This window comes from Ornithorhynchus anatinus, chromosome 11, assembly GCF_004115215.2.
Source record: "Ornithorhynchus anatinus isolate Pmale09 chromosome 11, mOrnAna1.pri.v4, whole genome shotgun sequence".
In the NCBI taxonomy this organism is placed as follows: Eukaryota; Metazoa; Chordata; class Mammalia; order Monotremata; family Ornithorhynchidae; genus Ornithorhynchus; species Ornithorhynchus anatinus.
In genome coordinates this window covers 18,052,398-18,121,007 of record NC_041738.1, presented here as the reverse complement: position 1 = coordinate 18,121,007, position 68,610 = coordinate 18,052,398, and positions in this window count along the sequence as shown.

The following is a 68,610-nucleotide window of genomic DNA, read 5'->3' as shown; positions in this document are numbered from 1 at the left end:
GAACCCTTCTCTTTCCAGTTTTAGCTCCCCCAGGTTTTGTCATCCAGGTCTGGACCAGAACCCTACTCATTCCAGTTTTGTCACCCTAGGCTTTGCCGTCTACGTCTGGCCCTCAACCCTTTTCGTTCCAGTTTTATCCCCCGAAACTTTGCCTATCAGGCCTGGTCCTAAAAATGTTTCATTCCAGTTTTGGCCCTTCCAACCTTTGCCTTCCAGGCCTGGCCACACAGCCTTTGCCTTCCGGGCCTGGCCCCCCGTCTTTTGCATTCTAGGACTGTCCCCCTCCAGGTCTTTCCAGGTCTGGCCCCTATCCCTTCCTGTCCCAGTTTTGGCCCCTTAGACTTTGCCTTCCAGGTCTGGTCCCCCAGGCTTTGCCTATCGGTCCTGGACCCGGAAACCTCTCATTCCAGTTTTGGCCTCCCAGCCTTTGTCTTCAAGGCCTATCCATGCAGGTTCTGCCTTCTAGGACTGTCCCCCTCCAGGTCTTTCCAGGTCTGGCTCCTATCCCTTCTCATTCCAGTTAGATACCCTCAGCCTTTGCCTTCAAGCCTGGCCATGAACTCTTGTTGTTCTAGTTTTTAGCCACCCTGCCTTTGCCTCCAGGGCCTGACCCCCCACAACCACTGCTTTCCACACCTGGCCCAGAACCCCATCTTGTTCCAGTTTTGGTCCCCCAGCCTTTGCATTCCTGGCCTGGCCCCGGCTCCTTATCGTTCCAAGCCAGGGCCCCCAGCCTTTGCTTTCCAGGCCTGACTTCGAATCCTTGTCTTTCCAGGTTTGCCCCCACAGCCTTGAACTTCCAGGCTTGGCCAGAACATTACTCTTTCCAGATTGAGCTTCCAAGACTTTGCCTTCCAGACCTGGCCCTTAACCCTCCTCGTTCCAGTTTTGCCTCCCCACCAGCCCCCCTAGCTATCCTGCCTTTGCCTTCCAGGCCTGACCCCCTGCAACCACTGCTTTCCACACCTGGCCCAGAACCATCTTGTTTCCAGTTTTCGTCCCCCAGCCTTTGCATTCCTGGCCTGGCCCCGGCCCCTTATCGTTCCAAGTCAGGGCCCCCAGCCTTTGCTTTCCAGGCCTGACTTCGAATCCTTGTCTTTCCAGGTTTGCCCCCACAGCCTTGAACTTCCAGGCTTGGCCCGAACATTACTCTTTCCAGACTGAGCTTCCAAGACTTTGCCTTCCAGACCTGGCCCTTAACCCTCCTCGTTCCAGTTTTGCTCCCCACCAGCCCCCTAGCTCTCCCAGCCTTTGCATTCCAGGCCTGGCCCTGAACCCTTCTCTTTCCATTTTTGTCCCGTAAACCTTTGCCTTACAGGCCTGGTCCCAAACTTTTCTATCCAGTTTGGCTCTCCAGCCTTTGACTTCCAGACCTGATCCCCCATCTTTGCCTTGGCAGGCCTGGCCCTGAATCCTTTCTTTCCAGTTTTGGCTCTCCCGCCTTTGGACTTCCAGACCTGCCCCCTCTACCTTTGCTTTCCAGACCTGGCCCAGAATCCTTCTTGTTCGAGGTTGGTCCTCCCAACCTTTGCCTTCCAAGCCTGGCCCAGAATCATTCTCTTAATAGTTTTGGCCTTAGAGCTTTTGCCTTCCAGGCCTGGCCCCAAACAATACTTGTTCCAGGTACTTCCTCCCCAGCTTTAGTCTTCCAGGCCTGGCCCTGAACCCGTCTCTCTCCAGTTTACCTCCCCCAAGGCTTTGCATTCCAGACCTGTCCCTCACCCTTCTCGCTCCAGTTATGACACCGCAGCGTTCCTAGCCTCACCCCAACCCTTCTCATTCCAGGTTTAGCCCCCATTCTTTCCCTTCCAGGCCTGGTCCATAAAACCTTGCCTTGCAGACCTGTCCCCAAATCCTTCTTGTTTCAGGCCTGGCCACCCACGTTTTGCCTTCAAGCCCTGCCCCTGACACTTCTCCTTTCAGTTTTGGCCCCTCAGCCTTTGTCTTCCAGGCCTGTCCCCGAATCCTTCTCTTTCCAGTTCTACCCCCTCTCCCCATGGCTCAATCCATGCCTTCAAAGCCTGACCCAGAAACCATTCGATTCCCATTTTGACATGCCAGCCTTTGCTTTCCAGGCCTGGACCTCAGGCTTTGCCTTCCAGATCTGGCCCCCTGGCCTGGCCTAGGCCTGGCCCTGAACCCTTTTCGTTCCAGTTTTATCCCCCGAAACTTTGCCTATCAGGCCTGGTCCTGAAAATGTTTCATTCCAGTTTTTGGCCTTCCAACCTTTGCCTTCCAGGCCTGGCCCCCCGTCTTTTGCATTCTAGGACTGTCCCCCTCCAGGTCTTTCCAGGTCTGGCCCTTATCCCTTCCTGTCCCAGTTTTGGCCCCTTAGCCTTTGCCTTCCAGATCTCCTCCCCCAGGCTTTGCCTATCGGGCCTGGACCCGGAAACCTCTCATTCAGTTTTGGCCTCCCAGACTTTGTCTTCAAGGCCTATCCATGCAGGTTCTGCCTTCCAGGACTGGCCCCCCAGCCAGGTCTTTCCAAGACTGGCTCCTATCCCTTCTCCTTCCAGTTACGTACCCTCAGCCTTTGCCTTCAAGCCTGGCCATGAACTCTTGTTGTTCTAGTTTTAGCCACCCTGCCTTGCCTTCCAGGCCTGGCACCCCCACAACCACTGCTTTCCACACCTGGCCAAGAACCCATCTTGTTCCAGTTTTGGTCCCCCAGCCTTTGCATTCCTGGCCTGGCCCCGGCCCCTTATCGTTCCAAGCCAGGGCCCCAGCCTTTACCTTCCAGGCTTGACTTCGAATCCTTCTCTTTCAAGCTTCGCCCCCATAGCCTGAACCTGCAGGTTTTGGCCCGAACCTTACGCTTTCCAGATTTAGCTTCCAAGACTTTGCCTTCCAGACCTGACCCTTAACCCTCCTCGTTCCAGTTTTGCTCCCCACCAGCCCCCCTAGCTCCCCCAGCCTTTGCATTCCAGGCCTGGCCCTGAACCCTTCTCTTTCCATTTTTGTCCCGTAGCCTTTGCCTTACAGGCCTGGTCCTGAACTCTCTTCTATCCAGTTTTGGCTCTCCAGCCTTTGACTTCCAGACCTGATCCCTTATCCTTTGCCTTGCAGGCCTGGCCCTGAATCCTTTTCTTTCCAGTTTTGGCTCTCCCGCCTTTGACTTCCAGACCTGCCCCCTCTACCTTTGCCTTCCAAGCCTGGCCCAGAATCATTCTCTTAATAGTTTGGGCCTTAGAGCTTTTGCTTTCCAGGCCTGGCCCCAAACCCTACTTGTTCCAGGTACTTCCTCCCCAGCTTTAGTCTTCCAGGCCTGGCCCTGAACCCGTCTCTTTCCAGTTTGCCTCCCCGAAGGCTTTGCGTTCCAGACCTGTCCCTCACCCTTCTCGCTCCAGTTATGACACCCCAGCGTTCCTAGCCTGCCCCCAACCCTTCTCATTCCAGGTTTAGCCCCCATTCTTTGCCTTCCAGGCATGGCTCTAAAACCTTCTCATTCCAGTTTTGGCATCCCAGGCCTTAACTTCTCAGGCATGGCATGCCAGCCTTTGCCTTCCAGGTCTGGCCAGGAACCCTGCTCATTGCAGGTTTGGCCCCACAGCCTTTGTCTTCAAGGTGTGACCCCTCAACCTTTGAATTCCAGGCCTGTCACCCAACACTTTCACTGAACACGTCTTGTTCCAGTTGGGGCTCCCTAGCCTTTGCTTTTCAGTCCGGGTTCCCGAGCCTTTGCCTTCCAGGCATGGCCCCGTACACTTCTCTTTCTAGTTTTGTCCCCCACCCCCATTCCAGCCTTTGTCTTTCAGGCCTGCTCCCCAAACCCTTCTGTTTCAAGTTTTGGCCCCCGAGCCGTTGCCTTCCAGACCTGGCCCGAAACCCTTCTCATTCTATGCCTGGCTCCCCAGGCTTTGGCTTCCAGCTCTTTCCCCGAACCCTTATCGTTCCAGGTTGCTTCCACAACCCTTGCCTTCCAGGCCTTTCCCTGAACCTTACTCTTTCCAATTTAACTCCCCAGCCTTTGCCTTCCAGCTCTTGTCCAGATCTCTTCTCGTTCCAGTTTTGCCAGCACCACACCACAGCCTTTGCCTTCCAGGCCTGTGCCCAAATCCTTCTCGTTGCAGGTTTGTCCCCCAGCCTTTGCCTTCCAGGCCTGGCCCCAAACCCTTCTCATTCTATGCCTGGCTCCCCAGGCTTTGGCTTCCAGCTCTTTCCCCGAACCCTTATCGTTCCAGGTTGCTTCCACAACCCTTGCCTTCCAGGCCTTTCCCTGAACCTTACTCTTTCCAATTTAACTCCCCAGCCTTTGCCTTCCAGCTCTTGTCCAGATCTCTTCTCGTTCCAGTTTTGCCAGCACCACACCACAGCCTTTGCCTTCCAGGCCTGTGCCCAAATCCTTCTCGTTGCAGGTTTGTCCCCCAGCCTTTGCCTTCCAGGCCTGGTCCCTAAACCTTTGCCTTCCAGGCCTGTCCCCAAATCCTTCTTGTTTCAGGCCTGGCCACCCACGTTTTGCCTTCAAGCCCTGCCCCTGACACTTCTCCTTCCAGTTTTGGCCCCTCAGCCTTTGTCTTCCAGGCCTGTCCCCGAATCCTTCTCTTTCCAGTTCTACCCCCGCTCCCCAACGCCCAATCCAGGCCTTCAAAGCCTGACGCAGAAACAATTCGATTCCCGTTTTGACATCCCAGCCTTTGCTTTCCAGGCCTGGCCCTCAGGCTTTGCCTTCCAGGTCTGGCCCCCTGGCCTACGTCTTGCAGGTCTGGCCCTCCAGCCTTTGGTTTCGAGGCCTGGCCCTCCATCCTTTGCCTTCCAGTCTTGGCCTGGAACGCTTCGCGGTCCAGTTTTGGGCCCTCAGCATTTGCCTTCCAGGCCTGGACCCACAGCCTTGGCCCTCGAGGCCTGACCCCAAACCCACTTGATCCAGTTTGGGTCCACCAACCTTAGCCTTCCAGGCTTGGTTCCCAACCCTTTTCGTTCCAGTTTTAGCTTTCTAGGTCTGGCTCTTAAACATAGGTTTCCAGGCCTGACCCCAAGGTCTTGGGCCAGTTTTGACCCAAAAAGCCATTGCCTTCAACACATGGCGCAGAACCTTTCTTTTTCCAGGTTTCCCCTTCCAGCCTTTGACTTCTAGGCCTGGCCCCGAATCTTTCTGATTCCACTTTTGGCCCCCCAGGCTTTGCCTTCCAGTCCTGGTCATGCATCATTACCCTTCCAGGTCTGGTCACGCAGCCTTTGCCTTTCAGGCCTGGCCCTCCAGCCTTTGCCTTCTAGGACTGTCCTCCCGGCCAGGTTTTTCCAGGCCTGTCCTCGAATCCTTCTCTTGTCAGTTTTGGCTCTTCAAGCCTTTGCCTTCCAGGCTTGGTCCGAATGCTTCACGGTCTAGTTTTAGCCCCTCAGTGTTTGCCTTTCAGGCCTTGCCCCAAAGGCTTTGCCTTCGAGGTCAGGCCACGAACCCTTCTGATTCCAATTTTAGACCCCCAACCTTTGCTATCTGGGCCAAGCCCTGAACCATTCTCCTGCAACTTTTGGCCCTCAGCCTTTTCCTTTGAGGCCTGGCTCCCCAGCCTTGGCCTTCCAGGCTTGTCCCCATAGTCTTCTCGATCCAATGCTGGCTCCCCTGCCTTTGCCTTATAGGCTTGTCCCCGAATCCATCTCTTTCCAGTTTTGCAACTCCAACCTTTCCTTGTCAGGCCTGGCCCAGAACAATTTTCATCCCAGTTTTGGCTCCACATGTTTTGCCTTCCAGGCCTTGCCCCAAACCCTTCTCTTAATAGTTTTGGCCCTAGATCCTGTATCTTCCAGGCCGGTCCCCAAACCATTCTCATTCCAGTTTTGTCCCCCAGCCTTTGCCTTCCAGACCTGGCCACCAACACTTCTCTTTCCAGTTTTAGTCGGCTTGTCATTACCTTCCAGGTCTGGCTCCCTGGCCTTTGTCTTCCAGGCCTGGGCCTCTAGGGTTTGCATTCGCGGCCTGACCCTCCAACCTTTGCCTTCGAGGCCTGGCCCTATATTGTTTGCCTTCCAGGCTTGGCCAGGAATGTTTCGAGGTCCAGTTTTAGGCCCTCAGCATTTGACCTCCAGGCCTGGCCCCACAGACCTTGCCCTCTAGGCCTGGCCCCAAACCCTCTTGTTCCAGTTTTGGCCCCCCAAACCTACCCATCTAGGCCTACCCCCAAACCTTCCTGTCCAGTTTGAGTCCCCCGGCCTTTGACATCAGTGCTTGGGCCCTAAGACCTCTCTTTCCAGTTCTGCCCCCAACCTTTGCCTTCCAGACCTGACCCAGAAAACTTCCCGTCCAAGGTTTACCACCCCATCCTTTGCCTTCCAGGCCTGACACCATACCCTTCGCAGTGCAGGTTTGCCCCGCCAGACTTTCCCTTCCACGCCTGGCCCAAACCTTTCTCATTCCAGTTTTAGTCGGCTTGTCTTTGCCTTCCAGGTTTGGCCCCCTGGCCTTTACCTTCCAGGCCTGGTCCTGCAGCCTTTGCCTTCGAGGCCTGCCCCTCCATCTTTTGCCTGCCAGGCTTGGCCAGGAACACGTGGCGGTCCAGTTTTTGGCCTTCAGCAATTGGCTTCCAGGCCTGGCCCCACAGCTTTTGGCCTCGAGGCCTGGCCTTAAACCCTATTGTTCCAGTTTTGGCCCCCCAACCTTAGCCTTTCAGGCCTAGCCCCAACCCGTCCTGTTCCAGTTTGAGCCCCTCGGCCTTTGCCTTCAAGGCCTGGCCCCTAACACTTCTCATTCCAGTTCTGCCCCCCAACCTTTGCCTTCCAGGCCTGACACCAAACCCTTCTCATTCCAGGTTTCCCCGCCAGACTTTCCCTTGCAGGCCTGGCCCGAACCCTCTCCTTGCAGTTTTGGCCCCAAGAATTTGCCTTTCAGGATAGGCTGCAATGCGTTATTGTTCCAGCTTTGGCCCCAAGCCTTTGCCTTCTAGACCTGGTCCGTAACCTGGCCCCCCCAGCCTTTGCCCTCGAGGCCTGGCCCCAAACCCTCTTGTTCCAGTTTTGGCCCCCCAACCTTAGCCTTCCAGGCCTGGCTCCAACTCTTATGGTTCCAGTTTTAGCCTTCTAGGCCTGGCTCCTATACATTGCTTTCCAGGCCTGACCCCAAAGGCTTCTCGTTCCAGTTTTGACCCCAAAGATTTTGCCTTGAACGCCTGGGCCAGAACCCTTCTCTTTCCAGGTTTGCCCCTCCAGCCTTGGCCTTCTAAACCTGGCCACGAACCTTTCTCATTCCACTTTTGGCCCCCCAGGCTTTGCCTTCCAGACCTGGCCATGCAACCTTTGCCTTCCAGGTCTGTTCACACAGCATTTGCCTTTCAGGCCTGGCCCTCCAGACTTGCCTTCTAGAACTGTCCTTCCGGCCAGGTTGTTCCAGGCCTGTCCTCGAATCCTTCTCCTTTCAGTTTTGGCCCTTCAGGCCTTGCTTTCCAGGCTCTGCCCGAATGCTTCACGGTCCAGTTTTGGCCCCTCAGCGTTTGCCTTTCAGGCCTGGCCCCCGAGGCTTTTCCTTGGTCGCCTGGCCCCAAACCCTTCTGGTTCCAGTTTTAGACCCCAAACCTTTGCCATCTGAGCCAAGCCCTGAACCCTTCTCCTGCCACTTTTGGCGCTCAGTCTTTTACTTAGAGGCATGGCCCTCTGACCTTGGCCTTCCAAGCTTGTCCTCAAAGTCTTTTCTTTCCAATTTTGCCCCCTCAGCCGTTGCCTTCCAGGCCTGGCCACAAAACCATCCCATTCCAGTTTTGCCGAGGCCCCCCCTCCCAATTTTGCCTTCCAGGCCTGTCCCTGAATCCTTCTCTTTCCAGTTTTGCCAACCCAATCTTTGCTTGTCAGGCGTGGCCCAGAACACTTTTCATCCGAGTTTTGGCTCCACATCTTTTGCCCTCCAGGGCTTGCACCAAAACCTCCTAATAGTTTTGGCCCTAGATCCTGTACCTTCCAGGCCTGTCCCCAAACCATTCTCATTCCAGTTTTGTCCCCCCCAGCCTTTTCCTTCCAGGCCTGGCCCCCAACACTTCTCTTTCCAGTTTTAGTCGGCTTGTCATTACCTTCCAGGTCTGGCCCCCTGGCCTTTTTCTTCCAGGCCTGGGCCTCTAGGCTTTGCATTCGAGGCCTGGCCCTCCAGCCTTTGCCTTCGAGGCCTGGCCCTTCAGCCTGGCCTTCCAGGTTTTGCCAGAAATGCTTCGAGGTCCAGTTTTGGGCCCTCAACATTTGACCTCCAGGTCTGGCTCCACAGACATTGCCCTCGAGGCCTGGCCCCAAACCCTCTGGTTCTGGTTTTGCCCCCCAACCCTACCCATCTGAGCCTACCCCAAAACCTTTCTTGTTCCAGTTTGATCCCCCCGGCCTTTGACTTCAGTGCCTGGCCCCAACACCTCTCTTTCCAGTTCTGCCCCCACCTTTTGCCTTCCAGACCTGACCCAGAAACCTTCCCGTCCCGGGTTGGCCACCCCATCCTTTGCCTTCCAGGCCTGACACCGAACCCTTTGCATTCCAGGTTTGCCCCGCCAGACTTTCCCTTCCACGCTGGCCTGAACCCTTCTCATTCCAGTTTTGGCCCCCAAGGATTTGCCTTTCAGGCCAGGCCCCAAAGACTTCTTCTCCCAATTTTGGGCCCAAAGCCTTTGCCTTCCAGACCTTGCCCCTAACACTTCCTGCTTCAGTTAGTCCCCCGCCCTTCCCGCGCCCTACCTTGCCATCCACGTCTGGCCTCGAACCCTGCTCTTTCCAGTTTTAGCTCCCAGGTTTAGCCTTCCAGGTCTGGACCAGAACCCTTCTCATTCCAGTTTTGCCACCCTAGCCTTTGCCTTCTAGGCCGGGCCCTGAAGCCTTTTCGTTCCAGCTTTAGCCCCTGAAACGTCTCATTCCAGGTTTGGCCCCCCCAGCCTTTGCCTTCCAGGTGTGGCCCCTCAACCTTAGAATTCCAGCCCTCGCCCCCCAGCCTTTGCCTTCCAGGCCTGTCACCGTACACTTTCACCAAAAACCTCTTGTTCCAGTTTGGGCTCCCTAGCCTTTGCTTTTCAGGCCGGGTCCCAAGCCTTTGCCTTCCAGGCATGGCCCCGTACCCTTCTCTTTCTAGTTTTGCCCCCAACCCACCCCCCCACCTATGACTTTCAGGCCGGGCCCCAAACCCTTCTGTTTCCAGTTTTGGCCCATCTGCTTTTGCCTTCCAGACCTGCCTGGCCCCAAACCCTACTCATTCTATGCCTGGCTCCCCAGCCTTTGGCTTCCAGCCCTTTCCCCGAACCCTTCTCGTTCTAATTTGTCTCCCCAACATTTGCCGTCCAGGGCTGCCCCTGAACTCTACTCTTTGCACTATAACTCCTCAAACTTTGCCTTCCAGGCCTTGTTCTCGTTCCAGTTTTGCCACCGCCTGACCGCAGCCTTTACCTTCCAGGCCTGTACCCAAATCCTTCTCGTTTCAGTTTTGTCCCCCAGCCTTTGACTTCCAGGCCTGGTCCCCCAACCATTTCAGTTTTGGCCCTTCAGGCCTTTGCCTTCCAAGCTTGGCCCGAATGCTTCACGGTCCAGGTTTGGCCCCTCAGCGTTTGCCTTTCAGGCCTGGCGCCCCAGGCTTTGCCTGGGAGGTCCTGCCCCAAACCCGTCTGATTCCAGTTTTAGACCCCCAACCTTTGTCATCTGGGACAAGTCCCGAACCCTTCTCCTGCCACTTTGACGCTCAACCTTTTCCTTCGAGGCATGGCCCCCCGGCCTTCGCCTTCCAGGCTTGTCCTCAAAGTCTTCTCCTTAAAATTTTGGTACCCCAGCCTTTGCCTTCCAGGCCTATCCCCAATATCATCCAATTCCAATTTTGCCCCCCACAAACATTGCCTTCCAGGCCTGTCCCCGAACCCTTCTTGTTCCAAGCCTCATCCCCACCCAGTCATCGCCTTCCAGGCCTGGTACCCCTGCCTTTGCCTTCCAGGCCTGGCCCCGAACTCTCCTCTTTCTACTTTTGTCACCCCCAAATTTGCTTGTCAGGCCTGGCCCAGAACACTTTTCATCCCAGTTTTGGCTCCACATATTTTGCCTTCCAGGATTTGCCCCGAACCCTTCTCTTAATAGTTTTGGCCCTAGATCCTGTATGTTCCAGGCCTGTTCCCAAACCATTGTCTTTCCAGTTTTGTCCCCCCAGCCTTTGCCTTCCACGCTTGGCCTCCAGCGCCCCTCTTTCCAGTTTTAGTCGGTTTGTCTTTGCCTTCCAGGTCTGGCCCCCTGGCCTTTGTCTTACATGTCTTGCCCTCCAGCCTTTGTCTTCGAGATCTGGCCCTCCATCCTTTGTGTTCCAGGTTTGGCCAGGAATGCTTCACGGTCCAGTTTTGGACCCTCAGCATTTGCCTTCCAGGCCTGGCCCCAGAGCCTTTGTCCTCGAGACCTGGCTCCAAACCCCCTTGTTCCAGTTTGTCCCCCAACCTTAGCATTGCAGACCTAGCCCCAAACCCTTCTTGTTCCAGTTTGAACCCCCCGGTCTTTGCTTTCAAGGCCTGGCCCCTAAAACCTCTCATTCCAGTTCTGCCCCCAAATCTTTGCCTTCCAGACCTGAACCAGAAACCTTACCGTTCCAGTTTTGCCACCCCAGACTTTGCCTTGCAGGCCTGACACCGAATCCTTCTCATTCCAGGTTTGCCGTGCCAGACTATCCCTTCCAGGCTTGGCCCGAACCCTTCTCATTCCAGTTTTGGCCCCCAAGCATTTGCCTTTCAGGCCACGCCCCGAAACTCTTCTTCCATTTTTGGCCCCAAATCCTTTGCTTTCCAGGCCTGTCCACTAACCCCTCTTGCTCCAATTTTGCCCTCCCCGCTACGCACAGCCTTTGCCCTCCAGGTCTGGTTGCGACCCCTTCTCTTTCCAGTTTTGGCACCCAGAAATTGTCTTCCATGTCTGGACCAGAACCCTTCTCATTCCAGTTTTGCCACCCTACCCTTTGCCTTCTAGGCCTGGCCCTGAACCCTTTTCGTTCCAGTTTTATCCCCCGAAACTTTGCCTATCAGGCCTGGTCCTGAAAATGTTTCATTCCAGTTTTCACCTTCCAACCTTTGCCTTCCAGGCCTGGCCACACAGCCTTTGCCTTGCAGGCCTGGCCCCCCGGCTTTTGCATTCTAGGACTGTCCCCCACCAGGTCTTTCAAGGTCTGGCCCCTATCCCTTCCTGTCCCAGTTTTGGCCCCTTAGCCCTTGCCTTGCAGGTCTGGTTAACCAGGCTTTGCCTATCAGGCCTGGACCCGGAAACCTCTCATTCCAGTTTTGGCCTCCCAGCCTTTGTCTTCAAGGCCTATCCATGCAAGCTCTGCCTTCCAAGCCTGTCCAAGTAACCTTCCTGTTCCAGTTTTGCCACCCCAGCCATTTCCTTCCAGTCCTGACACCGAAGCCTTCCCCTTCCAGGTTTCTCCCACCAGACTTTCCCTTCCAGGCGTACCCCACACCCTTCTCATTCCAGATTTGGCCCCCAAGCATTTGCCCTTCAGGCCAGGCCCCAAAGCCTTCTTGTTCCAGTTTAGGCCCCAAAGCCTTTGCTTTCCAGGCCTGGCCCCTAAGCCTTCTTGCTCCAATTTTGTCTCCGTCCCCCCTACCCGACCACCCTTTGCCCTCCAGGTCTATACGCAAACACTTCTCTTTCCAGTTTTGGCCCCCAGGTTTTGTCTTCCATGTCTGGACCAGAACACTTCTCATTCCTGTTTTGCCACCCTACTCTTTGCCTTATAGGCCTGACCCTGAACCCTTTTCGTTCTTGTTTTAGCCCCTGAAACCTTGCCTATCAGGCCTGGACCTGAAAATGTCTCATTCGAGTTTTGGCCTTCCAACCTTTGCTTTCCAGCCCTGGCCACACAGCCTTTAGCTTGCAGGCCTGGCCCCCCGGCTTTTGCATTCTAGGACTGTCCCCCTCCAGGTCTTTCCAGGTCTGACCCCTATCACTTCCTCCCCCAGTTTTGACCCCTTAGCCCTTGCCTTGCAGGTCTGGTTAACCAGGCTTTGCCTATCAGGCCTGGACCCGGAAACCTCTCATTCCAGTTTTGACCTCCCAGCCATTGTCTTCAAGGCCTATCCATGCAAGCTCTGCCTTCCAGGCCTGTCCAAGAAACCTTCCCGTTTCAGTTTTGCCACCTCAGGCTATTCCTTCCAGGCCTGAAACCGAACCCTTCCCCTTCCAGGTTTGCCCCGCCAGACTTTCCCTTCCAGGCGTACCCCGCACTCTTCTCATTCCAGTTTTGGCCCCCAAGTTTTGTCTTCCATGTGTGGACCAGAACTCTTCTCATTCCAGTTTTGACACTCTGAACTCTTTTCGTTCCTGTTTTTGCCCCCGAAATTTTGCCTATCAGGCCTGGCCCTGAAACTTTCTCATTCCAGTTCTGGCCTTCCAACCTTTGCCTTCCAGGCCTGGCCACACAGCCTTTGCCTTGCAGGCCTGGCCCCCCGGCTTTTGCATTCTGGGACTGTCCCCCTCCATGTCTTTCCAGGTCTGGGCCCCATCTCTTTCTGTCCCAGTTTTGCCCCCTTAGACCTTTGCCTTCCAGTTCTGGTCCCTCGGGCTTTGCCTATCGGGCTTGGAGGGGGCAACCTCTCATTCCAGTTTTGACCTCCCAGTCTTTGTCTTCAAGGCCTATCCATGCAGGCTCTGCCTTCCAATACTGGCCCCCAAGCCAGTTCTTTCCAGGTCTGGCTCCTATCCCTTCTCATTCCAGTTTTGTACCCTCAGCCTTTGCCTTCAAGCCTGGCCATGAACTCTTGTTGTTCTAGTTTTAGCAACCCTGCTTTTCCCTTCCAGGCCTGGCCTCCCAACCACTACTTTCCACATCTGACCCAGAAGCCATCTTGTTCCAGTTTTGGTCCCCCAGCCTTTGCATTCCTGGCCTGGCCCCGACCCCTTATCATTCCATGCCTGGCCCCCGAGCCTTGGCCTTCCAGGCCTGACTTCAAATCCTTCTCGTTCCAGCTTTACCCCCACAGCCTTGGACTTCCAGGCTTGGCCCCAACGCTTCTCTTGCCAGATTTAGCTTCCAAGACTTTGGCTTCCACACCGGGCCCTGAAACCCACTCGTCCCAGATTTGCCCCAAACCAGCGCCCCTAGCTCCCCCAGCTTTGCATTCCAGACCTGGCCCTGAACCCTGCCCTTTCCATTTTGTCCCTTAGCCTTTGCCTTAGAAGCCTGGCCATGAACTCTTCTCTTTCGTGTTTTGGCTCTCCAGCCTTTGACTCCCAGACCTGATCCCCCTTCCTTTGCCTTGCAGGCCTGGGCCAGAACCCTTCTCATTCTAGTTTTGGCCCCCCAGCCTTTGCCTTTCGGCCCTGAGCCAAAACCATTCACTCTCCAGTTTGGGCCCCACAGCCTTTGCCTTGCAGGCTTGGCACTGAATTCTTTTCTTTCCAGTTTTCGCTCTCCAGCCCTTGACTTCCAAACCGGGCCCCTCTACCTTTCCCTTCCAGTCCTGACCCCGAACCCTTCTTGTTCCTCTTTGGGCCCAAATCCTTTGCTTTCCAGGCCTGGCTCTAAAACCTTCTCATTCCAATTTTGGCCTCCCAGTCCTTAACCTCTCAGGCATGGCACGCCAGCCTTTGCCTCCCATGTCTGGCCAGGAACCCTTCTCATTCCAGGTCTGGCCTCACAGCCTTTGTCTTCCAGGTGTGGCCCCTCAACCTTTGAATTCCCGGCCTGGCCCCCCAACCTTTGCCTTCCAGGCCTGTCACCCAACACTTTCACTGAACACGTCTTGTTCCAGTTGGGGCTCCAGAGCCTTTGCTTTGCAGTCCGGGTCCCCAAGCCTTTGCCTTCCAGGCATGGCCCCGTACACTTTTCTTTCTAGTTTTGACCCCACCCCCATTCCAGCCTTTGTCTTTCAGGCCTGCTCACCAAACCCATCTGTTTCCAGTTTTGGCCCCCGAGCCGTTGCCTTCCAAACCTGGCCCCAAACCCTTCTCATTCTATGCCTGGCTCCCCAGGCTTTGGCTTCCAGCTTTTTCCCCGAACCCTTTCGTTCCAGTTTGCCTCCACAACCTTTGCCTTCCAGGCCTGCCCCTGAACCTTACTCTTTCCAATTTAACTCCCCAGCCTTTGTCTTCCGGGTCCTGTCCATATCCCTTCTCTTTCCAGTTTTGGCACCACCCCACCACAGCCTCTGCCTTGCAGGCCTGTGCCCAAATCCTTCTCGTTGCAGGTTTGTCCCCCAGCCTTTGCCTTCCAGGCCTGGTCCCCCAGCCATTGCCTTCCAGGCCTGGTCCCTAAACTTTTGCCTTGCAGACATGTCCCCAAATCCTTCTTGTTTTAGACCTGGCCACACAGGTTTCGCCTTCAAGGCCTGCCCCTACCAGTTCTCCTTCCCGCTTTGGCCCCTCAGCCTTTGTCTTCCAGGCCTGTCCCCGAATCCTTCTCTTTCAAGTTCTACCCCCGCTCCCCACCGCACAATCCATGCCTTCAAAGCCTGAACCAGAAACCATTCGATTCCCATTTTGACATCCCAGCCTTTGCTTTCCAGGCCTGGCCCTCAGGCTTTGACTTCTAGGTCTGGCCCCCTGGCCTTTGTCTTCCAGGTCTGGCCCTCCAGCCTTTGCCTTCGAGGCCTGGCCCTCCATCCTTTGCCTTCCAGTCTTGCCCTGGAACGCTTTGCAGTCCAGTTTGGGGCCCTCAGCATTTGCCTTCCAGGCCTGGCCCCACAGCCTTGGCCCTCGAGGCCTGACCCCAAACCCACTTGTTCCAGTTTGGGTCCACCAACCTTAGCCTTCCAGGCCTGGCTCCCAACCCTTTTTGTTCCAGTTTTAGCCTTCTAGGTCTGGCTCCTAGATATTACTTTCCAGGCCTGACCCCAAAGTCTTCTCGTGCCAGTTTTGACCCAAAAAGCCATTGCCTTCCACGCGTGGCACAGAACCTTCCTCTTTCCAGGTTTAGCCCTCCAGCCTTTGACCTCTAGGCCTGGCCCCAAATCTTTCTGCCTCCACTTTTGGCTCCCCCAGGCTATGCCTTCCAGTCCTGGCCATGCATCCTTAGCCTTCCAGGTCTGGTAACGCAGCCTTTGGCTTTGAGGCCTGGCCCCAAAGGCTTTGCCTTGGAGGTCAGGCCCCGAACCCTTCTGATTCCAATTTTAGACCCCCACCCGTTGCTATCTGGGCCAAGCCCTGAACCATTCTCCTGCAACTTCTCACCCTCAGCCTTTTCCTTTGAGGCCTGGCTCCCCGGCCTTGGCCTTCCAGTCTTGTCCCCATGGTCTTCTCGTTCCAATGCTGGCTCCCCAGCCTTTGCCTTCCAGGTCTGGCCCCAAAACCATCCCATTCCAGTTTTGCCACCCCAAGCTTTGCCTTCCAGGCCTGTCCCAGAACCCTTCTTGTTCCAAGCCTGGCCCCCTCAGTATTTGCCTACCAGGCCTGGTACCCCTGCCTTTGCCTTCCAGGCTTGTCCCCGAATCCATCTCTTTCCAGTTTGGCCACTCCAACCTTTGCGTGTCAGCCCTGACCCAGAACACTCTTCATCCCAGTTTTGGTTCCACATCTTTTGCCTTCCAGGGCTTGTCCCGAACCATTCTCTCAATAGTTTTGGCCCTAGATCCTGCACCTTCCAGGCCTATCCCCAAACCATTCTCATTCCTGGTTTGGCGCTCCAGGCTTTGCCTTCCGGGCCCCTCCCCCAACCCTTCTCCTTCCAGTTTTAGTCGTCTTGCTTTGCCTTCCAGGTCTGACACCCTGGCCTTTGTCTTCCAGGCCTGGTCCTGCAGCCTTTGTCTTCCAGGCCTGCCCCTCCATCTTTTGCCTGCCAGGCTTGGTCAGGAACACGTGGAGGTCCAGTTTTGGGCCCTCAGCAATTGCCTTCCAGGCCTGGCCCCACAGCGTTTGGCCTCGAGGCCTGGCCCCAAACCCTACTCATTCTATGCCTGGCTCCCCAGCCTTTGGCTTCCAGCCCTTTCCCCGAACCCTTCTCATTCTAATTTGTCTCCACAACATTTGCCTTCCAGGCCTGCCCCTGAACTCTACTCTTTCCACTTTAAATCCCCAACCTTTGCCTTCCAGGCCTTGTTCTCATTCCAGTTTTGCCACCGCCCGACCGCAGCCTTTGCCTTCCAGGCCTGTGCCCAAATCCTACACGTTCCAGTTTTGTCCCCCAGCCTTTGACTTCCAGGCCTGGTCCCCCAACCATTTCAGTTTTGGCCCTTCAGGCCTTTGCCTTTCAAGCTTGGCCCGAATGCTTCACGGTCCAGGTTTGGCCCCTCAGCGTTTGCCTTTCAGGCCTGGCCCCCCAGGCTTTGCCATCTGGGACAAGTCCCGAACCCTTCTCCTGCCACTTTGGCGCTCAGCCTTTTCCTTCGAGGCCTGGCCCCCCGGCCTTCGCCTTCCATTCTTGTCTTCAAAGTCTTCTCCTTAAAATTTTGGTACCCCACCCTTTGCCTTCCAGGCCTGGCCCCAAAACCATCCAATTCCAATTTTGCCCCCCACAACCACTGCCTTCCAGGCCTGTCCCCGAACCCTTCTTGTTCCAAGCCGCGTCCCCACCGAGTCTTCGCCTTGCAGGCCTGGCCCCGAACTCTCCTCTTTCTACTTTTGTCACCCCCAAATTTGCTTGTCCGGCCTGGCCCAGAACACTTTTCATCCCAGTTTTGGCTCCACATATTTTGCCTTCCAGGATTTGCCCCGAACCCTTCTCTTAATAGTTTTGGCCCTAGATCCTGTATGTTCTAGGCCTGTTCCCAAACCATTCTCTTTCCAGTTTTGTCCCCCCAGCCTTTGCCTTCCAGGAATGGCCCCCAGCGCTCCTCTTTCCAGTTTCAGTCGGCTTGTCTTTGCCTTCCAGCTCTGGCCCCCTGGCCTTTGTCTTACATGCCTTGCCCTCCAGCCTTTGTCTTCGAGATCTGGCCCTCCATCCTTTACTTTCCAGGTTTGGCCAGGAATGCTTCGCGGTCCAGTTTTGGGCCCTCAGCATTTGCCTTCCAGGCCTGGCCCCAGAACCTTTGTCCTCGAGGCCTGGCTCCAAACCCTCTTGTTCCAGTTTTGTTCCCCCAACCTTAGCATTGCAGGCCTAGCCCCAAACCCTTCTTGTTCCAGTTTGAACCCCCCGGCCTTTGCTTTCACGGCCTGGCCCCTAACACCTATCATCCCAGTTCTGCCCCCAACCTTTGCTTTCCAGACCTGGACCAGAAACCTTACCTTTCCAGTTTTGCCGCCCCAGACTTTGCCTTGCAGGCCTGACAGGGAACCCTTCTCATTCCAGGTTTGCCCCGCCGGACTATCCCTTCCAGGCTTGGCCCGAACCCTTCTAATTCCAGTTTTGGCCCCCAAGCATTTGCCTTTCAGGCCAGGCCCCAAAGCCTCTTGTTGCAGGTTTGGGCCCAAATCCTTTGCTTTCCAGGAGTGGCCACTAAATCTTCTTGCTCCAATTTTGCCCTCCCGCCGCCCGCCCCCCGCCATCCAGCCTTTGACCTCCAGGTCTATTGATTCTTGATTCTATTTAGTTGCCATTGTTTTGACGAGATGTTCTTCCCCTTGACTCTATTTATTGCCATTGTTCTTGTCTGTCCATCTCCCCCGATTAGACTGTAAGCCCGCCAAACGGCATTGACTGTCTCTAACTGTTGCCAACTTGTTCACCCCAAGCGCTTAGTACAGTGCTCTGCACATAGTAAGCGCTCAATAAATACTATTGAATGAATGAAAGGTCTGGCCGCGAACCGTTCTCTTTCCAGTTTTGGCCCCCAGAATTTGTTTTCCATGTCTGGACCAGAACCCTTCTCATTCCAGTTTTGCCACCCTACCCTTTGCCTTCTAGGCCTGGCCCTGAACCCTTTTCGTTCCAGTTTCAGCCCCTGAAACTTTGCTTTTCAGGCCTGGCCCTGAAAATGTCTCATTCGAGTTTTGGCCTTCCAGCCTTTGCTTTCCAGGCCTGGCCACACAGCCTTTGCCTTGCAGGCCTGGCCCCCCGGCTTTTGCATTCCAGGACTGTCCCCCTCCAGGTCTTTCCAGGTCTCCCCCCTATTCCTTCCTGTCCCAGCTTTGACCCCTTAGCCTTTGCCATCCAGGTCTGGTTCCCCAGGCTTTGCCTATCAGGCCTGTACCCGGAAATCTCTCATTCCAGTTTGGGCCTCCCAGCCTTTGTCTTCAAGGCCTATCCATGCAAGCTCTGCCTTCCAGGGCTGGTCCCTCAGCCAGGACTTTACAGGTCAGGCTCCTATCCTTTCACATTCCAGTTTTGTACGCTCATCCTTTGCCTTCAAGCCTGGCCATGAACTCTTGTTGTTCTAGTTTTAGCCACTCTGCCAGTGCCTTCCAGGCCTGGCCCCCCAACCAATGTGTAGCACACCTGGCCCTGAACCCATCTTGTTCCAGTTTGGGTCCCCCAGCTCTTGCATTCCAGGCCTGGCCCGGACCCCTTATCGTTCCAAGCCTGACCCCCCAGCCTTAGCCTTCCAGGCCTGCCTTCGAACCCTTCTCATTCCAACTTTGCCCCCACAGCCTTGGACCTCCAGGCTCGGCCCGAACCCTTCTCTTGCCAGATTTAGATTCCAAGACTTTGCCTTCCAGACCTGGCCCTTAACCCTACTCGTTCCAGTTTTGCCCCGCACCAGCGCCCCAGCCCCCCCGCCCCCAGCCTTGGCATTCCAAGCCTGGCCCTGAACCCTACCCTTTCCATTTTGTCCCTTAGCCTTTGCCTTAGGAGCCTGGCCCGAACTCTTTTCTTTCCTGTTTTGGTTCTCCAGCCTTTGACTTCCAGACCTGATCCCCCTTCCTTTGCCTTGGAGGCCTGGCCCAGAACCCTTCTCATTCTATTTTTGGCCCCGCAGCCTTTGCCTTTCGACCCTGAGCCAGAACCATTCACTCTCCAGTTTGGGCCCCACAGCCTTTGCCTTGCATGCCTGGCACTGAATCCTTCTCTTTCCAGTTTTCGCTCTCCAGCCCTTGACTTCCAAACCGGGCCCCTCTACCTTTCCCTTCCAGGTCTGACCCCGAACCCTTCGTGTTCCTGTTTGGGCCTCCCATCCTTTGCCTTCCAAGCCTGGCCCAGAACTACTGTCTCAATAGTTTGGGGCCTAGAGATTTTGTCTTCCAGGCTTGGCTCCAAACCCGTCTTGTTCCAGGCACTTCCCCCCCAGCTTTTGCCTTCCAGGCTTGGCCCTGTACCCATCTCTTTCCAGTTTAGCTCCCCCAAGGCTTTGTCTTCCAGACCTGACCCTGAAGCCTTCTCGTTCTAGTTATGACACACCAGGATTCCAAGCCTGGCCCCAACCCTTCTCATTCCAGGTTTAACCCCCATCCTTTGCCCCCCAGGCCTGGCTCTAAAAACATCTCATTCCAGTACTGGCCCACCAGCCTTAACCTTTCAGGCAGAACCCCCCAGCCTTTAACTTCCAGGTCTGGCCAGGAACCCTTCTCATTCCAGATTTGGCCCCCCAGCCTTTGTCTTCCAGGTGTGTCCCCCCAACCTTTGAATTCCAACCCTTGCCCCCAAGCCTTTGCCTTCCAGACCTGTCACCGAACATTTTCACCAAAAACCTCCTGTTCCAGTTTGGCCTCCCTAGCCTTTGCTTTCCAGTCCGGGTACCTGAGCCTTGGCCTTCCAGGCATGGGCCCATACCCTTCTCTTTCTAGTTTTGACCCCACCCCCACCCCCACCCCAGCCTTTGTCTTTCAGGCCTGGCCCCAAACCCTTCTGTTTCCAGTTTTGGGCCCCGAGCCTTTGCCTTCCAGACCTGGCCTTAAACCCTACTCATTCTATGCCTGGCTCCCCAGCCTTTGGCTTCCAGCCCTTTCCCCGAACCCTTCTCCTTCCAGTTTGCCTCCACAACCCTTGCCTTCCGGGTCTGCTTCTTAACCCTACTCTTTCCACTTTAACTGTCCAGCCTTTGCCTTCCAGGCCTTGTCCAGAACCCTTCTCTTTCCAGTTTTGCCACCCTCCTTCCCACAAACACAGCCTTTGCCATCCAGGCCTGTGCCCAAATCCTTCTCGTTCCAGTTTTGTCCCCCAGCCTTTGAGTTCCAGGCCTGGTCCCCCAGCCATTGCCTTCCAGGCCTGGTCCCCCAGCCTTTGCCTTGCAGACCTGTCCCAAATCCTTCTTGTTCCAGGCCTGGCCACCCAGTCTTTGCCTTCAAGGCCTGCCCCTAACACTTCTCCTTCCAGTTTTGGGCCACCAGCCTTTGTCTTCCAGGCCTGTCCCCGGATCCTGTTCTCTCCAGTTCTGCCCTGTTCCCCCCACCCAATCTATGCCTTCAAAGCCTGACCCAGAAACCATACGATTCCCGTTTTGACATCCCAGCCTTTGCTTTCCAGGCCTGGCCGCCCAGGCTATGCCTTCCATGTCTGGTCCCCTGGCCTTTGTCTTCCAGGCCTGGCCCTCCAGCCTTTGCCTTTGCGGTCTGGTCCTCTATCCTTTGTCTTTGTCTTCCAAGCTTGGCCAGGAACGCTTCGTGGTCCAGTTTTGGGCCCTTAGCATTTGCCTTCCTGGCCTGACCCCCCAGCCTTTGCCCTCGAGGCCTGGCCCCAAACCCACCTGTTCCAGTTTTGGCCCACCAACCTTAGCCTTCCAGGCCTGGCTCCCAACACTTTTTCTTCCAGTTTTAGCCTTCTAGGCCTGGCTCCTAGATATTGATTTCTTGGCCTGACCCCAAAGTCTTCTCGGGCCAGTTTTGATCCAAAAAGCCTTTGCTTTCCACGCCAGACCCAGAACCCTTCTCTTTCCAGGTTTGCCCCTCCAGCCTTTGCCTTCTAGGCCTGGCCCCGAACCTTTCTGCTTCCACTTTTGGCCCCCCAGGCTTTGCCTTCCAGTCCTGGCCATGCATCCTTTCTTTGCCTTCCATGTCTGGTCACGCAGCCTTTGCCTTTCAGGCCTGGCCCTCCAGCCTTTGCCTTCTAGGACTGTCCTCCCGGCCAGGTTTTTCCAGGCTTGTCCTCGAATCCTTTTCTTTTCAGTTTTGGCCCTTCAAGCCTTTGCCTTCCAGGCTTGGCCCGAATGCTTCACGGTCCAATTTTGGCACCTCAACCTTTGCCTTTCAGGCCTGGACCCCCAGGCTTTGCATTCGAGGTCTGGACCCTAACCCTTCTGATTCCAGTTTTAGACCCCCAACCTTTGCCATCTGGGCCAAACCCCGAACTCTTCCCCTGCCACTTTTGGTACTGAGCCTTTTCTTTCGAGGCCTGGCCCCCCGGCCTTGACCTTCCAGGCGTGTCCCCATAGTCTTCTCGTTCCAATGTTGGCCCCCCCAGCCTTTGTCTTCCAGGTCTGGCTCAAAAACCATCCCATTCCAGTTTTGCCCCCCACAACGTTTGCCTTCCAGGCTTGTCACCAAACCCTTCTTCTTCCAAGCCTCGTCCCCACCCAGCCTTCGCATTCCAGGCCTGGTACCCCTGCCTTGCCTTTAGATCCTGTCCCCGAATCCTTCTCTTTCCAGTTTTGTCACCCCAACCTTTGCTTGTCAGGCCTGGCCCAGAACACTTTTCATCCTTGTTTGGCTCCAGATATTTTGCTTTCCAGGCCTTGCCCTGAACCTTCTCTTAATAGTTTTGGCTATTAAGTCCTGTACCTTCCAGGTCTGTCCCCAAACCATTCTCATTCCAGTTTTGTCCCCCCAGCCTTTGCCTTCCAGGTCTGCCCCCAACCCTTCTCTATTCAGTTTTAGTCCGCTTGTCTTTGCCTTTCAGCTCTGGCCCCCTGACCTTTGTCTTCAATGCCTGGCTCACCAGCCTAGGCCTTTGAGGCCACGCCCTCCAAACTTTGCCTTCCAGGTATGGCCAGGAATGCTTCACGGTCCAGTTTTGAGCCGTCAGTATTTGCCTTCCAGGCCTGGCCCCACAGCCTTTGGCCTCGAGGCCTGGCCCCAAACTCTCTTGTTCCAGTTTGAGCCCCCAGGCCTTTGCCTTCAAGGTCTGGCCCTTAACACTTCTCATTCCAGTTTTGGCCCCCAACCCTTGCCTTCCAGACCTGACCCAGAACCCTTACCGTTCCAGTTTTGCCTTCCAGGACTGACACCGAACCCTTCCCCTTCCATGTTACCGCCTCCAGACTTTCCCTTCCAGGCATAACCCGAACCCTTCTCATTCCAGTTTTGGCCCCCAAGCATTTGCCTTTCAGGCCAGGCCCCAAAGCCTTCCTGTTCCAGTTTTGGCCCCAAAGCCTTTGCCTTCCAGGCCTGGTCCCTAAACCTCCTTGCTGCAGTTTTGCCACGCCCTCCCCCCGCCCAGCCTTTGTCCTCCTGGTCTGGCCTTGAACCCTTCTCTTTCCACTTTTAGCTCCCCCAGGTTTTGTCTTCGAGGTCTGGACCAGAACCTTATTCATTCCAGTTTTTCCACCCTAGGCTTTGCCGTCTAGGCCTGGCCCTGAACCCTTTTCGTTCCAGTTTTATCCCCCGAAGCTTTGCCTATCAGGCCTGGTCCTGAAAATGTTTCATTCCAGTTTTGGCCTTCCAAACTTTGCCTTCCAGGCCTGGCCACACAGCCTTTGCCTTGCAGGCCTGGCCCCCCGGCCTTTGCATTCTGGGACTGTCCCCCTCCATGTCTTTCCAGGTCTGTACCCCATCCCTCCCTGTCCCAGTTTTGGCCCCTTAGACCTCTTCCTTCCAGTTCTGGTCCCAAGGGCTTTGCCTATCGGGCTTGGAGGCGGCAACCTCTCATTCCAGTTTTGACCTCCCAGTCTTTGTCTTCAAGGCCTATCCATGCAGGCTCTGCCTTCCAATACTGGCCCCCAAGCCAGTTCTTTCCAGGTCTGGCTCCTATCCCTTCTCCTTCCAGTTTTGTACCCTCAGCCTTTGCCTTCAAGCCTGGCCATGAACTCTTGTTGTTGTAGTTTTAGCCACCCTGCTTTTCCCTTCCAGGCCTGGCCTCCCAACCACTACTTTCCACATCTGACCCAGAACCCATCTTGTTCCAGTTTTGGTCCCCCAGCCTTTGCATTTCTGGCCTGGCACCAACCCCTTATTGTTCCATGCCTAGCCCCCGAGCCTTTGCTTTCCAGGCCTGACTTCAAATCCTTCTCGTTCCAGCTTTACCCCCACAGCCTTGGACTTCCAGGCATGGCCCCAACCCTTCTCTTGCCAGATTTAGCTTCCAAGACTTTGCCTTCCACACCGGGCCCTGAAACCAACTCGTCCCAGATTTGCCCCAAACCAGCGCGCCTAGCTCCCCCAGCCTTTGCATTCCAGGCCTGGCCCTGAACCCTTCTCTTTCCATTTTTGTCCCGTAACCTTTGCCTTACAGGCCTGGCCCCGAACTCTTTTCTATCCAGTTTTGGCTCTCCAGCCTTTGACTTCCAGACCTGATCCCCCATCATTTGCCTTGCAGGCCTGGCCCTGAATCCTTTTCTTTCCAGTTTTGGCTCTCCCGCCTTTAACTTCCTGACCTGCCCCCTCTACCTTTGCCTTCCAGACCTGGCCCAGAATCCTTCTTGTTCGAGGTTGGTGCTCCCAACCTTTGCCTTCCAAGCATGGCCCAGAATCATTATCTTAATAACTTTGGCCTTAGAGCTTTTGCTTTCCAGGCCTGGCCCCAAACCCTACTTGTTCCAGGTAATTCCTCCCCAGCTTTAGTCTTCCAGGCCTGGCCCTGAACCCGTCTCTCTCCAGTTTACCTCCCCAAGCCTTTGCGTTCCAGACCTGTCCCTCACCCTTCTCGCTCCAGTTATGACACCCCAGCGTTCCTAGCCTGCCCCCAACCCTTCTCATTCCAGGTTTAACCCCCATTCTTTGCCTTCCAGGCCTGGCTCTAAAACCTTCTCATTCCAGTTTTGGCATCCCAGGCCTTAACCTCTCAGGTATGGCATGCCAGCCTTTGCCTTCCAGGTCTGGCCAGGAACCCTGCTCATTGCAGGTTTGGCCCCACAGCCTTTGTCTTCAAGGTGTGGCCCCTCAACCTTTGAATTCCAGGCCTGACCCCCCAACCTTGGCCTTCCAGGCCTGTCACCAAACACTTTCACCAAAAACCTCTTGTTCCAGTTGGGGCTCCCTAGCCTTTGCTTTCCAGTCCGGGTCCCCGAGCCTTTGCCTTCAAGGCATGGCCCGGTACCCTTCTCTTTCTAGTTTTGCCCCCCACCCCCACCCCAGCCTTTGACTTTCAGGCCTGGCCCCAAACCCTTCTTCATCCAGTTTTGGCCCCTGAAGCTTTACCTTCCATACCTGGCCCCAAACCCTACTCATTCTATGCCTGGCTCCCCAGCCTTTGGCTTCCAGCCCTTTCCCCGAACCCTTCTCGTTCTAATTTGTCTCCACAACATTTGCCTTCCAGGCCTGCCCCTGAACTCTACTCTTTCCACTTTAACTCCCCAACCTTTGCCTCCCAGGCCTTGTTCTCGTTCCAGTTTTGCCACCGCCCGACCACAGCCTTTGCCTTCCAGGCCTGTGCCCAAATCCTTGTCGTTGCAGTTTTGTCCCCCAGCCTTTGACTTCCAGGCCTGGTCTCCCAACCATTTCAGTTTTGGCCCTGCAGGCCTTTGCCTTCCAAGCTTGGCCTGAATGCTTCACGGTCAAGGTTTGGCCCCTCAGCGTTTGCCTTTCAGGCCTGGCGCCCCAGGCTTTGCCTGGGAGGTCTGGCCCCGAACCCATCTGGTTCCAGTTTTAGACCCCAAACCTTGCCATCTGGGACAAGTCCCGAACCATTCTCCTGCCACTTTGGTGCTCAGTCTTTTCCTTCGAGGCCTGGGCCCCCGGCCTTCGCCTTCCAGGCTTGTCCTCAAAGTCTTCTCCTTAAAATTTTGGTACCCCAGCCTTTGCCTTCCAGGCCTGGCCCCAAAACCATCCAATTCCTATTTTGCCCCCCACAACCATTGCCTTCCAGGCCTGTCCCCGAACCCTTCTTGTTCCAAGCCTCGTCCCCACCCAGTCTTCGCCTTCCAGGCCTGGTACCCCTGCCTTTGCCTTCCAGGCCTGGCCCCGAACTCTCCTCTTTCTACTTTTGTCACCCCCAAATTTGCTTGTCAGGCCTGGCCCAGAACACTTTTCATCCCAGTTTTGGCTCCACATGTTTTGCCTTCCAGGCCTTTCCCTGAACCCTTCTGTTAATAGTTTTGGCCCTAGATCCTGGGGCCAAAATCCAAAGCATTCTCTTTCCAGTTTTGTCCCCCCAGCCTTTGCCTTCCAGGCCCGGCCCCCAGCTCTCCTCTTTCCAGTTTCAGTCGGCTTGTCTTTGCCTTCCAGGTCTGGCCCCCTGGCCTTTGTCTTACATGCCTTGCCCTCCAGCCTTTGTCTTCGAGATCTGGCCCTCCATCCTTTGCCTTCCAGGTTTGGCCAGGAATGCTTCACGGTTCAGTTTTGGGCCCTCAGCATTTGCCTTCCAGGCCTGGCCCCAGAGCCTTTGTCCTCGAGGCCTGGCTCCAATCCCTCTTGTTCCAGTTTTGTCCCCCCAACCTTAGCATTACAGGCCTAGCCCCAAACTCTTCTTGTTCCAGTTTGAACCCCCCGGCCATTGCTTTCAAGGCCTGGCCCCTAACACCTCTCATTCCAGGCCTGCCCCCCAACCTTTGGCTTCCAGACCTGAACCAGAAACCTTACCTTTCCAGTTTTGCCGCCCCAGACTTTACCTTGCAGGCCTGACACCGAACCCTTCTCATTCCAGGTTTGCCCCGCCAGATTATCCCTTCCAAGCTTGGCCCAAACCCTTCTCATTCCAGCTTTGGCCCCCAAGCATTTGCCTTTCATTCCAGGCCCCAAAGCCTCTTGTTCCACTTTTGGCCACAAATCCTTTACTTGCCAGGCCTGGCCCCTAACCCTTCTTGCTCCAATTTTGAGCACTCCCCCCCCCGCCATCCAGCCTTTGCCCTCCAGGTCTATTGATTCTTGATTCTATTTAGTTGCCATTGTTTTTACGAGATGTTCTTCCCCTTGACTCTATTTATTGCCATTGCTCTTGTCGGTCCATCTCCCCCGATTAGACTGTAAGCCCGTCAAATGGCAGGGACTGTCTCTATCTGTTGCCAACTTGTTCATCCCAAGCGCTTAGTACAGTGCTCTGCACATAGTAAGAGCTCAATAAATACTATTGAATGAATGAAAGGTCTGGCCGCGAACCCTTCTCTTTCCAGTTTTGGCCCCCAGAATTTGTCTTCCATGTCTGGACCAGAACCCTTCTCATTCCAGTTTTGCCATCCTAGCCTTTGCCTTCTAGCCCTGGCCCTGAACCCTTTTCGTTCCAGTTTCAGCCCCTGAAACTTTGCCTATCAGCCATGGCCCTGAAAATGTCTCATTCGAGTTTTGGCCTTCCAACCTTTGCTTTCCAGGCCTGGCCACACAGCCTTTCCCTTGCAGGCCTGGCCCCCCGGCTTTTGCATTAATAGGACTCTCCCCCTCCAGGTTTTTCCAGGTCTGGCCCCTATTCCTTCCTGTCCCAGTTTTGACCCCTTAGACTTTGCCTTCCAGGTCTGGTTCCCCAGGCTTTGCCTGTCAGGCCTGGACCCGGAAACCTCTCATTCCAGTTTGGGCCTCCCAGCCTTTGTCTTCAAGGCCTATCCATGCAAGCTCTGCCTTCCAGGGCTGGTCCCTCAGCCAGGACTTTCCAGGTCAGGCTCCTATCCTTTCACGTTCCAGTTTTGTACCCTCATCCTTTGCCTTCAAGCCTGGCCATGAACTCTTGTTGTTCTAGTTTGAGCCACTCTGCCTTTGCCTTCCAGGCCTGGCACCCAACCAATGTTTACCACACCTGGCCCTGAACCCATCTTGTTCCAGTTTGAGTCCCCCAGCCCTTGCATTCCAGGCCTGGCCCCGACACCTTATCGTTCAAAGCCTGACCCCCCCAGCCTTTGCCTTCCAGGCCTGCCTTCGAACCCTTCTTGTTCCAGCTTTGCCCCCACAGCCTTGGACCTCCAGGCTCGGCCCGAACCGTTCTCTTGCCTGATTTAGATTCCAAGACTTTGCCTTCCAGCCCTGGCCCTTAACCCTACTCGTTCCTGTTTCCCTTCCACGCCTGGCCCGAATCCTTCTCATTCCAGTTTTGGCCCCCAAGCATTTGCCTTTCAGGCCAGGTCCCAAAGCCTTCTTCTCCCAATTTTGGCCCCAAAGCCTTTGCCTTCCAGACCTTGCCCCTAACACTTCTTGCTGCAGTTTGCCCCCCCTTCCCCGCACCCTACCTTGCCATCCACGTCTGGCCTCGAACCCTGCTCTTTCCAGCTTTAGCTCCCAGGTTTTGCCTTCCTGGTCTGGACCAGAACCCTACTCATTCCAGTTTTGCCACCCTAGCCTTTGGCTTCTAGGCCTGGCCCTGAAGCCTTTTCGTTCCAGGTTTAGCCCCTGAAACTTCTCATTCCAGGTTTGGCCACCAGTCTTTGTCTTCCAGGTGTGGCCCCTCAACCTTTGAATTCCAGCCCTCGCCTCTCAGCATTTGCCTTCCGGGCCTGGCCCCACAGCCTTGGCACTCGAGGCCTGACCCCAAACCCACTTGTTCCAGTTTGGGTCCACCAACCTTAGCCTTCCAGGCCTGGCTCCCAACCCTTTTTGTTCCAGTTTTAGCTTTCTAGTTCTGGCTCCTAGATATTGCTTTCCAGGCCTGACCCCAAAGTCTTTTCGTGCCAGGTTTGACCCAAAAAGCCATTGCCTTCCACACGTGGCGCAGAATCTTTCTCTTTCCAGGTTTGGCCCTCCAACCTTTGACTTCTAGGCCTGGCACCGAATCTTTCTGCTTCCACTTTTGGACCCCCAGGCTTTGCCTTCCAGTCCTGGCCATGCATCCTTAGCCTTCCAGGTCTGGTCACGCAGCCTTTGCCTTTCAGGCCTGGCCCTCCAGCCTTTGCCTTCTAGGACTGTCCTCCCGGCCAGGTTTTTCCGGGCCTGTCCTAGAATCCTTCTCTTGTCAGTTTTGGCCCTTCAGGTCTTTGCCTTCCAGGCTTGGCCCGAATGCTTCACGGTCTAGTTTTGGCCCCTCAGCGTTTGCCATTCAGGCTTGGCCCCAAAGGCTTTGCCTTCGAGGTCAGGCCCCGAACCCTTCAGATTCCAATTTTAGACCCCCACCCGTTGCTATCTGGGCCAAGCCCTGAACCATTCTCCTGCAACTTCTCACCCTCAGCCTTTTCCTTTGAGGCCTGGCTCCCCGGCCTTGGCCTTCCAGGCTTGTCCCCATAGTCTTCTCGATCCAATGCTGGCTCCCCTGCCTTTGCCTTCCAGGTCTGGCCCCCAAACCATCCCATTCCAGTTTTGCCCCCCCAAGCTTTGCCTTCCAGGCCTGTCCCCGAACCCTTCTTGTTCCAAGCCTGGCCCCCTCAGTATTTGCCTACCAGGCCTGGTACCCCTGCCTTTGCCTTCCAGGCTTGTCCCCGAATCCATCTCTTTCCAGTTTGGCCACTCTAACCTTTGCGTGTCAGCCCTGGCCCAGAACACTCTTCATCCCAGTTTTGGCTCCACATCTTTTGCCTTCCAGGCCTTGTCCCGAACCATTCTCTTAATAGTCTTGGCCCTAGATCCTGTACCTTCCAGGCCTATCCCCAAACCATTCTCATTCCAGGTTTGGCGCTCCAGGCTTTGCCTTACAGGCCTCTCCCCCAACCCTTCTCTTTCCCGTTTTAGTCGTCTTGCTTTGCCTTACAGGTCTGGCCCCCTGGCCTTTGTGCTCCACGCCTGGCCCTCCATTCTTTGTCTTCGAGGCCTGGCCCTCCAGCCTTTGCCTTCGAGGCCTGGCCCTCCAGCCTTTGCCTTCGAGGCCTGGCACTAGTTCCTTTGACTTCCAGTTTCGGACAGGAAGGCTTTGCGGATCAGTTTTGGGCCCTCAGCATTTGCCTTCGAGGCCTGGCCCCACAGCCTTTGCCATCCAGGCCTGGCCCCAAACCCTCTTGTTTCAGTTTTGGCCCCCAAACCTAAAGTCCAGGACAAGCCCCAAACGCTTCTTGTTTCAGTTTGAGCCCCCAGCCTTTGCTTTCAGGGCATGGCATATAACACCTCTCATTCCAGTTATGTCTCCCCAGCCTTTGTCTTAAAGGCGTGGTCCCCAACACCTCTCTTTCCAGTTTTAGTCCGCTTGTTAATACCTTAAAGGTCTGGCCCCCTGGGCTTTTTCTTCCAGGCCTGGGCCTCTAGGCTTTGCATTCGAGGCCTGGACCTCCAGCCTTTGCCTTCGAGGCCTGGCCCTCCATCCTTTGCCTTCAGGGTTTGGCTAGGAATGCTTCGAGGTCCAGTTTTGGGCCCTCAGCATTAGACATCCAGGACTGGCCCCACTGACCTTGCCCTCGAGGTCTGGCCCCAAACCCTCTGGTTCTGGTTTTGGCCCCCCAACTTTACCCATCTGAGCCTATCCCCAAACCCTTCTTGTTCCATTTTGAGCCCCCGGCCATTGACTTCAGTGCCTGGCCCCTAACACCTCTCTTTCCAGTTCTGCCCCCACCTTTTGCCTTCCAGCCCTGAGCCAGAAACCTTCCCGTCCCAGGATTGCCACCCCATCCTTTGCCTTCCAGGCCTGACACCCAACACTTCGCATTCCAGGTTTGCTCCGCCAGATTTTCCCTTCCACGCCTGGCCCGAATCCTTCTCATTCCAGTTTTGGCCCCAAGCATTTGCCTTTCAGGCCAGGCCCCAAAGCCTTCTTCTCCCAATTATGGGCCCAAAGCCTTTGCCTTCCAGACCTTGCCCCTAACACTTCTGCTCCAGTTTGCCCCCCTCCCCGCGCCCTATCTTGCCATCCACGTCTGGCCTCGAACCCTGCTATTTCCAGTTTTAGCACCCAGGTTTTGCCTTCCAGGTCTGGACCAGAACCCTTCTCATTCCAGTTTTGCCACCCTAGCCTTTGCCTTCTAGGCCTGGCCCTGAAGCCATTTCGTTCCAGTTTTAGCCCCTGAAACTTCTCATTCCAGGTTTGGCCCCCCAGCCGTTGTCTTCCAGGTGGGGCCCCTCAACCTCTGAATTCCAGCCCTCGCCCCCCAGCCTTTGCCTTCCAGGCCTGTCACCGAACACTTTCACCAAAAACCTCTTGTTCCAGTTGGGGCTCCCTAGCCTTTGCTTTTCAGTCCGGGTCCCCAAACCTTTGCCTTCCAGGCATGGCCCCATACCCTTCTCTTTCTAGTTTTGCCCCCCACCCCCACCCCAGCCTTTGACTTTCAGGCCTGGCCCCAAACCCTTCTGTTTCCAGTTTTGGCCCCTGAGCCTTTGCCTTCCAGACCTGGCCCCAAACCCTACTCATTCTATGCCTGGCTCCCCAGCCTTTGGCTTCCAGCCCTTTCCCTTTAACTCCCCAACCTTTGCCTTCCAGGCCTTGTTCTCGTTCCAGTTTTGCCACCGCCCGACCGCAGCCTTTGCCTTCCAGGCCTGTGCCCAAATCCTTCTCGTTCCAGTTTCATCCCCCAGCCTTTGACTTCCAGGCCTGGTCCCCCAACCACTTCAGTTTGGGCCCTTCAGGCCTTTGCCTTCCAAGTTTGGCCCGAATGCTTCGCAGTCCAGTTTTGGCCCCTCAGCGTTTGCCTTTCAGGCCTGGCCCCCCAGGCTTTGCCTGGGAGGTCTGGCCCCAAACCCGTCTGGTTCCAGTTTTAGACCCCCAACCTTTGCCATCTGGGACAAGTCCCGAACCCTTCTCCTGCCACTTTTGCGCTCAGCCTTTTCCTTCGAGGCCTGGGCCCCCGGCCTTCGCCTTCCAGGCTTGTCCTCAAAGTCTTATCGTAAAAAATTTTGGTACCCCAGCCTTTGCCTTCCAGGCCTATCCCCAAAACCATCCAATTCTACTTTTGCCCTACAGAACCATTGCCTTCCAGGCCTGTCCCTGAACAGTTCTTGTTCCAAGGCTCGTCCCAACCCAGTCTTCGCCTTCCAGGCCTGGTACCCCTGCCTTTGCCTACCAGGCCTGACCCCGAATCCTTCTCTTTCCAGTTTTGTCACCCCAAGCTTTGCTTGTCAGGCCTGGCCCAGAACACTTTTAATCCCAGTTTTGGCTCCACATGTTTTGCCTTTCAGGCCTTGCCCCGAACCCTTCTCTTAATAGTTTTGGCCCTAGATCCTGTATCTTCCAGGCCTGTTCCCAAACCATTCTCATTCCAGTTATGTCCCCCCAGCCTTTGCCTTCCAGGCCTGGCCCCCAGAGCTCCTCTTCCCAGTTTTAGTCGGTTTGTCTTTGCCTTCCAGGTCTGGCCCTCTGGCCTATGTCTTACATGCCTTGCCCTCCAGCCGTTGTCTTTGAGATCTGGCCCTCCATCCTTTGTATTCCAGGTTTTGCCAGGAATGCTTCACGGTCCAGTTTTGGGCCCTCAGCATTTGCCTTCCAGGCCTAGCCCCAGAGCCTTTGTCCTCGAGGCCTGGCTCCAAACCCTCTTGTTCCAGTTTCGTCCCCCCAACCTTAGCATTGCAGGCCTAGACCCAAGCCCTTCTTGTTCCAGTTTGAACCCCCCGGCCTTTGCTTGAAAGGCCTGGCCCCTAACACCTCTCTTTCCAGTTCTGCTCCCGAACCTTTGCCTTCCAGACCTGAACCAGAAACCTTACCTTTCCAGTTATGCCGCCCCAGACTTTACCTTGCAGGCCTGACACCGAACCATTCTCATTCCAGGTTTGCCGCACCAGACTATCCCTTCCAGGCTTGGCCCGAACCCTTCCCATTCCAGTTTTGACACCCAAGCATTTGCCCTTCATTCCAGGCCCCAAAGCCTCTTGTTCCACTTTTGGCCCCGAATCCTTTGATTTCCAGGCCTGGCAAATAACCCTTCTTGTACCAATTTTGCCCTCCCCCGACCCGCCCAGCCTTTTCCCTCCAGGTCTGGCCGCGATCCCTTCTCTTTCCAGTTTTTGCCTCCAGAATTTGTCTTCCATTTCTGGAACAGAACCCTTCTCATTCCAGTTTTGCCACCCTACCCTTTGCCTTCTAGGCCTGGCCCTGAACGCTTTTCGTTCCAGTTTCAGACCCTGAAACTTTGCCTATCAGGCCTGGCCCTGAAAATGTCTCATTCGAGTTTTTGCCTTCCAACCTTTGCTTTCCAGGCCTGGCCACACAGCCTTTGCCTTGCAGGCCTGGACCACCAGCTTTTGCATTCTAGGACTGTCCCCCTCCAGGTCTTTCCAGGTCTGGCCCCTATCCCTTCCTGTCCCAATTTTGACCCCTTAGCCTTTGCCTTGCAGGTCTGGTTTCCCAGGCTTTGCCTATCAGGCCTGGACCTGCAAACCTCTCATTGCAGTTTGGGCCTCCCAGCCTTTGTCTTCAAGGCCTATCCATGCAAGCTCTGCCTTCCAGGTCTGTCCAAGAAACCTTCCCGTTCCTGTTTGGCCACCCCAGCCTTTTCCTTCCAGGCCTGACACTGAAGCCTTCCCCTTCCAGGTTTGCCTCGCCAGACTTTCCCTTCCAGGCGTACCCTACACCCTTCTCATTCCAGTTTTGGCCCCCAAGCATTTGCCTTTCAGGCCAGGCACCAAAGCCTTCTTGTTCCAGTTTTGGCCCCAAAGCCTTTGCTTTCCAGGCCTGGCCCCTAACCCTTCTTGCTCCAATTTTGCCTTCCCCCCCTCCCCGCCCAGCCTTTGCCCTCCAGGTCTGGCCGCGAACCCTTCTCTTTCCAGTTTTGGCTCCCCCAGGTTTTGTCTTCCAGGTCTGCACCAGAACCCTTATCATTGCAGTTTTGCCACCCTAGGCTTTGCCGTCTAGGCCTGGCCCTGAACCCTTTTCGTTCCAGTTTTATCCCCCGAAACTTTGCCTATCAGGCCTGGTCCTGAAAATGTTTCATTCCAGTTTTCACCTTCCAACCTTTGCCTTCCAGGCCTGGCCACACAGCCTTTGCCTTGCAGGCCTGGCCCCCCGGCTTTTGCATTCTAGGACTGTCCCCCACCAGGTCTTTCAAGGTCTGGCCCCTATCCCTTCCTGTCCCAGTTTTGGCCCCTTAGCCTTTGCCATCCAGGTCTGGTCCCCCAGGGTTTGCCTATTGGGCCTGGACCCAGAAACCTCTCATTCCAGTTTTGGCCTCCCAGCCTTTGTCTTCAAGGCCTATCCATGCAAGTTCTGCCTTCCATGACTGGCCCCTCAGCCAGGTCTTTCCAGGTCTGGCTCCTATCCCTTCTCCTTCCAGTTATGTACCCTCAGCCTTTGCCTTCAAGCCTGGCCATGAACCCTTGTTGTTCTAGTTTTAGCCAGCCTGCCTTTGCCTTCCAGGCCTGGCCCTTAACCCTACTCGTTGCAGTTTTGCTCCCCACCAGTCCCCCTAGCTCCCCCAGCCTTTGCATTCCAGGCCTGGCCCTGGACACTTCTCTTTCCATTTTTGTCCCGTAGCCCTTGCCTTACAGGCCTGGCCCCGAACTCTTTTCTATCCAGTTTTGGCTCTCCAGCCTTTGACTTCCAGACCTGATCCCCCATCCTTTGCCTTGCAGGCCTGGCCCTGAATCCTCTTCTTTCCAGTTTTAGCTCTCCCGCCTTTGACTTCCAGACCTGCCCCCTCTACCTTTGCCTTCCAGGCCTGGTCCAGAATCCTTCTTGTTCGAGGTTGGTACTCCCAAACTTTGCCTTCCAAGTCTGGCCCAGAACCATTCTCTTAATAGTTTTGGCCTTAGAGCTTTTGCCTTCCAGGCCTGGCCCCTAACCCTACTTGTTCCAGGTACTTCCCCGTCAGCTTTAGCCTTCCAGGCCTGGCCCTAAACCCGTCTCTTTCCAGTTTAGCTACCCCAAGGCTTTGCGTTCCATACCTGACCCTGAACCCATCTCACTCCAGTTATGACACCCCAGCGTTCCTAGCCTGTCCCCAACCCTTCTCATTCCAGGTTTAGCCCCCATTCTTTGCTTTCCAGCCCTGGCTCTAAAACCTTCTCATTCCAGTTTTGGCGTCCCAGGCCTTAACCTCTCAGGCATGGCATGCCAGCCTTTGCGTTCCAGGTTTGGCCGGGAACCCTTCTCATTCCAAGTTTGGCCCCACAGCCTTTGTGTTCAAGGTGTGGCCCCTCAACCTTTGAATTCCAGGCCTGGCCCCCCAACCTTTGCCTTCCAGGCCTCTTCCCCAACCCTTCTCTTTCCAGTTTTAGTCGTCTTGCTTTGTCTTCCAGGACTGGCCCACTGTCCTTTGTCTTCCAGGCCTGGCCCTCCAGCCTTTGACTTGGCTTGAACCTCCTCCCTTTGCCTTCCAGTTTCGGCCAGGAACGCTTCACGGACCAGTTTTGGTCCTTCAGCATATACCTTCCAGGCCTGGCCCCACAGCCTATGCCGTCCCGGCCCGGCCCCAAACCCTCTTGTTCCAGTTTTGGCCCCCAAACATAGCCTTCCAGGCCTAGCCCCAAACCCTTCTTCTTTCAGTTTGAGCCCCCCAGCCTTTGCTTTCAGGGCATGGCCCCTAACACCTCTCATTGCAGTTTTGTCCCCCCAGCCTTTGCCTTCCAGTCCTGGCCCCCAAACCTTCTCTTTCCAGTTTTAGTCGGCTTGTCTTTGCCTTCTAGGTCTGGGCCCCTGACCTTTGTCTTCCAGGCCTGGTCCTGCAGCCTTTGCCTTCGAGGCCTGCTCCTCCATCTTTTGTCTGCCAGGCTTGGCCAGGAACACGTGGCGGTCCAGTTTTTGACCTTCAGCAATTGCCTTCCAAGCCTGGCCCCACAGCTTTTGGCCTCGAGGCCTGCCCCCAAACCCTCTTGTTCCACTTTTGGCCCCCCAACCTTAGCCTTTCAGGCATAGCCCCAACCCGTCCTGTTCCAATTTGAGCCCCTCGGCCTTTGCCTTCAAGGCCTGGCCCCTAACACTTCTCATGCCATTTCTGCCCCCCAGCCTTTGCCTTCCAGGCCTGACACCGAATCCTTCTCATTCCAGGTTTGCCCCGCCAGACTTTCCCTTCCAGGTCTGACCCGAACCCTTCTCCTTGCAGTTTTGGCCCCAAGCATTTGCCTTTCAGGATAGGCCGCAACGCCTTATTGTTCCAGCTTTGGCCCCAAGCCTTTGCCTTCTAGACCTGGTCCGTCACCTGTCCCTACAGCCTTTGCCCTCGAGGCCTGGCTCCAACCCTCTTGTTCCAGTTTTGGCAACCCAACCTTAGCCTTCCAGGCCTGGCTCCCAACTCTTCTTGTTCCAGTTTTAGCCTTCTAGGCCTGGCTCCTAGGCTTTGCTTTCCAGGCCTGACCCCAAAGGCTTCTCGTTCCAGTTTTGACCCCAAAGGTTTTGCCTTCCACGCCTGGGCCAGAACCTTTCTCTTTCCAGGTTTGCCCCTCCAGCCATGGCCTTCTAAGCCTGGCCACGAACCTTTCTCATTCCACTTTTGGCCCCCCAGGCTTTGCCTTCCAGACCTGGCCATGCATTCTTTGCCTTCCAGGTCAGGTCACGCAGCCTTTGCCTTTCAGGCCTGGCCCTCCAGACTTGCCTAATAGAACTGCCCTGCCTTCCAGTCCTGTCCGTGAATCCTTCTCTTTTCAGTTTTGGCCCTTCAGGCCTTGCTTTCCAGGCTCTGCCCGAATGCTTCACGGTCCAGTTATGGCCCCTCAGCGTTTGCCTTTCAGGCCTGGCCCCCGAGGCATTTCCTTGGAGGTCTGGCCCCGAACCCTTCTGGTTCCAGTTTTAGACCCCCAACCTTTGCCATCTGAGCCAAGCCCCAAACACTTCTCCTGCCACTTTTGGCGCTCAGTCTTTTACTTCGAGGCATGGCCCTCTGACCTTGGTCTTCCAAGCTTGTCCTCAAAGTCTTTTCTTTCTAATTTTGCCCCCCTCAGCCTTTGCCTTCCAGGCCTGGCCACAAAACCATCCCATTCCAGTTTTGCCGAGGCCCCCCCTCCCAATTTTGCCTTCCAGGCCTGTCCCTGAATTCTTCTCTTTCCAGTTTTGCCAACCCAATCTTTGCTTGTCAGGCCTGGCCCAGAACACTTTTCATCCGAGTTTTGGCTCCACATCTTTTGCCCTCCAGGGCTTGCACCAAAACCTCCTAATAGTTTTGGCCCTAGATCCTGTACCTTCCAGGCCTGTCCCCAAACCATTCTCATTCCAGTTTTGTCCCCCCCAGCCTTTTCCTTCCAGGCCTGGCCCCCAACACTTCTCTTTCCAGTTTTAGTCGGCTTGTCATTACCTTCCAGGTCTGGCCCCCTGGCCATTTTCTTCCAGGCCTGGGCCTCTAGGCTTTGCATTCGAGGCCTGGCCCTCCAGCCTGGCCTTCCAGGTTTTGCCAGGAATGCTTCGAGGTCCAGTTTTGGGCCCTCAGCATTTCACCTCCAGGTCTGGCCCCACAGACCTTGCCCTCGAGGCCTGGCCCCAAACCCTCTGGTTCTGGTTTTGCCCCCCAACCCAACCCATCTGAGCCTACCCCAAAACCTTTCTTGTTCCAGTTTGATCCCCCCAGCCTTTCACTTCAGTGCCTGGCCCCTAACACCTCTCTTTCCAGTTCTGCCCCCACCTTTTGCCTTCCAGACCTGACCCAGAAACCTTCCCGTCCCAGGTTTGCCACCCCATCCTTTGCCTTCCAGGCCTGACACCGAACCCTTCGCATCCAGATTTGCCCCGCCAGACTTTCCCTTCCACGCCTGGCCCGAACCCTTCTCATTCCAGTTTTGGCCCCAAGCATTTGCCTTTCAGGCCAGGCCCCAAAGCCTTCTTCTCCCAATTTTGGGCCCAGAGCCTTTGCCTTCTAGACCTTGCCCCTAACACTTCCTGCTCCAGTTTGTCCCCCGCCCTCCCCGCGCCCTACCTTGCCATCCACGTCTGGCCTCGAACCCTGCTCTTTCCAGTTTTAGCTGCCAGGTTTAGCCTTCCAGGTCCGGACCAGAACCCTTCTCATTCCAGTTTTGCCACCCTAGCCTTTGCCTTCTAGGTCGGGCCCTGAAGCCTTTTCGTTCCAACTTTAGCCCCTGAAACTTCTCATTCCAGGTTTGGCACCCCCAGCCTTTGTCTTCCAGGTGTGGCCTCTCAACCTTTGAATTGCAGCCCTCGCCCCCCAGCCTTTGTCTTCCAGGCCTGTCACCGAACACTTTCACCAAAAACCTCTTGTTCCAGTTTGGGCTCCCTAGCCTTTGCTTTCCAGTCCGGGTCCCCGAGCCTTTGCCTTCCAGGCATGGCCCCGTACCCTTCTCTTTCTAGTTTTGCCCCCCACCCCCACCCCAGCCTTTGACTTTCAGGCTTGGCCCCAAACCCTTCTGTTTCCAGTTTTGGACCATGAGCCTTTGCCTTCCAGACCTGGCCCTAAACCCTACTCATTCTATGCCTGGCTCCCCAGCCTTTGGATTCCAGCCCTTTCCCCGAACCCATCTCGTTCTAATTTGTCTCCCCAACATTTGCCTTCCAGGCCTGCCCCTGAACTCTACTCTTTGCACTATAACTCCTCAACCTTTGCCTTCCAGGCCTTGTTCTCATACCAGTTTTGCCACCGCCCGGCCGCAGCCTTTACCTTCCAGGCCTGTGCCCAAATCCTTCTCGTTCCAGTTTTGTCCCCCAGCCTTTGACTTCCAGGCCTGGTCCCCAAACCATTTCAGTTTTGGCCCTTCAGGCCTTTGCCTTCCAAGCTTGGCCCGAATGCTTCACGGTCCAGTTTTGGCCCCTCAGCGTTTGCCTTTCAGGCCTGGCGCCCCAGGCTTTGCCTGGGAGGTCTGGCCCCGAACCCGTCTGGTTCCAGTTTTAGACCCCCAACCTTTGTCATCTGGGACAAGTCCCGAACCCTTCTCCTGCCCGTTTGGCGCTCAGCCTTTCCCTTCGAGGCATGGACCCACGGCCTTCGCCTTCCAGGCTTGTCCTCAAAGTCTTCTCGTTAAAATTTTGGTACCCCAGGCTTTGCCTTCCAGGCCTATCCCCAATATCATCCAATTCCAATTTTGACCCCCACAAACATTGCCTTCCAGGCCTGTCCCCGAACCCTTCTTGTTCCAAGCCTCGTCCCCACCCAGTCTTCGCCTTCCAGGCCTGGTACCCCTGCCTTTGCCTTCCAGGCCTGGCCCCGAACTCTCCTCTTTCTACTTTTGTCACCCCCAAATTTGCTTGTCAGGCCTGGCCCAGAACACTTTTCATCCCAGTTTTGGCTCCACATGTTTTGCCTTCCAGGCCTTGCCCTGAACCCTTCTCTTAATAGTTTTGGCCCTAGATCCTGTATGTTCCAGGCCTGTTCCCAAACCACTGTCTTTCCAGTTTTGTCTCCCCAGCCTTTGCCTTCCAGGCTTGGCCTCCAGCGCCCCTCTTTCCAGTTTTAGTCGGCTTGTCTTTGCCTTCCAGGTCTGGCCCCCTGGCCTTTGTCTTACATGTCTTGCCCTCCAGCCTTTGTCTTCGAGATCTGGCCCTCCATCCTTTGTGTTCCAGGTTTGGCCAGGAATGCTTCACGGTCCAGTTTTGGACCCTCAGCATTTGCCTTCCAGGCCTGGCCCCAGAGCCTTTGTCCTCGAGGCCTGGCTCCAAACCCTCTTGTTCCAGTTTTGTCTCCCCAACCTTAGCATTGCAGACCTAGCCCCAAACCCTTCTTGTTCCAGTTTGAACCCCCCGGTCTTTGCTTTCAAGGCCTGGCCCCTAAAACCTCTCATTCCAGTTCTGCCCCCAAACCTTTGCCTTCCAGACCTGAACCAGAAACCTTACCATTCCAGTTTTGCCACCCCAGACTTTGCCTTGCAGGCCTGACACCGAATCCTTCTCATTTCAGGTTTGCCCCGCCAGACTTTCCCTTCCACCCCTGGCCCGAACCCTTTTCATTCCAGTTTTGGCCCCCAAGCATTTGCCTTTCAGGCCACGCCCCAAAGACTCTTCTTCCATTTTTGGCCCCAAATCCTTTGCTTTCCAGGCCTGTCCACTAACCCCTCTTGCTCCAATTTTGCTCTCCCCCCTACGCCCAGCCTTTGCCCTCCAGGTCTGGCTGCGACCCCTTCTCTTTCCAGTTTTGGCACCCAAAAATTGTCTTCCATGTCTGGACCAGAACCCTTCTCATTCCAGTTTTGCCACCCTACCCTTTGCCTTCTAGGCCTGGCCCTGAACCCTTTTCGTTCCGGTTTCAGCCCCTGAAACTTTGCCTATCAGGCCTGGCCCTGAAAATGTCTCATTCGAGTTTTTGCCTTCCAACCTTTGCTTTCCAGGCCTGGCCACACAGCCTTTGCCTTGCAGGCCTGGCCCCCCGGCTTTTGCATTCTAGGACTGTCCCCCTCCAGGTCTTACCAGGTCTGGCCCCTATCACTTCCTCCCCCAGTTTTGACCCCTTAGCCTTTGCCTTGCAGGTCTGGTTAACCAGGCTTTGCCTATCAGGCCTGGACCCGGAAATCTCTCATTCCGGTTTTGGCCTCCCAGCCTTTGTCTTCAAGGCCTATCCATGCAAGCTCTGCCTTACAGGCCTGTCCAAGAAACCTTCCCGTTCCAGTTTTGCCACCCCAGCCTTTTCCTTCCAGTCCTGACACCGAAGCCTTCCTCTTCCAGGTTTGCCCCAGCAGACCTTCCCTTCCAGGCGTACCCCGCACCCTTCCCATTCCAGAATTGGCCCCCAAGCATTTGCTCTTCAGGCCAGGCCCCAAATCCTTCTTGTTCCAGTTTAGGCCCCAAAGCCTTTGCTTTCCAGGCCTGGCCCCTAAGCCTTCTTGCTCCAATTTTGCTTCCGACCCTCCTCCACGCCCAGCCTTTGCCCTCCAGGTCTGGACGCGAACCCTTCTCTTCCCAGTTTTGGCCCCCAGGTTTTGTCTTCCATGTCTGGACCAGAGCACTTCTTATTCCTGTTTTGCCACCCTACGCTTTGCCTTATAGGCCTGACCCTGAACCCTTTTCGTTCCAATTTTAGCCCCTGAAACCTTGGCTATCAGGCTGGCCCTGAAAACGTCTCATTCGAGTTTTGGCCTTCCAACTTTTGCTTTCCAGGCCTGGCCACACAGCCTTTGCCTTGCAGGCCTGGCCACCCGGCTATTGCATTCTAGGACTAGGACATTGCCCCCCACAACCTTTGCCTTCCAGGCTTGTCCCCGAACCCTTCTACTTCCAAGCCTCGTCCCCACCCAGCCTTCCCCTTCCTGGCCTGGTACCCCTGCCTTTGCCTTCCAGGCCTGTCCCCAAATCCTTCTCTTTCCAGTTTTGTCACGCCAACCTTTGCTTGTCAGGCCTGGCCCAGAACACTTTTCATCCTTTTTTTTTGGCTCCACATCTTTTGCCTTCCAGGCCTTGCCATGACCCTTCTCTTAATAATTTTGGCCCTTAACTCCTGTATCTTCCAGGCCTGTCCCCAAACCATTCTCATTCCAGTCTTGTCCCCCCAACCTTTGCCTTCCATGCCTGGGCCCCAACCCTTCTGTATCCAGTTTTAGTCCGCTTGTCTTTGCCTTTCAGGTCTGGCCCCCGGCCTTTGTTTTCAATGCCTGGCCCTCCAGCCTTGGCCTTCAAAGCCATGCCCTCCATCCTTTGCCTTCCAGGTATGGCCAGGAATGCTTCACGGTCCAGTTTTGAGCCCTCAGCATTTGCCTTCCAGGCCTAGCCCCACAGCCTTTGGCCTCGAGGCCTGGCCCCAAACTCTCTTGTTCCAGTTTGAGCCCCCCGGCATTTGCCTTCAAGGCCTGGCCCTTAACACTTCTCATTCCAGTTTTGGCCCCCAACCTTTGCCTTCCAGACCTGACCAAGAACCTTACCGTTCCAGTTTTGCCTTCCAGGACTGACACCGAACCCTTCTCCTTCCAGAAATACCCCACCAGACTTTCCCTTACAGGCGTACCTTGAACCCTTCTCATTCCAGTTTTGGCCCCCAAGCATTTGCTTTTCAGGCCAGGCGCCAAAGCCTTCTTGTTCCAGATTTGGCCCCAAAGCCTTTGCCTTTCAGGACTGACCTCTAACCCTTCTTGCTCCAGTTTTGCCACCCCCTCCCACCGCCCAGCCTTTTTCTTCCTGGTCTGGCCTCGAACCCTTCTCTTTCCAATTTTGGCTCCCCCAGGTTTGGTCTTCCAGGTCTGGACTAGAACCCTTCTCATTCCATTTTTGCCACCCTAGGCTTTGCCGTCTAGGCCTGGCCCTGAACCCTTTTCGTTCCAGTTTTATCCCCCGAAACCTTGCCTGTCCGGCCTGGTCCTGAAAATGTTTCCTTCCAGTTTTGGCCTTCCAACCTTTGCCTTCCGGGCCTGGCCACACAGCCATTGCCTTCCAGGCCTGGCCCCCGTCTTTTGCATTCTAGGACTGTCCCATCCAGGTCTTTCCAGTTCTGGCCCCTATCCCTTCCTGTCCCAGTTTTGGCCCCTTAGCCTTTGCCTTCCAGGTCTGGTCCCCCAGGTTTTGCCTATCGGACCTGGACCCGGAAACCTCTCATTCCAGTTTTGGCCTCCCAGCCTTTGTCTTCAAGGCCTATCCATGCAGGTTCTGCCTTCCAGGACTGGCCCCCCAGCCAGGTCTTTCCAGGTCTGGCTCCTATCCCTTCTCCTTCCAGTTAGATACCCTCAGCCTTTACCTTCAAGCCTGGTCATGAACTCTTGTTGTTCTAGTTTTAGCCACCCTGCCTTTGCCTTCCAGGTCTGGCCCTCCCCAACCACTGCTTTCCACACCTGGCCCAGAACCCATCTTGTTCCAGTTTTGGTCCCCCAGCCTTTGCATTCCTGGCCTGGCCCTGACCCCTTATCGTTCCAAGCCAGGGCCCCCAGCCTTTGCTTTCTAGACCTGACCTCGAATCCTTCTCTTTCCAGCTTTGCCCCCACAGCCTTGAACTTCCAGGCTTGGCCCGAACCTTACTCTTTCCAGATTTAGCTTCCAAGACTTTGCCTTCCAGACCTGGCCCTTAACCCTCCTCGTTCCAGTTTTGCTCCCCACCATCCCCCCAGCTCCCCCAGCCTTTGCATTCCAGGCCTGGCCCTGAACCCTTCTCTTTCCATTTTTGTCCCGCAGCCTTTGCCTTAGAGGCCTGCCCGTGAACTCTATTCTAAACCTTTGCCTTGCAGACCTGTCCCCAAATCCTTCTTGTTTCAGGCCTGGTCACCCAGGTTTCGCCTTCAAGGCCTGCCCTAACACTTCTCCTTCCTGTTTTGGCCCCTCAGCCTTTGTCTTCCACGCCTGTCCCCGAATCCTTCTCTTTCCAGTTCTAGCCCCGCTCCCCACCGCCCAATCCATGCGTTCAAAGCCTAACCCAGAAACCATCCGATTCCCGTTTTGACATCCCAGTCTTTGCTTTCCAGGACTGGCCCTCAGGCTTTGCCTTCCAGGTCTGGCCCTCCAGCCTTTGCCTTCGAGGCCTGGGCCTTCATCCTTTGTCTTCCAGTCTTGGCCTGGAACGCTTCGCGGTCCAGTTTGGGGCCCTCAGCTTTTGCCTTCCAGTCCTGGCCCCACAGCCTTTGCCCTCGAGGCCTGACCCCAAACCCACTTGTTACAGTTTTGCTCCAACAACCCTAGCCTTCTAGGCCTGGCTCCCATCCCTTTTTGTTCCAGTTTTAGCCTCCTAGGTCTGTCTCCTAAACATAGCTTTCCAGGCCTGACCCCAAAGTCTTCTCGTGCCAGTTATGACCCAAAAAGCCATTACCTTCCACGCGTGGCGCAGAACATTTCTCTTTCCAGGTTTGGCCCTCCAGCCTTTGACTTCTAGGCCTGGCCCCAAATCTTTCTGCTTCCACTTTTGGCCCCCAGGCTTTGCCTTCCAGTCCTGGCCATGCATCCTTAGCCTTCCAGGTCTGGTCACGCAGCCTTTGCCTTTCAGGCCTGGCCCTCCAGCCTTTGCCTTCTTGGACTGTCCTCCTGGCCAGGTTTTTCCAGGCCTGTCCTAGAATCCTTCTCTTGTCAGTTTTGGCCCTTCAGACCTTTGCCTTCCAGGCTTGGCCCGAATGCTTCACGGTCTATTTTGGCCCCTCAGCATTTGCTTTTCAGGCCTGGCCCCAAAGGCTTTGCCTTCGAGGTCAGGCCCCGAACCCTTCTGATTCCAATTTTAGACCCCCAACCTTTGCTATCTGGGCCAAGCCCTGAACCATTCTCCTGCAACTTCTCGCCCTCAGCCTTTTCCTTTGAGGCCTGGCTCCCTGGCCTTGGCCTTCCAGGCTTGTCCCCATAGTCTTCTCGTTCCAATGCTGGCTCCCCAGCCTTTGCCTTCCAGGTCTGGCCCCCAAACCATCCCATTCCAGTTTTGCCACCCCAAGCTTTGCCTTCCAGGCCTGTCCCCGAACCCTTCTTGTTCCAAGCCTGGCCCCCTCAGTATTTGCCTTCCAGGCCTGGTACCCCTGCCTTTGCCTTCCAGGCTTGTCCCCGAATCCATCTCTTTCCAGTTTGGCCACTCCAACCTTTGCTTGTCAGGCCTGGCCCAGAACACTCTTCATCCCAGTTTTGGATCCACATCTTTTGCCTTCCAGGCCTTGTCCCGAACCATTCTCTTAATAGTCTTGGCCCTAGATCCTGTACCTTCCAGGCCTATCCCCAAACGATTCTCATTCCAGGTTTGGCGCTCCAGGCTTTGCCTTACAGGCCTCTCCCCCAACCCTTCTCTTTCCAGTTTTAGTCGTCTTACTTTGCCTTCCAGGACTGGCCCCTTGCCCTTTGTCTTCCAGGCCTGGCCCTCCATCCTTTACCTTCCAGTCTTGACCAGGAATGTTTCGCGGTCCAGTTTTGGGCCCTCAGCATTTGCCCTCCAGGCCTGGCCACACAGCCTTCCTGGAGGCCTGGCCCCAAACCCTCTTGTTTCAATTTTGGCCCACCAACCTTAGACTTCCATGCCTTGCTCCCAACCCTTTTTGTTCCAGTTTTAGCCTCCTAGGGCTGGCTCCTAGACATTGCTTTCCAGGCCTGACCCCCAACGTCCTTTCGTTCCAGTTTTGACGCAAAAAGCCTTTGCCTTCCACGCCTGGCCCCGAACCCTTCTCTTTCCAGGTTTGCCCCTCCAGCCTTTGCCTTCTAGGCCTGGCCCTGAATCCTTCTGCTTCTACTTTTGGCCCGCCAGGCTTTCCATACCAGTCCCGGCCATGCATCCTATGCCTTCCAGGTCTGGTCACGCAGCCTTTGCCTTTCAGGCCTGGCCCTCCAGCCTTTGCCTTCTAGGACTGTCCTCCCGGCCCGGTTTTTCCAGGTCTGTCCTCGAATCCTTCTCTTGTCAATTTTGGCCGTCCAGGCCTTTGCCTTCCAGGCTTAGCCCGAATGCTTCACGGTCCAGTTTTGGCCCCTCAGCGTTTTCCTTTCAGGCCTGGCCCCCCAGGCTTTGCCTTCGAGGTCAGGCCCAGAGCCCTTCTGATTCCAATTTTAGACCCCCAGCCTTTGCCATCTGGGCCAAGGCCAGAACCATTCTTCTGCAACCTTTGGCCCTGAGCCTTTTCCACTGAGGCCTGGCCCCTAGGCCTTGGCCTTCCAGATTTTTCCCCATAGTCTTCTCGTGTCAATGTTGTCCCCCCAGCCTTTACCTTCCAGGTCTGGCCTAAAACCATCCCATTCCGGTTTTGCCACCCCAAACTCTGCCTTCCAGGACTGTCCCCAAACATTTCTTGTTCCAAGCCTCGTCCCCACCCAGTCTTCGCCTTCCAGGCCTGGTACCCCTGCCTTTGCCTAACAGGCCTGGCCCCGAATCATTATCTTTCCAGTTTTGTCACCCCAAGCTTTGCTTGTCAGGCCTGGCCCAGAACACTTTTCATCCCAGTTTTGGCTCCACATGTTTTGCCTTCCAGGCCTTGCCCCAAACCCTTCTCTTAATAGTTTTGGCACTAGATCCTGTATCTTCCAGGCCTGTCCCCAAAGCATTCTCATTCCCGTTTTATCCCCCCAGCCTTTGCCTTCCAGGCCTGGCCTCCAGCGCTTCTCTTTCCAGTTTTAGTCGGCTTGTCTTTGCCTTCCAGGTCTGGCCCCCTGGCCTTTGTCTTACATGCCTTGCCCTCCAGCCTTTGTCTGCGAGATCTGGCCCTCCAACATTTGCCTTCCAGGTTTGGCCAGGAATGCTTTGCGGTCCAGTTTTGGGCCCTCAGCATTTGCCTTCCAGGCCTGGCCCCATAGCCTTTGTCCTCGAGGGTTGGCTCCAAACCCTCTTGTTCCAGTTTTGTCCCCCCAACCTTAGCATTGCAGGCCTAGCCCCATACAAACCCTTCTTGTTCCAGTTTGAACCCTCCGGCCTCTGCTTTCAAGGCCTGGCCCCTAACACCTCCCATTCCAGTTCTGCCCCTCAACCTTTGCCTTCCAGACCTGAACCAGAAACCTTACCGTTCCAGTTTTGCAACCCCAGACATTGCCTTGCAGGCCTGACACCGAACCCTTCTCATTCCAGGTTTCCCCCGCCAGACTATCCCTTCCAGGCTTGGCCCGAACCCTTCTCATTCCAGTTTTGGCCCCCAAGCATTTGCCTTTTAGGCCAGGCCCCAAAGTATCTTCTTCCATTTTTGGCCCCAAATCCTTTGCCTTCCAGGCCTGGCCACTAACCCCTCTTGCTCCAATTTTGCCCTGCCCACCCCAGCCCAGCCTTTGCCCTCCAGGTCTGGCCGCGAACCCTTCTCTTTCCAGTTTTGGCCCCGGAATTTGTCTTCCATGTCTGGACCAGAACCCTTCTCATTCCAGTTTTGCCACCCTACCCTTTGCCTTCTAGGCCTGACCCTGAACCCTTTTCATTCCAGTTTTTGGCCTGAAACTTTTTCTATCAGGCCTGGCCCTGAAACTGTCTCATTCCAGTTCTGACCTTCCAACCTTTGCTTACAAGGCCTGGCCACACAGCCTTTGCCTTGCAGGCCTGGCCCCCCGGCTTTTGCATTCTAGGACTGTCCCACTCCATGTCTTTCCAGGTCTGGACCCCATCCCTTCCTGTCCCAGTTTTGGCCGCTTAGACCTTTGCCTTCCAGTTCTGGTCCCTCAGGCTTTGCGTATCGGGCTTGGAGGCGGCAACCTCTCATTCCAGTTTTGACCCCCCAGTCTTTGTCTTCAAGGCCTATCCATGCAGGCTCTGCCTTCCAATACTGGCCCCCCAGCCAGTTCTTTCCAGGTCTGGCTCCTATCCCTTCTCATTCCATTTTTGTACCCTCAGCCTTTGCCTTCAGGCCTGGCCATGAACTCTTGTTGTTGTAGTTTTAGCCACCCTGCTTTTCTCTTCCAGGCCTGGCCTCCCAACCACTACTTTCCACATCTGGCCCAGAACCCATCTTGTTCCAGTTTTGGTGCCCCAGCCTTTGCATTCCTGGCCTGGCCCCGACCCCTTATCGTTCCATGCCTGGCCCCCGAGCCTTTGCCTTCCAGGCCTGACTTCAAATCCTTTTCGTTCCAGCTTTACCCCCACAGCCTTGGACTTCCAGGCTTGGCCCCAACCCTTCTCTTGCCAGATTTAGCTTCCAAGACTTTGCCTTCCACACCGGGCCCTGAAACCAACTCGTCCCAGATTTGCCCCAAACCATAGCCCCTAGCTCCCCCAGACTTTGCATTCCAGACCTGGCCCTGAACCCTACCCTTTCTATTTGGTCCATTAGCCTTTGCCTTAGAAGCCTGGCCTCAAACTCTTTTCTTTCCTGTTTTGGCTCTCCAGCCTTTGTCTTCCAGACCTGGTCCCCCTTCCTTTGCCTTGCAGGCCTGGCCCAGAACCCTTCTCATTCTAGTTTTGGCCCCCCAGCCTTTGCTTTCGGCCCTGAGCCAGAACCATTCACTCTCCAGTTCGGGCCCCCCAGCCTTTGCCTTGCATGCCTGGCACTGAATCCATTTCTTTCCAGTTTTCGCTCTCCAGCCCTTGACTTCCAAACCGGGCCCCTCTACCTTTCCCTTCCAGGCCTGACCCCGAACCCTTCTTGTTCCTGTTTGGGCCTCCCATCCTTGGCCTTCCAAGCCTGGCCCAGAACCACTGTCTCAATAGTTTCGGGCTTAATGCTTTTGTCTTCCAGGCTTGGCCTCAAACCCGTCTTCTTCCAGGTACTTCCCCCCCAGCTTTTGCCTTCCAGGCTTGGCCCTGTACCCATCTCTTTCCAGTTTAGCTCCCCCAAGGCTTTGCCTTCCAGACCTGACCCTGAAGCCTTCTCGTTCTAGTTATGACACCCCAGCATTCCAAGCCTTGCCCCAACCCTTCTCATTCCAGGTTTAGCCCCCATCCTTTGCCCCCCGGGCCTGGCTCTAAAAACAACTCATTCCAGTATTGGCACCCCAGCCTTAACCTTTCAGGCAGGGTCCCCCAGCCTTTAACTTCCAGGTCTGGCCAGGAACCCTTCTCATTCCAGATTTGGCGCCCCAGCCTTTGTCTTCCAGGTGTGGCTCCTCAACCTTTGAATTCCAACCCTTGCCCCCAAGCCTTTGCCTTCCAGACCTGTCACTGAACATTTTCACCAAAACCTTCTGGTTCCAGTTTGGTCTCCCTAGCCTTTGCTTTCCAGTCCGGGTCCCCGAGCCTTGGCCTTCCAGGCATGGGCCCGTACATTTCACTTTCTAGTTTTGACCCCTCAGACCGCGCCCCCCCCACCCCAGCCTTTGTCTTTCCGGCCTGGCCAGAAAACCTTCTGTTTCCAGTTTTGGCCCCCGAGCCTTTGCCTTCCAGACCTGGTCCCAAACCCTACTCATTCTATGCCTGGCTCCCCAGCCTTTGGCTTCCAGCCCTTTCCCCGAACCCTTCTCGTTCCAGTTTGCCTCCACAACCCTTGCCTTCCAGGCCTGCCCCTTAACCCTACTCTTTCCACTTTAACTGCCCAGCCTTTGCCTTCCAGGCCTTGTCCAGAACCCATCTCTTTCCAGTTTTACCATCCTCCCTCCCACACACACACAGCCTTTGCCATCCAGGCCTGTGCCCAAATCCTTCTCGTTCCAGTTTTGTCCCCCAGCCTTTGAGTTCCAGGCCTGGTACCCCAGCCATTGCCTTCCAGGCCTGGTCCCCCAGCCTTTGCCTTGCAGACCTGTCCCCAAATCCTTCTTGTTCCAGCCCTGGCCACCCAGTCTTTGCCTTCAAGGCCTGCCCCTAACACTTCTCCTTCCAGTTATGGGCCCCCAGCCTTTGTCTTCCAGGCCTGTCCCCGAATCCTGTTCTCTCCAGTTCTGCCCCGCTCCGCCAGCCCAATCTATGCCTTAAAGCCTGACCCAGAAACCATACGATTCCCATTTTGACATCCCAGCCTTTGCTTTCCAGGCCTGGCCGCCCAGGCTTTGCCTTCCGGGTCTGGCCCCCTGGCCTTTGTCTTCCAGGCCTGGCCCTCCAGCCTTTGCCTTCGAGGCCTGGTCCTCTATCCTTTGTCTTTGTCTTCCAAGCATGGCCAGGAATGCTTCCTGTTCCAGTTTTGGGCCCCCAGCCTTTGCCTTCCTGGCCTGGCCCCCCAGCCTTTGCCCTCGAGGCCTGGCCCCAAACCCACCTGTTCCAGTTTTGGCCCATCAACCTTAGCCTTCCAGGCCTGGCTCCCAACTTTTTGTTCCAGTTTTAGCCTTCTAGGCCTGGCTCCTAGATATTGATTTCTTGGCCTGACCCCAAAGTCTTCTCGGGCCAATTTTGATCCAAAAAGCCTTTGCCTTCCACGCCAGGCCCAGAACCCTTCTCTTTCCAGGTTTGCCCCTCCAGCCTTTGCCTTCTAGGCCTGGCCCCGAACCTTTCTTCTTCCACCTTTGGCCCCCCAGGCTTTGCCTTCCAGTCCTGGCCATGCATCCTTTGCCTTCCAGGTCTGGTCACGCAGCCTTTGCCTTTCAGGCCTGGCCCTCCAGCCTTTGCCTTCTAGGACTGTCCTCCCGGCCAGGTTTTTCCAGGCTTGTCCTCGAATCCTTCTCTTTTCAGTTTTGGCCCTTCAAGCCTTTGCCTTCCAGGCTTGGCCCGAATGCTGCACGGTCCAGTTTTGGCACCTCAACGTTTGCCTTTCAGGCCTGACCCCCCAGGCTTTGCCTTCGCGGTCTGGACCTGAACCCTTCTGGTTCCAGTTTAAGACTCACAACCTTTGCCATCTGGGCCAAACTCCGAACTCTTCCCCTGACACTTTGGATCCTGAGGCTTTTCCTTCGAGGCCTGACCCCCCGGCCTTGGCCTTCCAGGCTTGTCCCCATAGTCTTCTCGTTCCAATGTTGGCCCCCCAGCCTTTGTCTTCCAGGTCTGGCTCAAAAACCATCCCATTCCAGTTTTGTCCCCCACAACGTTTGCCTTCCAGGCTTGTCACCAAACCCTTCTTCTTCCAAGCCTCGTCCCCACCCAGCCTTCGCCTTCCAGGCCTGGTACCCCTGCCTTGCCTTTAGGTCCTGTCCCCGAATCCTTCTCTTTCCAGTTTTGTCACCCCAACCTTTGCTTGTCAGGCCTGGCCCAGAACACTTTTCATCCTTGTTTTGGCTCCAGATCTTTTGCTTTCCAGGCCTTGCCCTGAACCTTCTCTTAATAGTTTTGGCTATTAAGTCCTGTACCTTCCAGGTCTGTCCCCAAACCATTCTCATTCCAGTTTTGTCCCCCCAGCCTTTGCCTTCCAGGTCTGGCCCCCAACCCTTCTCTATTCAGTTTTAGTCCGCTTGTCTTTGCCTTTCAGCTCTGGCCCCCTGACCTTTGTCTTCAATGCCTGGCCCACCAGCCTAGGCCTTTGAGGCCACGCCCTCCAACCTTTGCCTTCCAGGTATGGCCAGGAATGCTTCACGGTCCAGTTTTGAGCCGTCAGTATTTGCCTTCCAGGCCTGGCCCCACAGCCTTTGGCCTCGAGGCCTGGCTCCAAACTCTCTTGTTCCAGTTTGAGCCCCCAGGCCTTTGCCTTCAAGGCCTGGTCCTTAACACTTCTCATTCCAGTTTTGGCCCCCAACCCTTGCCTTCCAGACCTGACCCAGAACCCTTACCGTTCCAGTTTTGCCTTCCAGGACTGACACCGAACCCTTCCCCTTCCAGGTTACCGCCTCCAGACTTTCCCTTCCAGGCGTACCCAGAACCCTTCTCATTCCAGTTTTGGCCCCCAAGCATTTGCCTTTCAGGCCAGGCCCCAAAGCCTTCCTGTTCCAGTTTTGGCCCCAAAGCCTTTGCCTTCCAGGCCTGGCCCCTAAACCCTCTTGCTGCAGGTTTGCCACGCCCTCCCCCCTCCCAGCCTTTGTCCTCCTAGTCTGGCCTCGAACCCTTCTCTTTCCAGTTTTAGCTCCCCCAGGTTTTGTCTTCGTGGTCTGGACCAGAACCTTATTCATTCCAGTTTTGCCACCCTAGGCTTTGCCGTCTAGGCCTGGCCCTGAACCCTTTTCGTTCCAGTTTTATCCCCCGAAACTTTGCCTATCAGGCCTGGTCCTGAAAATGTTTCATTCCAGTTTTGGCCTTCCAACCTTTGCCTTCCAGGCCTGGCCACACAGCCTTTGCCTTGCAGGCCTGGCCCCACGGGTTTTGCATTCTAGGACTGTCCCCCTCCATGTCTTTCCAGGTCTGGACCCCATCCCTTCCTGTCCCAGTTTTGGCCGCTTAGACCTTTGCCTTCCAGTTCTGGTCCCTCGGGTTTTGCCTATCGGGCTTGGAGGTGGCAACCTCTCATTCCAGTTTTGACCTCCCAGTCTTTGTCTTCAAGGCCTATCCATGCAGGCTCTGCCTTCCAATACTGGCCCCCCAGCCAGTTCTTTCCAGGTCTGGCTCCTATCCCTTCTCATTCCAGTTTTGTACCCTCAGCCTTTGCCTTCAAGCCTGGTCATGAACTCTTGTTGTTGTAGTTTTAGCCACCCTGCTTTTCCCTTCCAGGCCTGGCCTCCCAACCACTACTTTCCACATCTGACCCAGAACCCATCTTGTTCCAGTTTTGGTCCCCCAGCCTTTGCATTCCTGGCCTGGCCCCGACACCTTATCGTTCCATGCCTGGCCCCCGAGCCTTTGCCTTCCAGGCCTGACTTCAAATCCTTCTCGTTCCAGCTTTACCCCCATAGCCTTGGACTTCCAGGCTTGGCCCTACCCTTCTCTTGCCAGATTTAGCTTCCAAGACTTTGCCTTCCACACCGGGCCCTGAAACCAACTCGTCCCAGATTTGCCCCAAACGAGCATCCCTAGCTCCCCCAGCCTTTACATTCCAGACCTGGCCCTGAACCCTACCCTTTCCATTTTGTCCCTTAGCCTTTGCCTTAGAAGCCTGGCCCCGAACTCTTTTCTTTCCTGTTTTGGCTCTCCAGCCTTTGACTTCCAGACCTGACCCCCCTCCTTTGCCTTGGAGGCCTGGCCCAAAACCCTTCTCATTCTAGTTTTGGCCACCCAGCCTTTGCCTTTCGGCCCTGAGCCAGAACCATTCACTCTCCAGTTTGGGCCCCACAGCCTTTGACTTGCAGGCTTGGCACGGAATTCTTTTCTTTCCAATTTTCGCTCTCAAGCCCTTGACTTCCAAACCGGGCCCCTCTACCTTTCCCTTCCAGGCCTGACCCCGAACACTTCTTGTTCCTGTTTGGGCCCCCATCCTTTGCCTTCCAGGCCTGGCTCTAAAACCTTCTCATTCCAGTTTTGGCCTCCCAGGCCTTAACTTCTCAGGCATGGCACGCCAGCCTTTGCCTCCCAGGTCTGGCCAGGAACCCTTCTCATTCCAGGCCTGGCCTCACAGCCTTTGTCTTCCAGGTGTGGCCCCTCAACCTTTGAATTCCAGGCCTGGCCCCCCAACCTTGGCCTTCCAGGCCTGTCACCTGAACACTTTCACTGAACACGTCTTGTTCCAGTTTGGGCTCCAGAGCCTTTACTTTGCAGTCTGGGTCCCCAAGCCTTTGCCTTCCAGGCATGGCCCCGTTCACTTCTCTTTCTAGTTTTGACCCCCACAAGCATTCCAGCCTTTGTCTTTCAGGCCTGCTCCCCAAACCCTTCTGTTTCCAGTTTTGGCCCCCGAGCCTTTGCCTTCCAGACCTGGCCCCAAACCCTTCTCATTCTATGCCTGACTCCCCAGGCTTTGGCTTCCAGTTCTTTCCCCGAACCCTTTCGTTCCATTTTGCCTCCACTTCCTTTGCCTTCCAGGTCTGCCCCTGAACCTTACTCTTTCCAATTTAACTCCCCAGCCTTTGTCTTCCGGGTCTTGTCCAGATCCCTTCTCTTTCCAGTTTTGGCACCACCCCACCACGGCCTTTGCCTTCCAGGCCTGTGCCCATATCCTTCTCGTTGCAGGTTTGTCCCCCAGCCTTTGCCTTCCAGGCCTGGTCCCCCAGCCATTGCCTTCCAGGCCTGGTCCCTAAACCTTTGCCTTGCAGACATGTCCCCAAGTCCTTCTTGTTTTAGGCCTGGCCACCCAGGTTTCGCCTTCAAGGCCTGCCCCTAACAGTTCTCCTTCCAGTTTTGGCCCCTCAGCCTTTGTCTTCCAGGCCTGTCCCCGAATCCTTCTCTTTCCAGTTCTACCCCCTCTCCCCACCGCCCAATCCATGCCTTCAAAGCCTCTAACCCGATTAGACTGTAAGCCCGTCAAACGGCAGGGAGTGTCTCTATCTGTTGCCGACTTGTTCTTCCCAAGCGATTAGTACAGTGCTCTGCACATAGTAAGCGCTCAATAAATACTATTGAATGAATGAATGAATGACCCAGAAACCATTCGATTCCCATTTTGACATCCCAGCCTTTGCTTTCCAGGCCTGGCCCTCAGGCTTTGCCTTCTAGGTCTGGCCCCCTGGCCTTTGTCTTCCAGGTCTGGCCCTCCAGCCTTTGCTTCGAGGCCTGGTCCTCCACCCTTTGCCTTCCACTTTCGGCCAGGAACGCTTCGCGGACCAGTTTTGGACCCTCAGCATTTGTCTTCCAGGCCTGGCCCCACAGCCTTTGCCGTCCCGGCCCGGCCCCAAACCCTCTTGTTCCAGTTTTGGCCCCCAAACATAGCCTTCCAGGCCTAGCCCCAAACCCTTCTTCTTTCAGTTTGAGCCCCCCAGCCTTTGCTTTCAGGGCATGGCCCCTAACACCTCTCATTCCAGTTATGTCCCCGCAGCCATTGCCTTCCAGTCCTGGCCCCAACCCTTGTCTTTCCAGTTTTAGTTGGCTTGTCTTTGCCTTCCAGGTCTGGCCCCCTGGCCTTTGTCTTCCAGGTCTGGTCCTGCAGTCTTTGCCGTCGAGGCCTGCCCCTCCATCTTTTGCCTGCCAGGCTTGGCCAGGAACACCTGGAGGTCCAGTTTTGGGCCCTCAGCAATTGCCTTCCAGTCCTGGCCCCCAGCTTTTGGCCTCGAGGCCTGGCCCTAAACCCTCTTGTTCCAGTTTTGGCGCCCCAACCTTAGCCTTCAAGGCCTGGCCCCAAACCCTTCCCCTTCCAGTTTGAGCCCCTCGGCCATTGCCTTCAAGGCCTGGCCCCTAACACTTCTCATTCCATTTCTGCCTCCCAACCTTTGCCTTCCAGACCTGACCTAGAAACCTTCCCGTTCCTGTTTTGCCACCCCAGCCTTTGCCTTCCTGGCCTGACACCGAATCTTTCTCATTCCAGGTTTCCCCGCCAGACTTTCTCTTCCGGGCATGGCCCGAACCCTTCTCCTTGCAGTTTTGGCCCCAAGCACTTGCCTTTCAGGATAGGCCGCAAAGCCTTATTGTTCCAGCTTTGGCCCCAAGCCTTTGCCTTCTAGACCTGGTCCGTAACCTGGCCCCCCAGCCTTTGCCTTCGAGGCCTGGTCCCAAACACTCTTGTTCCAGTTTTGGCCCCCCAACCTTAGCCTTCCAGGCCTGGCCCCACAGACCTTGCCCTCAAGGTCTGGCCCCAAACTCTCTTGTTCCGGTTTTGGCCTCCCAACCTTACCCATCTAAGCCTACCCCCAAACCCTTCTTGTTCCAGTTTGAGGCTCCCGGCCTTTGACTTCAGTGTCTGGCCCCTAACACCTGTCTTTCCAGTTCCGCCCCCACCTTTTGAATTCCAGACCTGACCCAGAAACCTTCCCGTCCCAGGTTTGCCACCCCATCCTTTGCCTTCCAGGCCTGACACCGAACCCTTGGCAATCCAGGTTTGCCCCGCCAGACTTTCCCTTCCACGCCTGGCCCAAACCCTTCTCATTCCAAGTTTGGCCCCCCAGCCTTTGTCTTCCAGGTGTGGCCCCTCATCTTTTGAATTCCAGCCCAAGCCCCCCAGCCTTTGCTTTCCAGGCCTTTCACCGAACACTTTCACCAAAAACCTCTTGTTCCAGTTTGGGCTCCCTAGCCTTTGCTTTCCAGTCCGGGTCCCCGAGCCTTTGCCTTCCAGGCATGGCCCCGTGCCCTTCTCTTTCTAGTTTTGCCCCCCACCCCCACCCCAGCCTTTGACTTTCAGGCCTGGCCCCAAACCCTTCTGTTTCCAGTTTTGGCCCCTGAGCCTTTGCCTTCCATACCTGGCCCCAAACCCTACTCATTGTATGCCTGGCTCCCCAGCCTTTGGCTTCCAGCCCTTTCCCCGAACCCTTCTCGTTCTAATTTGTCTCCACAACATTTGCCTTCCAGGCCTGCCCCTGAACTCTACTCTTTCCACTTTAACTCCCCAACCTTTGCCTTCCAGGCCTTGTTCTCATTCCAGTTTTGCCACCGCCCGACCGCAGCCTTTGCCTTCCAGGCCTGTGCCCAAATCCTACTCGTTCCAGTTTTGTCCCCCAGCCTTTGACTTCCAGGCCTGGTCCCCCAACCATTTAAGTTTTGGCCCTTCAGGCCTTTGCCTTTCAAGCTTGGCCCGAATGCTTCACGGTCCAGGTTTGGCCCCTCAGCGTTTGCCTTTCAGGCCTGGCCCCCCAGGCTTTGCCATCTGGGACAAGTCCCGAATCCTTCTCCTGCCACTTTTGGCGCTCAGTCTTTTACTTCGAGGCATGGCCCTCTGGCCCTGGGCTTCCAAGCTTGTCCTAAAGGTCTTCTCGTCCCAATTTTGCCCCCTCAGCCATAGCCTTCCAGGCCTGGCCACAAAACCATCCCATTCTACTTTTGCCGAGGCCCCCCCTCCGAATTTTGCCTTCCAGGCCTGTCCCCGAATCCTTCTCTTTCCAGTTTTGCCAACCCAATCTTTGCTTGTCAGGCCTGGCCCAAAACACTTTTCATCCGAGTTTTGGCTCCACATCTTTTGCCTTCCAGGGCTTGCTTGCGGTCCAGTTTTGGGCCCTCAGCATTTGCCTTCCAGTTCCAGTCCAGCCTCTTGTTCCAGTTTTGGCCCCAAATCCTTTGCTTTTCAGGTCTGGCCACTAACCCCTCTTGCTCCAATTTTGCCCTCCCCCCTCCGCCCAGCCTTTGCCCTCCAGGTCTGGCTGCGACCCCTTCTCTTTCCAGTTTTGGCACCCAGAAATTGTCTTCCATGTCTGGACCAGAACCCTTCTCATTCCAGTTTTGCCACCCTACCCTTTGCCTTCTAGGCCTGGCCCTGAACCCTTTTCCTCCCAGTTTCACCCCTGAAACTTTGCCTATCAGGCCTGGCCGTGAAAATGTCTCATTCGAGTTTTGGCTTTCCAACCTTTGCTTTCCAGCCCTGGCCACACAGCCTTTAGCTTGCAGGCCTGCTCCCCCCGGCTTTTGCATTCTAGGACTGTCCCCTTCCAGGTCTTTCCAGGTCTGGCCCCTATCACCTCCTGCCCCAGTTTTGACCCCTTAGCCTTTGCCTTGCAGGTCTGGTTAACCAGGCTTTGCCTATCAGACCCGGACCCGGAAACCTCTCATTCCAGTTTTGGCCTCCCAGCCTTTGTCTTCAAGGCCTATCCATGCAAGCTCTGCCTTCCAGGCCTGTCCAAGAAACCTTCCCGTTCCAGTTTTGCCACCCCAGTCTTTTCCTTCCAGGCCTGACACCGAGGCCTTCCCCTTCCAGGTTTGCCCCACCAGACTTTCCCTTCCAGGCGTACCCCGCACCCTTCTCATTCCAGATTTGGCCCCCAAGCCTTTGCCCTTCAGGCTAGGCCCCAAAGCCTTCTTGTTCCAGTTTAGGCCCCAAAGCCTTTGCTTTCCAGGCCTGGCCCCTAACCTTTCTTGTTCCAATTTTGCCTCCCCCCCCCCCCGCCCAGCCTTTGCCCTCCAGGTCTGGACATGAACCCTTCTCTTTCCAGTTTTGGCCCCCAGGTTTTGTCTTCCATGTCTGGACCAGAACACTTCTCATTCCTGTTTTACCAACCTACTCTTTGCCTTCTAGGCCTGTCCCTGAACGCTTTTCGTTCCAGTTTTAGCCCCTGAAACTTTGCCTATCAGGCCTGGCCCTGAAAATGTCTCATTCGAGTTTTGGCCTTCCAACCTTTGCTTTCCAGGCCTGGCCACACAGCCTTTGCCTTGCAGGCCTGGCCACCCGGCTATTGCATTCTAGGACTAGGACATAATAGGGAATTCTAGGACTGTCCCCCTCCAGGTCTTTCTACGTCTGACCACTATCCCTTCCTGTCCCAGTTTTGAACCCTTAGCAAGGTCTTGTTCCCCAGGCTTTGCCTATCAGGCCTGGACATGGAAATCTCTCATTCCAGTTTTGGCCTCCAAGCCTTTGTCTTCAAGGCCTATCCATGCAAGCTCTGCCCTCCAGGACTGGCCCCCCAGCCACATCTTTCCAGGTCAGTCTCCTATCCCTTCTCGTTCCAGTTTTGTACCCTCATCCTTTACCTTCAAGCCTGACCAAGAACTATTATTGTTCTAGTTTTAGCCACTCTGCCTTTGTCTTCCAGGCCTGGCCCCCAAACCACTGTTTACCACACCTGTCCCTGAACCCATCTTGTTCCAGTCTTGGTCTCCCAGCCTTTGCATTCCAGGCCTGGCCCCGACCCCTTATCGTTCCAAGCCTGGCCCCCTAGCCTTTGCCTTCCAGGTCTGCCTTCGAACCCTTCTCGTTCCAGCTTTGCCCCCACAGCCTTGGACTTCCAGGCTTGGCCCGAAACCTTCTCTTGCCAGATTTAGCTTCCAAGACTAGCTTCCACACCTGGCCCTGAAACCTACTCGTCCCAGTTTTGCCCCGCACCAGCGCCCCTACCCCCCCCCAGCCTTTGTATTCCAGGCCTGGCCCTGAACCCTACCCTTTCCATTTTGTCCCTTAGCCTTTGCCTTAGAAGCCTGGCCCTGAACTCTTTTCTTTCCTGTTTTGGCTCTCCAGCCTTTGACTTCCAGACCTGATCCCCCTTCCTTTGCCTTGCCTTGCAGGCCTGGCCCAGAACCCTTCTCATTCTAGTTTTGCTGCCCCAGCATTTGCCTTTCGGGCCTGAGCCAGAACCATTCACTCTCCATTTTGAGCCTCACAGCCTTTGCCTTGCAGGCCTGACACTGAATCCTTTTCTTTCCAGTTTTCACTCTCCAGCCCTTGACTTCCAAACCGGGCCCCTCTACCTTTCCCTTCCAGGCCTGACCCCGAACGCTTCTTGTTCCTGTTTGGGTCTCCCATCCTTTGCCTTCCAAGCCTGGCCCAGAACTACTGTCTCAATATTTTGGGGCCTAGAGCTTTTGCCTTCCAGGCCTGGCCCCAAACCCTTCTTTTTCCAGGCACTTCCACCCCAGCCTTTGCCTTCCAGGCTTGGCCCTGTACCCATCTCTTTCCAGTTTAGCTCCCCCAAGGCTTTGCCTTCCAGACCTGACCCTGAAGCCTTCTCGTTCTAGTTATGACACCCCAGCGTTCCAAGCCTGGCCCCAACCCTTCTCATTCCAGGTTTAGCCCCCATCCTTTGCCCTCCAGGCCTGGCTCTAAAACTTTCTCATTCCAGTAATGGCCCACCAGCCTTAACCTTTCAGTCAGGGCCCCTCAGCCTTTAACTTCCAGGTCTGGCCAGGAACCCTTCTCATTCCAGATTTGGACCCCCAGCCTTTGTCTTCCAGGTGTGGCCCCTCTACCATTGAATTCCAGCCCTTGCCCCCCAGTCTATGCCTTCCAGGCCTGTCAGCGAACACTTTCACCAAAAACCGCTGGTTCCAGTTTGGGCTCCCTAGCCTTTGTTTTCCAGTCCGGGTGCCCGAGCCTTTTCCTTCCAGGCATGGGCCCGTACCCTTCTCTTTCTAGTTTTGACCCCACCCCCACCCCCCACCCCAGGCTTTGTCTTTCAGGCCTGGACCCAAACCCTTCTGTTTCCAGTTTTGGCGCCCGAGCCTTTGCTTCCACACCTGGCCCCAAGCCCTACTCATTCTCCGCCTGGCTCCCCAGCCTTTGGCTTCCAGCCCTTTCCCCGAACCCTTCTCGTTCCAGTTTGCCTCCACAACCCTTCCCTTCCAGGCCTTCCCCTTAACCTTACTCTTTCCACTTTAACTACCTAGGCTTTGCCTCCCAGGCCTTGTCCAGAACCATTCTCTTTAGAGTTTTGCAACCCCCCGCCCCCCCACACACACAGCCTTTGCCATCCAGGCCTGTTCCCAAATCCTCCTCGTTCCAGTTTTGTCTCCCAGCCTTTGCCTTCCAGGCCTGGTCCCCCAGCCATTGCCTTCCAGGCCTGCTACCTAAACCTTTGCCTTGCAGACCTGTCCCCAAATCCTTCTTGTTTCAGGCCTGGCCACCCACGTTTTGCCTTCAAGGCGTGCCCCTAACACTTCTCCTTCCAGTTTTGGCCCCTCAGCCTTTGTCTTCCAGGCCTGTCCCCGAATCCTTCTCTTTCCAGTTCTACCCCCGCTCCCCACCGCCCAATCCATACCTTCAAAACCTTACCCAGAAACCATCCGAATCCCGTTTTGAAATTCCAGTCTTTGCTTTCCAGGCCTGGCCCTCAGCCTTTGCCTTCTAGGTCTGGCCCCCTGGCCTTTGCCTTCTAGGTCTGGCCCTCCAGCCTTTGTCTTCCAGTCTTGGCCTGGAACGCTTCACGGTCCAGTTTTGGGCCCTCAGCATTTGCCTTCCAGGCCTAGCCCAACAGCCTTGGCCCTCGATGCCTGACCCCAAACCCACTTGTTCCAGTTTGGGTCCACCAACCTGAGCCTTCCAGGCCAGGCTCCCAACCCTTTTTGTTCCAGTTTTAGCCTTCTAGGTCTGGCTAATAGACATAGCTTTCCAGGCCTGACCCCAAAGTCTTCTCGTGCCAGTTTTGACCCCAAAAGCCATTGCCTTCCACGCCTGGTGCAGAACCATTCTCTTTCCAGGTTTGCCCCTCGAGCCTTTGACTTCTAGACCTGGCCACGAATCTTTCTGCTTCCACTTTTGGCCCCCTAGGCTTTGTCTTCCAGTCCTGGCCATGCATCCTTAGCCTTCCAGGTCTGGTCACGCAGCCTTAGCCTTTCAGGCCTGGCCCTCCAGCCTTTGCCTTCTAGGACTGTCCTCCCGGCCAGGTTTTTCCAGGCCTGTCCTCGAATCCTTCTCTTGTCAGTTTTGGCCCTTCAAGCCTTTGCCTTCCAGGCTTGGACCGAATGCTTCACGGTCTAGTTTTGGCCCCTCAGCGTTTGCCTGTCAGGCCTGGCCCCTTTAGACCCCCAACTTATGCTTTCTGGGCCAAGTCCTGAACCATTCTCCTGCAACTTTGGGCCCTCAGCCTTTTCCTTTGAGGCCTGGCTCCCCTGGCCTTAGCCTTCCAGGCTTGTCCCCATATTCTTCTCGTTCCAATGCTGGCTCCCCAGCCTTTGGCTTCTAGGTCTGGCCCCCAAACCATCCCATTCCAGTTTGCCACCCCAAGCTTTGCCTTCCAGGCCTGTCCCCGAACCCTTCTTGTTCCAAGCCTGGCCCCCTCAGTATATGCCTTCCAGGCCTGGTACCCCTGCCTTTGCCTTCCAGGCTTGTCCCCGAATCCATCTCTTTCCAGTTTGGCCACTCCAACCTTTGCTTGTCAGGCCTGGCCCAGAACACTCTTCATCCCAGTTTTGGCTCCACATCTTTTGCCTTCCAGGCCTTGTCCCGAACCCTTCTCTTAATAGTTTTGGCCCTAGATCCTGTACCTTCCAGGCCTATCCCCAAACCATTCTCATTCCAGGTTTGGCGCTCCAGGCTTTGCCTTACAGGCCTCTCCCCCAACCCTTCTCTTTCCAGTTTTAGTCGTCTTGCTTTGCCTTCCAGGTCTGGCACCCTGGCCTTTGTCGTCGAGGCCTGGCCCTCCAGCCTTGGCCTTCGAGGCCTGGTCCTCCACCCTTTGCATCCAGTTTCGGCCAGGAACCCTTCACGGACCGGTTTTGGGCCCTCAGCATAGCCTTTGCCATCCCGGCCCGGACCCAAACCCTCTTGTTCCAGTTTTGGCCCCCAAACCTAGCCTTCCAGGCCTAGCCCCCAACCCTTCTTGTTTCAGTTTGAGCCCCCCAGCCATTGCTTTCAGGGCATGGCCCCTAACACCTCTCATTCCAGTTATGTCCCCCCAGCCATTGCCTTCCAGTCCTGGCCCCAACCCTTCTCTTTCCAGTTTTAGTCGGCTTGTCTTTGCCTTCCAGGTCTGGCCCCCTGGCCTTTGTCTTCCAGGTCTGGTCCTGCAGCCTTTGCCTTCGAGGCCTGCCCCTGCATCTTTTACCTGCCAGGCTTGGCCAGGAACACCTGGAGGTCCAGTTTTGGGCCCTCAGCAATTGCCTTCCAGTCCTGGCCCCCAGCTTTTGGCCTCGAGGCCTGGCCCTAAACCCTCTTGTTCCAGTTTTGGGCCCTCAACTTTAGCCTTCCAGGCCTAGCCCCAAACCCTTCCTTTTCCAGTTTGAGCCCCTCGGCCTTTTCCTTCAAGGCCTGGCCCCTACCACTTCTCATTCCAGTTCTGCCCCCCAACCTTTGCCTGCCAGACCTGAACCAGAAACCTTACCGTTCCAGTTTTGCCACCCCAGCCTTTGCCTTCCAGGCCTGGCACCGAATCCTTCTCATTCCAGGTTTGCCCCGCCAGACTTTCCCTTCCAGGCCTGGCCCCGAACTCTCCTCTTTCTACTTTTGTCACCCCCAAATTTGCTTGTCAGGCCTGGGCCAGAACACATTTCATCCCAGTTTTGGCTCCACATGTTTTGCCTTCCAGGATTTGCCCCGAACCCTTCTCTTAATAGTTTTGGCCCTAGATCCTGTATGTTCCAGGCCTGTTCCCAAACCACTCTCTTTCCAGTTTTGTCCCCCCAGCCTTTGCCTTCCAGGCTTGGCCTCCAGTCCCCGTCTTTCCAGTTTTAGTCGGCTTGTCTTTGCCTTCCAGGTCTGGCCCCCTGGCCTTTGTCTTACATGTCTTGCCCTCCAGCCTTTGTCTTCGAGATCTGGCCCTCCATCCTTTGCCGTCCAGGTTTGGCCAGGAATTCTTCACGGTCCAGTTTTGGACCCTCAGCATTTGCCTTCTAGGCCTGGCCCCAGAGCCTGTCCATGCATCCATTGCCTTCCAGGTCTGGTCATGCAGCATTTGCCTTTCAGGCCTGGCCCTCCAGCACTTGCCTTCTAGAACTGTCCTTCCGGCCAGGTTTTTCCAGGCCTGTCCTCGAATCCTTCTCTTTTGAGTTTTGGCCCTTCAGGCCTTGCCTTCCAGGCTTTGCCCGAATGCTTCACGGTCCAGTTTTGGCCCCTCAGCGTTTGCCTTTCAGGCCTGGCCCCCGAGCCATTTTCTTGGAGGTCTGGCCCCGAACCCTTCTGGTTCCAGTTATAGACCCCCAACCTTTGCCATCTGGGCCAAGCCCTGAACCCTTCTCCTGCCACTTTTGGCCCTCAGTCTTTGACTTCGAGGCATGCCCTCTGTCCTTGGCCTTCGAAGCTTGTCCTCAAAGTCTTCTTGTTCCAATTTTGCCCACCAGCCTTTGCCTTCCAGTCCTGGCCACAAAACCATCCCATTCTAGTATGGCCGCCCCCCACCCCCCCCCCCGCGCCCAATTTTGCCTTCCAGGCCTGTCCCCGAATCCTTCTCTTTCCAGTTTTGCCAACCTAATCTTTGCTTGTCAGGCCTGGCCCAGAACACTTTTCATGTGAATTTGGGCTCCACATCTTTTCTCTTCCAGGGCTTGCACCGAACCCTTCTCCTAATAGATTTGGCCCTAGATTCTGTACCTTCCAGGCCTGTCCCCAAACCATTCTCATTCGAGTATTTCCCCCCCCAGCCTTTTCCTTCCAGGCCTGGCCCCCAACACCTCTCTTTCCAGTTTTAGTCGGCTTGTCATTACCTTCCAGGTCTGGCTCCCTGGCCTTTGTCTTCCACGCCTGGGCCTCTAGGCTTTGCATTCGAGGCCTGCCCCTCCAACCTTTGCCTTCCGGGTTTGGCCCCCTGGCCTTTGCCTTACATGCCTTGCCCTCCAGCCTTTGTCTTCGAGATCTGGCCCTCCATCCTTTGCCTTCCAGGAATGATTCGCGGTCCAGTTTTGGGCCCTCAGCATTTGTCTTCCAGGCCTGGCTCCGAAATCTCCTCTTTCTACTTTTGTCACCTCAAAATTTGCTTGTCACGCCCGGCCCAGAACACTTTTAATCCCAGTTTTGGCTCCACATGTTTTGCCTTCCAGGTCTTGCCCCGAACCCTTCTCTTAATAGTTTTGGCACTAGATCCTGTATGTTCCAGGCCTGTTCCCAAACCATTCTCTTTCCAGTTTTGTCCCCCCAGCCTTTGCCTTCCAGGCCTGGGCCCCAGCGCTCCTCTTTCCAGTTTCAGTCGGCTTGTCTTTGCCTTCCAGGTCTGGCCCCCTGGCCTTTGTCTTACATGCCTTGTCCTCCAGCCTTTGCCTTCGAGATCTGGCCCTCCATCCTTTGCCTTCCAGGTTTGGCCAGGAATGCTTCGTGGTCCAGTTTTGGGCCCTCAGCATTTGCCTTCCAGGCCTGGCCTCAGAGCCTTTGTCCTCGAGGCCTGGCTCCAAACCCTCTTGTTCCAGTTTTGTCCCCCCAACCTTAGCATTGCAGGCCTAGCCCCAAACAAACCCTTCTTGTTCCAGTTTGAACCCCCCTGCCTTTGCTTTCAAGGCCTGGCCCCTAACACCTCTCATTCCAGTTCTGCCCCCCAACCTTTGCCTTCCAGACCTGAACCAGAAACCTTACCTTTCCAGTTTTGCCGCCCCAGACTTTGCCTTGCAGGTCTGAGAGCGAACCCTTCTCATTCCAGGTTTGCCCCCCCGAGACTATCCCTTTCAGGCTTGGCCCGAACCCTTCTCATTCCAGTTTTGGCCCCCAAGCATTTGCCTTTCAGGCCAGGCCCCAAAGCCTCTTGTTGCAGGTTTGGGCCCAAATCCTTTGCTTTCCAGGCCTGGCCACTAATCCTTCTTGCTCCAATTTTGCCCTCCCGCCGCCCCCCCCCCCGCCATCCAGCCTTTGCCCTCCAGGTCTATTGATTCTTGATTCTATTTAGTTGTCATTGTTTTTACGAGATGTTCTTGCCCTTGACTCTATTTATTGCCATTGTTCTTGTCTGTCCATCTCCCCCGATTAGACTGTAAGCCCGCCAAACGGCAGGGACTGTCTCTATCTGTTGCCAACTTGTTCATCCCAAGCGCTTAGTACAGTGCTCTGCACATAGTAAGCGCTCAATAAATACTATTGAATGAATGAAAGGTCTGGCCGCGACTCCTTCTCTTTCCAGTTTTGGCCCCCAGAATTTGTTTTCCATGTCTGGACCAGAACCCTTCTCATTCCAGTTTTGCCACCCTACCCTTTGCCTTCTAGGCCTGGCCCTGAACCCTTTTCGTTCCAGTTTCAGCCCCTGAAACTTTGCTTTTCAGGCCTGGCCCTGAAAATGTCTCATTCGAGTTTTGGCCTTCCAACCTTTGCTTTCCAGGCCTGGCCACACAGCCTTTGCCTTGCAGGCCTGGCCCCCCGGCTTTTGCATTTTAGGACTCTCTCCCTCCAGGTCTTTCCAGGTCTGGCCCCTATTCCTTCCTGTCCCACTTTTGACCCCTTAGCCTTTGCCTTCCAGGTCTGGTTCCCCAGGCTTTGCCTATCAGGCCTGGACCCGGAAACCTCTCATTCCAGTTTGGGCCTCCCAGCCTTTGTCTTCAAGGCCTATCCATGAAAGCTCTGCCTTCCAGGGCTGGTCCCTCAGCCAGGTCTTTCCAGGTCAGGCTCCTATCCTTTCACGTTCCAGTTTTGTACCCTCATCCTTTGCCTTCAAGCCTGGCCATGAACTCTTGTTGTTCTAGTTTGAGCCACTCTGCCTTTGCCTTCCAGGCCTGGCCCCCCAACCAATGGGTAGCACACCTGGCCCTGAACCCATCTTGTTCCAGTCTGGGTCCCCCAGCCCTTGCATTCCAGGTCTGGCCCCGACCCCTTATCGTCCCAAGCCTAACCCCCAGCCTTTGCCTTCCAGGCCTGCCTTCGAACCCTTCTCGTTCCAGCTATGCCCCCACAGCCTTGGACCTCCAGGCTCGGCCCGAACCCTTCTCTTGCCAGATTTAGCTTCCAAGACTTTGCCTTCCAGCCCTGGCCCTTAACCCTACTCGTTCCAGTTTCCCTTCCACGCCTGGCCCGAATCCTTCTCATTCCAGTTTTGGCCCCCAAGCATTTGCCTTTCAGGCCAGGCCCCAAAGCCTTCTTCTCCCAATTTTGGCCCCAAAGCCTTTGCCTTCCAGAACTTGCCCCTAACACTTCTTGCTGCAGTTTGCCCCCCTTCCCCGCGCCCTACCTTGCCATCCACGTCTGGCCTCGAACCCTGCACTTTACAGCTTTAGTTCCCAAGTTTTGCCTTCCAGGTCTAGACCAGGACCCTTCTCATTCCAGTTTTGCCACCCTAGCCTTTGGCTTCTAGGCCTGGCCCTGAACCCTTTTCGTTCCAGGTTTAGCCCCTGAAACTTCTCATTCCAGGTTTGGCCCCCCAGTCTTTGTCTTCCAGGTGTGGCCCCTCAACCTTTGAATTCCAGCGCTCCCCCCTCAGCATTTACCATCCAGGCCTGGCCCACTTGTTCCAGTTTGGGTCCACCAACCTTAGCCTTCCAGGATTGGCTCCCAACCCTTTTTGTTCAAGTTTTAGCCTTCTAGGCCTGACTCCTAGATATTGCTTTCCAGGTCTGACCCCAAAGTCTTCTCGTGCCAGTTTTGACCCAAAAAGCCATTGCCTTCCACGCGTGGCGCAGAACCTTTCTCTTTCCAGGTTTGGCCCTCCAGCCTTTGACTTCTAGGCCTGGCCCCGAATCTTTCTGCCTCCACTTTTGGCCCCCCAGGCTTTACCTTCCAGTCCTGGTCATGCATCCTTAGCCTTCCAGGTCTGATCACGCAGCCTTTGCCTTTCAGGCCTGGCCCTCCAGCCTTTGCCTTCTAGGACTGTCCTCCCGGCCAGGTTTTTCCAGGCCTGTCCTCGAATCCTTCTCTTGTCAGTTTTGACCCTTCAAGCCTTTGCCTTCCAGGCTTGGCCCGAATTCTTCACGGTCTAGTTTTGGCCCCTCAGCGTTTGCCTTTCAGGCCTGGCCCCAAAGGCTTTACCATCGAGGTCAGGCCCCGGACCCTTCAGATTCCAATTTTAGACCACCAACCTTTGCTATCTGGGCCAAGCCCTGAGCCATTCTCCTGCAACTTCTCGCCCTCAGACTTTTCCTTTGAGGCCTGGCTCCCCGGCCTTGGCCTTCCAGGCTTGTCCCCATAGTCTTCTCGTTTAAATGTTGGCTCCCCAGCCTTTGCCTTCCAGGTCTGTCCGCAAAACTATCCCATTCCAGTTTTGCCACCCCAAGCTTTGTCTTCCAGGCCTGTCCCCGAACCCTTCTTGTTCCAAGACTGGCCCCCTCAGTATTTGCCTTCCAGGCCTGGTACCCCTGCCTTTGCCTTCCAGGCTTGTCCCCTAATCCATCTCTTTCCAGTTTGGCCACTCCAACCTTTGTCAGGCCTGGCTCAGAACACTCTTCATCCCAGTTTTGGTTCCACATCTTTTGCCTTCCAGGCCTTGTCCCGAACCATTCTCTTAATAGTCTTGGTTTGCCTTCCAGGTCTGGCCCCCTGGCCTTTGTCTTCCAGGCCTGGCCCCACAGCCTTTGCCTTCCCGGCCCGGCCCCAAACCCTCTTGTTCCAGTTTTGGCCCCCAAACCTAGGCTTCCAGGCCTAGCCCCCAACCCTTCTTCTTTCAGTTTGAGCCCCCCAGCCTTTGCTTTCAGGGCATGGCCCCTAACACCTCTCATTCCAGTTATGTCCCCCCAGCCATTGCCTTCCAGTCCTGGCCCCCAACCCTTCTCTTTCCAGTTTTAGTTGCCTTCTCTTTGCCTTCCAGGTCTGGCCCCCTGGTCTTTGTCTTCCAGGCCTGGTCCTGCAGCCTTTGCCTTCGAGGCCTGCCCCTCCTTCTTTTGCCTGCCAGGCTTGGCCAGGGACACGTGGAGGTCCAGTTTTGGCCCCCCAACCTTAGCCTTCAAGGGCTAGCCCCAAACCCTTCCCCTTCCAGTTTGAGCCCCTCGGCCATTGCCTTCAAGGCCTGGCCCCTAACACTTCTCATTCCAGTTCTTCCCCCCAACCTTTGCCTTCCAGACCTGACCTAGAAACCTTCCCGTTCCTGTTTTGCCACCCCAGCCTTTGGCTTCCAGGCTTCACACCGAATCCTTCTCATTCCAGGTTTGCCCCGCCAGACTTTCCCTTCCGGGCCTGGCCCGAACCCTTCTCCTTGTAGTTTTGGCCCCAAGCACTTGCCTTTCAGGATAGGCCGCAAAGCCTTATTGTTCCAGCTTTGGCCCCAAGCCTTTCCCTTCTAGACCTGGTCCGTTCTAGACCAGGCAAGGCCCCAAAGCCTCTTGTTCCAGTTTTGGCCACAAATCCTTTGCTTTCCAGGCCTGGCCACTAACCCTTCTTGCTCCAATTTGGCCCTCTCCCCCCCCCGCCGCCCAGCTTTTGCCCTCCAGGTCTGGCCGGGAACCCTTCTCTTTCCAGTTTTGGCCCCCAGAATTTGTTTTCCATGTCTGGACCAGAACCCTTCTCATTCCAGTTTTGCCACCCTACCCTTTGCCTTCTAGGCCTGGCCCTGAACCCTTTTCGTTCCAGTTTCAGCCCCTGAAACTTTGCTTTTCAGGCCTGGCCCTGAAAATGTCTCATTCGAGTTTTGGCCTTCCAACCTTTGCTTTCCAGGCCTGGCCACACAGCCTTTGCCTTGCAGGCCTGGCCTTCCGGCTTTTGCATTTTAGGACTCTCCCCCTCCAGGTCTTTCCAGGTCTGGCCCCTATTCCTTCCTGTCCCACTTTTGACCCCTTAGCCTTTGCCTTCCAGGTCTGGTTCCCCAGACTTTGCTTATCAGGCCTCACCCGGAAACCTCTCATTCCAGTTTGGGCCTCCCAGCCTTTGTCTTCAAGGCCTATCCATGCAAGCTCTGCCTTCCAGGGCTGGCCCCTCAGCCAGGTCTTTCCAGGTCAGGCTCCTATCCTTTCACGTTCCAGTTTTGTACCCTCATCCTTTGCCTTCAAGCCTGGCCATGAACTCTTATTGTTCTAGTTTTAGCCACTCTGGCCTTGCCTTCCAGGCCTGGCCCCCCAACCAATGTTTACCACACCTGGCCCTGAACCCATCTTGTTCCAGTTTGGGTACCCCAGCCCTTGCATTCCAGGCCTGGCCCCGACCCCTTATCGTTCCAAGCCTGGGCCCCCAGCCTTTGCCCTCCAGGCCCTGCCTTCAAACCCTTCTCGTTCCAGCTTTGCCCCCACAGCCTTGGACATCCAGGCTCGGCCCGAACCCTTCTCTTGCCAGATTTAGCTTCCAAGACTTTGCCTTGCAGACCTGGCCCTTAACCCTACTCGTTCCAGTTTTGCCCCGCACCAGCGCCCCTAGCCCCACCACCCGAGTCTTGGCATTCCAAGCCTGGCCCTGAACCCTACCCTTTCCATTTTGTCCCTTAGCCTTTGCCTTAGGAGCCTGGCCCGAACTCTTTTCTTTCCAGTTTCGGTTCTCCAGCCTTTGACTTCCAGACCTGATCCCCCTTCCTTTGCCTTGCAGGCCTGGCCCAGAACGCTTCTCATTCTAGTTTTGGCCCCCCAGCCTTTGCCTTTCGGCCCTGAGCCAGAACCATTCACTCTCCAGTTTGGGCCCCCCAGCCTTTGCTTTCCAGGCCTGCCTTCGAACACTTCTCGTTCCGGCTTTGCCCCCACAGCCTTGAACCTGGCTTGGCTTGGCCCGAACCTTACTCTTGCCAGATTTAGCTTCCAAGACTTTGCCTTTCAGACCTGGCCCTTAACGGTACTAGTTCCAGTTTTGCCCCGCACCAGCGCCCCTAGCCCCACCACCCGAGTCTTGGCATTCCAAGCCTGGCCCTGAACCCTACCCTTTCCATTTTGTCCCTTAGCCTTTGCCTTAGGAGCCTGGCCCGAACTCTTTTCTTTCCTGTTTTGGTTCTCCAGCCTTTGACTTCCAGACCTGATCCCCCTTCCTTTGCCTTGCAGGCCTGGCCCAGAACCCTTCTCATTCTAGTTTTGGCCCCCCAGCCTTTGCCTTTCGGCCCTGAGCCAGAACCATTCACTCTCCAGTTTGGGCCCCACAGCCTTTGTCTTGCATGCCTGGACCTGAATCCTTTTCTTTCCAGTTTTCGCTCTCCAGCCCTTGACTTCCAAACCGGGCCCCTCTACCTTTCTCTTCCAGGTCTGACCCCGAACGCTTCTTGTTCCTGTTTGGGCCTCCCATCCTTTGCCTTCCAAGCCTGGCCCAAAACCACTGTCTCAATAGTTTGGGGCCTAGAGCTTTTGTCTTCCAGGCTTGGCCCCAAACCCGTGTTGTTCCACGTACTTCCCCCCCAGCTTTTCCCTTCCAGGCTTGGCCCTGTACCCATCTCTTTCCAATTTAGCTCCCCCAAGGCTTTGCCTTCCAGACCTGACCCTGAAGCCTTTTCGTTCCTAGTTATGACACCCCAGCATTCCAAGCCTGGCCCCAACCCTTCTCATTCCAGGTTTAACCCCCATCCTTTGCCCCCCAGGCCTGGCTCTAAAAACTTCTGATTCCAGTATTGGCCCACCTGCCTTAACCTTTGAGGTAGGGCCCTCCAGCCTTTAACTTCCAGGTGTGGCCAGGAACCCTCCTCATTCCAGATTTGGCCCCCCAGCCTTTGTCTTCCAAGTGTGGCCCCTCAACCTTTGAATTCCAGCCCTCGCCCCCAAACCTTTGCCTTCCAGACCTGTCACTGAACATTTTAACCAAAAAACCTCTGGTTCCAGTTTGGCCTCCCTAGCCTTTGCTTTCCAGTCCGGGTCCCCGAGCATTTGCCCTCCAGGCATGGGCCCGTACCCTTCTCTTTCTAGTTTTGAGCCCCACCCCCACCACCAGCCTTTGTCTTTCAGGCCTGGCCCCAAACCCTTCTGTTTCCAGTTTTGGCCCCCGAGCCTTTGCCTTCCAGACCTGGCCCCAAACCCTACTCATTCTATGCCTGGCTCCCCAGCCTTTGGCTTCCAGCCCTTTCCCCGAACCCTTCTCGTTCCAGTTTGCCTGCACAACGCTTGCCTTCCGGGTCTGCTCCTTAACTCTACTCTTTCCACTTTAACTGCCCAGCCTTTGCCTTCCAGGCCTTGTCCA